The 72,089-nt window shown below is 49.1% G+C and overlaps 1 pseudogene; it reads right to left on the bottom strand.

Moving 5' to 3' along the window:
• Positions 1-21,993: 21,993 nt before the first annotated feature.
• LOC147114765 (uncharacterized) lies at positions 21,994-60,858 on the bottom strand (annotated as a pseudogene).
• Between the last annotated feature and the right edge of the window lie 11,231 nt (positions 60,859-72,089).

The raw sequence follows: 72,089 nt of genomic DNA, 5'->3' as shown, positions 1-72,089 counted from the left end.
CATAAGAGCACATAGCCAGGTCCCGAGAAGATTCTCTGACTTGGGTGAAGCATAGTCGAGTCTTGCGACCTCGACTCAATACAAACATTCTTTAACAATAATACTTAAGCTACCAATCACTTCGTATAAACTTAAACTAACACCCAAACTTAACAATAACCAAAATTACATTACAGAAACTATGTACATCTGACGCCCGTCTCCGGGCGGCCAACCTAATCCTTGTTCAGGCTGCAGCACACCACTCCCTTCGGTGTGGCTGCTCGGTCCTGTTCCTTTGGTCCCTCGCAGCCTGCGGCTGCTGGCTGGGGACCTCTGCCCTCAGACTGATCCCTGACTTTAGAGGCTGCCCTTTTAAACTGGGGAGCCGGTGACCACGGTTTCCTTGGCTGTGGCGTTCGTGGGGACCTTCTGGGGACTTTGGCGGGTGGGGTTTTACTGGCCGGTGGTTCTTTAACACGAGCCACTGCCCCCTCCTGTGCGGTCTGTGAACTTTCCATTGCCGTTGGCTGGGGATTTTCATCCTCAGACTTTACCTCTCCTAAACCTGTGCTAGGGGCAGGTAATTCTTCACAGCCTGGTGCTGCAGGCTGAGGGTCCGCGCCCTCAGGTCCCACCTCGTCCAAGTCTGGGTCAGGGGCAGGGTCTTCCCACTCACATCCCACCTCATCTAAATCCCAGAAGAGTGGGGGAGTGTCCCAAGTGGTGGGCGGGATAGCCCCTCCCCTAAAACAAGCCACTGCACCTGCCTGTGCAGTCTGTGAGTTTTCTCCTGCTGCAGGCTGAGGATTTCTATCCTCAGGCCTCGCCCCAACTGGCTGTTCTCTTTTCTCGGGCTTAAACAATTTGCATTGATTAATATGGAACCATTTGATGCGCCGGGGCATCTTCATGGCGTATACCATGGGTTTTGCCTTGTCTACAATGCTGTAGGGCCCCATGTATAATGGTTCTAGACTTCCTACCCGAGCAAAATTCCTCACCATAACCTGATCCCCTATCTCCCACTCGTGGTGTTTTCGGGGTTCTAACAGCAATCAGTTACTCAGATGCTGTCTTCCCATGTTCCCAGCCGCCTGACCGTGGACCTGCTTAAGGTGCTCGAAGAGGTTCCTGGCGAACCTGTCCCGGTTTACCTCCCTGAGCTGACTTTCTGTGAGCACCAGGGCTAGTGCATGGGTGGGGGTCCGCATAACTCTGCCTGTCATCAGCTCGTGTGGGGAGTACCCTGTGCTTTTTGACTGGCTGGCTCGGATCCCCATCAGGACCAACGGTAGGACCTCTGCCCATTTCCTGGGTGAGTCCACTGTCTCTTTCCTCAGCCTTTCCTTCAAGGTCCTGTTCATCCTCTCCACAATCTCTGAGGACTGTGGTTTGTGTGCAACGCGCCACTTCCCCTCAATGCTGAGCACCATAAGGGTATTCTGCATGACCTGTCCAGTAAAGTGACTCCCTTGGTCGGACTCCACATACTGTGGTAGCCCCCATCGCGAGACCACCTCCCTGACCATGATCCTGGCTGTGCCCAGAGCTGTGGCTGTTCTGCAGGGGAAGGCTTCTACCCATTTTGTGAACACGTCCACCAGGACTAGGCAGTACTTATAGCCTCCCTGGGCGGTGGGCAGGGGCCCGATGTAGTCGACCTGTATCGACTGCCATGGTCCCTCTACCTTCCTGATGTGTCCCATAGGTACCTTCCTTTTGTGGGGGTCACGGTTGTTAGCAGCACACACCAGACAGCTGGCACAGAACTCGCGGACATCTTCCCTGAGTCCTGGCCACCATCCCGCCTGTTCCACCCGCTGCCAGGTGGTCTCAGGCCTGGGATGCCCCGCTCCTGGACCCTCATGGGCCAGTTGAAGGAATTCCCTCTGGTGCTGCTGGGGTAGCACCCATTGTTCTCCCCTAAACAGCATGCCTTCTTTCACAGAGAGGGCTGCTGTGCCGTAAGGACCCTCTACCCTTTTTCCCTCAGTCACTGCACTGAGGACTGCCTTGAGGACGGGGTCTTGGGCTTGGACCGTCTTAAGGTCCGGGGCTAAAGCTACCCCTGCACTCCCTTGTGTCCCATTCCTACCCCTGACTTCTGCTATGGGTCTGGACCCATATGGGTCCCAGAAGTGCCGGTGCAGGCACCCTCCTTAGCTAGCACGTCAGCCTGCTGGTTGCCCTGACTACGGGGTTCTGTGGAGGATTGGACTTTCACCTTATGGATGAAAACCTCCCCTTCCTCCCCCACTGCTGCTAAGATTTTCTCCAACAGGGGTTTCACTGTGAGGGGTTTCCCGTCCGCGGAGTTGTATCCGCGGCGGGACCAGATGGCCAGGTGCTCCGTACACGAATTGCACGTAAACATACTGTCCGAGCAAATCGTGTATGGGGTGGGGAAGATTTCAGGGTGTGTAACGGCATACGCTACCACGGACAGCTGGGCGCTCATGGGGCTGGGGAGCTTAATTGCCAGGGCAATGTTTGCCGCTGGGTCATAAACTCCACACCCTGTGAGTCGCTCACCAGCAGATACCGTGCTGGAGCCATCCACATAGATTTTGCGGCTTGTGGGGTGTATCCTGGCCCACAAACCTATGTCCACTTCCCAAACCCTTTCTATGGAACACCAGTGGGCTGTTCCAGGGTATACTGTAGGGGGTTTCTCTTGCTCGTTCTGGTCTCCTACCAGGCTTCGTGCAATAATTACCCTTGAGTGGTTCGACCCACTCTTCCCTACGGTTCTAGACCTTGGACTTAGGTGCAGGGAACTGTAGTGCAGAGAAAAACTCAATAGACCAGGTTGAATAGCACGAAATGGATGCTTTTATTATTAAACAGTTTGCAGCATTATAAAATACATGTCATAAGCACAGATTAAAGTAACTATAAGCATGCACATATCTATAAACTTAACTCTATGGAAATGGGAAACACACGGCACATCGTAAAAGGGGAAACACATTACGATTACCCTTAACCCCCTCCCCTAGACCTAAACGAAGTTTCGACTTGAGGAACTCGGGATCATGCTCACCACTTTCAGATTCGCGAAAAGGGGGTTCGCAGCCTTTTTGGCACAGCTTTCTGTCGTCACGTGGATTTGGAAACTTCTGGCGCAGCTTGTTTTTCTTACACGATGCAGCTGCCGATACAGCCTTGATGAGCGCTCGTCATGGATGAATCCGTTAAACCTGTGTTACCTTTACTGAAAGGCTGCCGAAGAACTGGATGCACATGGAGACTCTGCTACCGATGTGATGCTGTAGAAATGCACATGGAAGGTTCGTTACCGAACGGGATGTTGAGGCACTGGAGTGCTAGGCCCGGAGTGTCCTTTTATACAGTCATAATGATTGTCCTTCTGAGGGTGTCTTCTTCTTCGGCCTGGGTCGTCGATGATCTCCCGACAAAAGTACCCGGGCCACCCTTGTCATCTTCCCGTCGTGGCTGAGCCTTGCCTGGCTGAACACCGACCACGTTCCGAAACTGAAGTGCTGCCTTAACCGAAGAGTCGTAGAAGTTCCGAAGCGAAGCGTGAAGCGAAGCGTAGCGCATAACGTACTGATGGACCTTTTCAAATCCACAGTTATACCCTTTTGGGACAGTCTTATCTCCCGCCAAATCATAGTCCAGTCTTTGTAATATTTTGGTGGGCAGAAATCTCTGCAGGGGCGCTTTGTCTTTGTAACGGGGGCCGGTGATAGCTTAACTGGCCTTCCTGGGCCGATAATGTCTTTTACTTTGTCACCGTAACTTGGTTCGTATATTGATCGGTCTGGAGATTGCTCTCGATGGCTGTTAAACGGTTTTCCTTTGTACAGTAAATGGGTTTAAGTGTTCATTCAATTGTCCGCCCATTTCTTGATGGGCCCCATCCTGTTACCCAAAACTGTCCTGTACTTAGAATCTAATTAATATGTATGCTCAGTTCCATGAGTTTCGGTTTCCCGATACTGGCTTTCGCGGGCTTACTGTCCTCAATCCACAAGCCTGTCTGGCTTGCAGTAACAGAAATCAAATGGTCCCAGAAACTGATCACTCGGTCCGGTGGCCATTTTGTATGCCCTTTTATCAAAGGTTTTTCTGTACAAGCTTCTTTTGGTCAATAAACTGTCTTATTAACCCTTTTATCTTGCGTGATTAATTACCGAAAATTTCGAATCTTACAGTCCTCCCTGTGATACTGAGAGCTTGCTTAAAGTATCAATAAACCTTGGTGAGCAAATTTTCCCTGATTCCTCACATCCAAACATTCCTGGTAATTAACTATCTATGACCCCCACGACACATGCAGTTCCCATTTCAGAAAAAATTACCTTGTGTACAGTTGGACAATCATAGGTAGTACTACCTTAAACTATAACGCATTCATCTTTCAGATGTGAAGGGGCCGATACCCCTTACACCACCTGCATACACCTTTTATTAATCAAAAAAACAGAAAATCTTATCAACGGCTATAACACAACAGTATTCACACACTTAAATCATGCAGTGTCTAAAATCAAGAGTGGAGGGACGCTTTAACTTTTAATACTTAGCAGCTTAAACTGGGGGTCCTCTTCCCCCACTCGTACATAGCGCTCTCTCCATTCTCCTGTGTTCTTGTGCCTCTGGAGGCGTTTGCCTCTCTTGCAATGCACGAACAGTAGGAATATTACAATTAAAACCTGACACACTACTAGGATATGGGATGCTATTCTGATCCAGGCCGGGATCTCTATATTAGTGAACAGGTCCCACCATGGTGGGGTGACTATGTCCAATATGTCTTTCCCTATCTCTAATGTCTTCTGCTCCAGTGTGTAAAAATGCTTCTGTGAAACTATAACGGCTTTTAAAATCTTGGTGAGGTGTTCGGGAAGAGGGGGAATGACATCACCAAAATGCGCGACGAATCGCTACAAGTCCGTGAAATTCTCTTTTACAGTGAGGTGAACGGTGGAAGGTACAGGAATGGGTTTTTCTGTACAAGCTTCTTTTGGTCAATAAACTGTCTTATTAACCCTTTTATCTTGCGTGATTAATTACCGAAAATTTCAAATCTTACAATACCAAGTTAGCTGCGAGCTTTGGCTCGCAGAGCCCTTTCACCTTTAGGTCCATCTGTGAGAGGAGCAGGGTCCAGCGAGCAATGCGGGCACTGCTCACCATCCCATCCTTGATTCTCCCATCCAGGAGCATCTGGGTGGGTGTGTGATGGGTGAGGAGGGTGATGGGAGAGGTGCCTTTTGTGATGAAATATTCCATTCATCACTGCCTGTGACTGAGATCGGTTTCAGTGTCATTTCCCTTCCCCCAGACCTCATTGTATTGTGTACTGGAATGTGCTGTATTGTATACTGGAATGTGCTGGAATGTGCTGTGAGTAGGGCTCCGCCCATACCTGGCCCCGTTTGTAAGCTAGTTCAGTCTGGCCTCAGTCTCCAGAAGGAAGACATCTCTCTCTCTTACGTGTTACGTTCTAAGTTAATAAAAGCCTTGTTTTTGTTCTGCTAACTTCAAGTCTCGGAATTATGGAGGCACATCAATTTTATTAACTTATTTTTCAACACTATGGATCAACTCCTGAAACCCGAACGTTTGGATTTGGATCAACATGCTCCGGACGCATCAGCACGCTTCGGACACTGGTTTGAGTGTATGGAATTCTTCCTGGACAATTCCGCAGCCGTCAAAGACGCTACGGACGCTGCGAGGATGAGACACCGGAATTCTGCGGAATTGGGTAAGCCACCGGGTTTACCCCCTCATCCAAGACGCCGAGACGTACCTGGCCGCCTGCGACATCTTAAAGGCGCATTACCAGCAGCCTACGAATGAGGTGTATGCTAGGCACCTGCTCGCTACCCGCGCACAGCGACCTGGGGAATCGGTGGAGGAGTTCCTAAGCACCCTGAAAATGCTTGGCAAAGACTGCAAGTGCCGAGATGTAAAAGCCGCAGTGTACACTGACGAGCTTGTTCGCGATGCCTTCATCACAGGCCTCAGCTCCACTTACATCCGGCAAAGACTGCTGGAAAAAACAGGGTTGGACCTGAAACAGGCTGCGGACACCGCGCGATCCCTGGATGTGGCCCAGAGAAACTCGGACGCCTACTCTTCAGCCCGCGCCATCCACGCCACCACGTGTGCACCGAGGGCGCCGCCATCTTGGAAGGCATCTTCCCCGCCCGACAGCCCGACACCGGCTGGGCCCCGCTCTCCCCCCAGAAGCCCTACGACAGCCGCGACGCGTCAGGGACCCAACTGCTACTTCTGCAGGCAGCCAAAGCACACCAGAAACCTGTGCCCGGCGAAAGGCACCACCTGCTTTAAGTGCGGTAAGAAGGGGCACTTCGGGAAGGTGTGCAGAGGGAACCCTGCCGGAAAACCAACCGCCGGAAAACCCGCCACCGCTGCATGTGCGCCGTGGGAGCGGCCATCTTGGACGCCATCTTGCCCGACCTCGTGGGGTCTGCCATCTTGTGAGCAGAGAGCGTGGACGCCATCTTGTATCGATCAGGGCCCTACAGTGGCCTCGGTCACAGTGGACCAGACCAGGCCGCACCCGCTATCCAGATCAATGGTGGACATCGAGGTAAACGGGTGCCGGGTTAAATGCTTAATTGACAGTGGAAGCACGGAGAGCTTTATCCACCCAGAACTGGCACAACAACTCTCCCTAAAGCTGGTCCCTACTCAGGGTACCATCTCTATGGCTGACAAAACCCAGACGTCGACCATTCTGGGTTACTGCACGGTACAATTGTGCGTTAACGGAACTGTATATGATAATTTTAAAGTATTAATCATGAAGAACCTATGTGCGAGCGTGATCTTGGGCCTGGATTTCCAGTGCAACCACCAAAGCATCACGCTCAAGTACGGTGGGTCCCAGCCGCCCCTCACAGTGTGCGGTCTGGCTACCCTGAAGGTAAAGCCGCCTTCGCTATTCGCGAACCTTACCCCTAACTGCCGGCCAATAGCGACCAAAAGCAGGAGGTACAGCTGGGAGGACAGGCGGTTTATCGCGACCGAGGTAGACAGGCTCCTCAAAGAGCGCATTATTGAACGCAGCAACAGCCCGTGGCGCGCCCAAGTGGTAGTGGTAAGGGGTAGCGAGAAGAAACGGATGGTGATCGACTATAGTCAAACGATCAACAGGTACACCCTACTAGACGCCTACCCGCTACCCCGCACATCAGAAATGGTGAACCAAATCGCCCAATACCGGGTGTTCTCCACCATCGACCTCAAGTCAGCGTACCACCAGCTCCCTATCAGACCAGAGGACCGCCCGTACACCGCCTTCGAGGCGAACGGACGCCTCTACCAATTCCTCAGAGTCCCCTTTGGGGTGACGAATGGGGTCTCGGTCTTCCAGAGGGAGATGGACCGCATGGTCGATGACCACCACTTGCAGGCAACCTTCCCCTACCTCGACAACGTCACCATCTGCGGTCACAACCAGCAGGATCACGACTCGAACCTCGAGAGGTTCCTGAAAACCGCACAAAAACTCAACCTCACCTACAACGAGGACAAGTGCGTTTACAACACCACGCACCTCTGCATACTAGGCAGCGTGGTGGAGAATGGGGAAATCGGACCAGACCCCGACCGATTGCGCCCCCTACGGGAGCTGCCCCTGCCCAACACTCCCAAAGCCCTGAAAAGGTGCCTGGGGTTATTTTCTTATTATTCCCAATGGGTCCCCAACTACTCCGACAAAGCCCGCCCCCTCTTGAAAGCATCCTCTTTCCCGCTCTCTGCTGAGGCCCACGCCGCCTTCAAAAGCATTAAGCAGGATATTGAGCGGGCCACGCTACAGGCAGTGGACGAGAACACTCCATTTCAAGTGGAAAGTGATGCGTCTGACTTCGCCTTGGCGGCCACCCTCAACCAGGCGGGGCGGCCCGTAGCTTTCTTCTCGAGGACCCTCCAAGGGCCCGAGATCAGACACTCCTCCGTGGAAAAGGAGGCCCAAGCCATCGTGGAGGCAGTGCGCCACTGGCGCCACTACCTAGCCGGCAAACGCTTCACCCTACTTACCGACCAGCGGTTGGTAGCGTTTATGTTCAATAATAAACAGAGGGGGAAGATTAAAAATGATAAGATTCTTAGGTGGCGGATCGAGCTCTCCACCTTCGAGTACGACATCATTTACCGGCCAGGGGCCCTTAACGAATCCCCTGACGCCCTCTCACGAGGGATGTGTGCCAGCGCCACCGGGGATCGGCTACAGACCCTCCACAACGACCTCTGCCACCCAGGGGTCACGCGGCTGTTCCACTTCATAAAATCCCGTAACTTACCCTACTCGATTGAGGAAGTTCGGTCCCTGACCAGGAACTGCCGCACTTGCGCTGAGTGCAAGCCTCGGTTCTACCGCCCAGATAGAGCCCACTTAATCAAAGCTACACGGCCCTTTGAGCGGCTCAGCTTAGATTTCAAGGGCCCCCTCCCGTCCGTCGACCGCAATGTTTACTTCCTGAACATTGTGGACGAATACTCCCGGTTCCCATTCGCCTTCCCCTGCCCAGACATGACCAGCGCCACGGTCATTAAATGCCTCAACAGCCTGTTCTGCCTGTTCGGTATGCCGAGCTACATCCATACGGATAGGGGGGCGTCCTTCATGAGTGAAGAGCTATGCCAGTACATGCTGTCCGGGGGATCGCCACGAGCCGTACCACCAGCTACAACCCCCGGGGTAACGGCCAAGTGGAGCGAGAGAACGGGACAGTATGGAAAGCAGTCACTCTAGCTCTAAGGACCAAGGGCCTCCCTATCTCCCGCTGGCAGGAAGTCCTCTCGGGTGTGCTCCATTCGATACGGTTGCTATTGTGTACGGCCACTAATACCACACCTCATGAATGAATGTTTGTCTTTCCCCGGAAATCCACCTCAGGCGTATCCATGCCGTCATGGCTCTCCACCCCAGGTCCGGTACTCGTGCGAAGGCATGTGAGGGGCCACAAGACGGACCCTCTCATGGAGCCAGTACACCTACTCCACGCCAACCCCCAATACGCATATGTCCGGCACGCCGACGGAAGGGAGGACACCGTGTCCATAAAAGACGTCGCCCCAGCCGGCATCGACAACAACCACGGCAATAGCGGCAACGACGATCACAGCAACTCTTACCCACCCACTACTCTTTCATCACCCCCGGAAGAACACCGACCAACGGCACCCCCACCAACTACCCCTTCAACAACCCTGGCGGCACCCCCGGCAGAGACCCAGGAGGCTACCGGGGACACCCAGCCGACACCCGCGGCACCGCAACAGCCACGTCGGTCGCAGAGGACTATCAAACCCCCGAACAGACTAAATCTATAGAAGGGGTGAATGTGATGAAATATTCCATTCATCACTGCCTGTGACTGAGATCGGTTTCAGTGTCATTTCCCTTCCCCCAGACCTCATTGTATTGTGTACTGGAATGTGCTGTATTGTATGCTGGAATGTGCTGTGTGTAGGGCTCCGCCCATACCTGGCCCCGTTTGTAAGCTAGTTCAGCCTGGCCTCAGTCTCCAGAAGGAAGACATCTCTCTCTCTTACGTGTTACGTTCTAAGTTAATAAAAGCCTTGTTTTTGTTCTGCTAACTTCGAGTCTCGGAATTATTGAGGCACTTCACCTTTGAAGATCAGTGATCTTTTCACAGCCCAATGTGTGGCCAAGAGGTGCCTCTCACAATTGGAGTAGCTCTTCTCCACATCCGTGAGTATCCTGGAGGAGTAGACCACCGGCCTCAGCCTGCCATGCCGCTCTTGGAGCAGCACAGCACTTAGGCTGTCCCCGCTGGCTGCCACCTCCAGGAAGAACTCTTTCCCCCCATCTATGGCCCCTCGAGCTGGTGCAGTCTGCAGATCTTCCTTGAGCCTGACAAATGCTGCCTGGCAACCCTCATCCCAAACCCACTCCACTCCCTTATGTAGGAGTCGGAGCAGAGGGGCTGCTGTGGCTGCATAGTCCTCAATAAAGTCTCTGCAGTACCCGGTTAGCCCTAGAAAAGATTGCACTCCCGTGACTGTGTTGGGGACTGGTAACTCCTGTACCGCTTCCCTCCTAGCCTTATCTATGGCCCTTTCCCCAGCGCGTACGATCAGGCCCAGGAATTTCACCTCCTGCTGGCCGATCTGCGCTTTCTTTGGGTTTACGTTAAAACCCTCCTGCCTGAGCAGTTCCAGCAGTTCGGCCAGTAGTGGGCCATGCTCCTCTCTCGAATCCGTGAATAGGAGCAGGTCATCCACACACTGTACCAGCTGCCTGGACTGGCTGAAGTCCTTTAGACTGTTTGCCATGCACTGATGGAAAATGCTAGGACTATTGTGGAAGCCCTGAGGCAAACAGTTCCAGGTGTACTGTTGCCCTTTAAAAGTAAAGGCAAACTTGTACTGACCCTCCCTCCTTAAATGGATGGACCAAAACCCGTTGGAAATATCCAGCACCGTGAAAGTGGTCGCGGATGCTGGGATACTTCCTATCAGGTCGGCAACTGCTGCTACCGTGGGTGCACAGGCTGGGATGTTACTGTTGAGCACCCGATAGTCCACCGTGGCCCTCCAGGAGTTGTCTGGCTTTCTAACTGGCCACAGTGGAGAGTTTACGTGGGTGGCTATTGGCCTCAGGACCCCCTGCTATACTAAGGATGACATGGCTGCTTCCATGTCTGGCTCTGCTTCCCTGGGGAAGTTGTACTGTTTTTGTGGTCGGGCCATAGGGTCCCCATCTACGCTGACCTTGAACCCGTTGACCCTCCCACAGTCATGCTTGTGTGTGGCAAATGTGGCTAGGCGGGCTCGCACAAATGCCTGAAACTCTTTTGGGGTATTACTGACCATGAGCTCGAGGTTCTAACCCTCTTTAGGCTTCATGGTGCACAGGGTCCCCTTCCCCTCTTTCCCTGGGATGACTGCTACCCCGCTTTCCTTTCCTCTGTTTGCCCCCCGTAGGCAATGATTCCTTAAATCCACCAGGATCCTGTGGCCTACAATAAAGTCGGCTCCCAGGATCCCTTTTCCACCCTCCACTTCCCACTTCATCAAGATACAGGTCCACTTAGAGCGGAGTGTACCCAAACGAATGGACAGCGGGATGGAAAATGAGCCAGCCTGTTCTTTACCAGTGAATCCCGACAGACTGTGTGGGACCCCGCTAGATAGAGGCGAGGTGGTGGGGTTACCTGAATGGATCACGGTGCATGATGCCCCCGTATCCAACAGATAGTTCCCCTTTACCTTTACTACCTCCATCTCAACGAGGGGTCTCTTCCATAAATCGTACTGCAGGAAACACAGGTAAACAGGCTGCGCTGGCTCTAGTCATGGCTGTGGGTTGGATGGGGCTGATGGGGTCAGAGCACCAGTGGTGGCTACTACCCTCCCAAGGCCAGTCAATAGGGTCCTCATCGCGTCCAAAAATGACTCGACCATGGCGGGAGGGATCCCTAACTCTGTCTTTTTGGCTGGGGCTGAGGAATTCTTTCCCTTGTTATCCTTCCAAGGGTTTTTGCACTCCTTCCTCCAGTGTCCATCCTTCCCACACCCGTAACAATTAAGCTTCATGCTGGAAGGGTTATTCCCTTCCTGATGCCACTCCTTCCTACCCTGTCCGGGTTTTACTTCATGCACCTTCCCCTTAGGTGGGTGTGCATTGGTTCCCCTACCATTCCTATAAGCTACGGTCAGCTGTCTGATCACCGTGAGTTCAGTGGTCAGAGGGTTCTTGGGGTCGAACCAGACTTCCGCCTTGGCCCTGACCTGTGGCAAGCTGTTTGCCAGCAGGCAACGGAGCCAGTGGGCCAGCTGATCCCGGGCCAGGAACGCCCAGTTAGGTGCCCCTGTACAAGCACTCCTATATACTGGCCACAACCTGTCCGCGAAAGCCTGCGGGGTTTCCCCTGCGAGCTGCACTGTCTTCTCCACTCGGGAGAAAGGACATCCCTCATTCATCCCCATGGTCTCAAGAACTTCCTCCTTGAGTTCCCCATACTCGCACTGTCCCTTCTTACACTGGTCAGAAAGGGACTGGAGGAGCTTACCCTCCAGGGAGAACAGCAGCATTTTGGCCTGCTCGGCATCATCGCACTCGTTGATGCTGGCCGCCTGCTAGACCTCCCTGAAGTGGACCAAGGTGTCCCCTTTCTCTGTGAGCTTTGGTATGTGGCTTACCATAGCTCTAAGCTGTTGGATGCCATAGGGAACTACGAACTGGTTTTGGAGGGGTCCCTCTTCCCTGTCACGAGCGGGTGGGCCAAACCTCCGCTGCCGGGCCGGGCACATCGGCCCCGGTTCCAGCCTCTCTTGCGGGGGTTGTTCCACCTCCGCTTCTACCACTGACTCCACCCCCCCTTGCTGCCAGACCGCGCTAAAACCTGGCGCTACGGGTGGTGGTTCCGTGACGTCCTGTTCCTCAACCGGGTCGTCCCTTGGCACTACCACTGGTGTCTGAACCGTTCTCCCCTCGTTCCCTGTGAAATCCGCCTGGGCTGCCTTCGGGCTTATGAGGCACACCATGCCCTTTGCCTTCCTCAGGGCCAGGCTCAGATTCTCTATCTGTTCCTTGCAGGGGCCATGATCTGCATCTTCAAACCCCTGCTCTCTCGCTAACTTATAGGCTGCCTTTATGTCTTTTACTTTCTCCTCCTGCTCTCTTACTTGTCTCGCTAGGCGGGCATTCTTCTCCCGCAACCTCAGCTCATTGTTCTTGGCCTCGGTGACTTGGCACTGTAGATATTCCAGCCTGGCCTTATGCTCCCCTATTAACTGTACCCTTTCCTGATTCCGGGCCTGCAATGCTACCAGTAACTTTTCCCCTGCTAGAGTCCTGTCTTGGACTTCCAGGGCTGACTCCCGTATCTCGGCTGCCTGTGCTTCAACGAGCCTGTCCAAAAACGGGATCTGTTTCTTGAAGCACATCAGCCAGACTGCCTTTTTTATGGATTTCGTATGATCCTTCCCTTCTGTCCATTTAGCTGCGGCATCTACCGGATGCCCAACTTTAACAGATTAGTGATCCACTTCTTAGTGATATTCACTTTACTGAATACATAGTCAGAAATCCTCTTTTCCATTATGGTTTGCTCTCCCGAATCAGTGTCTACTGTATCGCACCCCTGTTGCCGGAGTCCTGCCACGGTCGCCATTTCTGTAGGGGGTGGCGTGTGCGCAGTCAGCTTTTCCCCTGACTGGCTTTTGAGCAGTTCGAATCGCTCCCACACCCCTGGGTTCTAGACACCGGATTTAGGTACAGGTGGCGATACAGAATTGGAGTAGACAACTGGTTTGGTGCAAGAAAACTGTATTTTTATTAAAAAGGCACAATAAAATTACAACACTGAAAATTACTGGAATAGTTACAGGCTTACAAGAGTACACTTAATTAGGAATGGGGAACACACGGCATATTGAGGGAAAAATCACAGTAATAATTCCCCTACCCTTGTCCCACCCCCAATATCTAACTAAATTGTGCTGTGAGGGGCCAGGGATTATGCTCACCAATAAGGGTTTCTGGACAGGTCAAATCCTGTCGATCAAGCCGGTTGCGGTTTTGGGGTTTGGTCTTTGTGTCCTTTGGGGCTCGCCGTCATCACGTGGTCCCAGGGCACGGCGGTGGAGTCGTCTGAGTAAAGTACCCGCTTTTCCTCCGTTAGAGATAGAGAGTAAAGTCTTTGTTGGGTACTTTACCTTGTAGAGTGGACAACTTCGGGTTTTGTTCTTCTGGTGGTGGTCTGGTCATCGAAGTTTTGTTGCGGTTGGGGTTCGGTTGGCGGTCTTCGGTGTTAGCTCGGTCGCGGTGGCCTGGATCACTACCTGCGCAGTGGTAATGATCCAAAGGTATGGTTTGCCCGGCCCTTTGTTACCGCGGTGCTCATGGTCGTTCTGCTTCTTTGAGTTTCGAGTATCTCTGTACCTGAGCGTGTGCCACTCAACGTCTCTTTGCGTTTCGAGTATCTCTGTACCTGAGCGTGTGCCTGCTCATCCCCCAATGCTTCTCCACACTGCCCTTCTCTGCTTTTCGTCGGCCCGCCTGCTTTTTCCTGGTTACCGGTGGGCCTACAGTTATACTTTTTCAGAGGTTGTTATCTGCGCGCCAAATCAAGGTTAGTTCTTTGTCTGATTTTTGGCGGGCTCGTTAAAGTGATTATAGTCATTCACCTTAACTGCTTTTTGGGTGGTTGCCCCGTTGTTAAATGCTCTTTAATGTCCTGGTGTTTGTTATTCATAAAGTGAATCGGTATCTTCCTGGCTCGGTAGCCAGTTTAAACTGTAAGCGATTATTTATGCAAAGTTTTGATGGGTTCAAGATTAAGTCTTTCCTGAGTTGATTAAGAATGCGTATTCTGCATTGTCTACTTGTCTGGCTCTCAGAAATAACAAGTCTTTCACAGGCCCAGGCATGTCAGGGTTTTCAAAAGCCCCTTTTGAATTTGACCTGCCGTTTTTGCAGGGCCCTGCTCTTGCAGGCTTCTGCCACGAGGTCCAGAAGCCATTTTGTTTAGGGTTCCCTTATAACTTCGTCCTTCGGGGTCCCTTTATTAATAACTTTGGGGAATGTGGGAATTTTGAGAACCCTACAGATATGCACTTGAAGTGCCTTAACCTACAAGGCTACGGACCAAGTGCTGGAAAGTGGGGTTAGGGTGGATAGCTCTTAGCCGGCCACCATGGATGATTCTATGGTGGTGCCCTGCACCATGGAGAAGCCTGAAATCCTGGCAAAGCCATATGCACACTCCTCCTGCTTCTCTCTGTTCCCTTCTCCTGAAATACAGAGCCTCTGTGACCTCCTGGATGCAGCAATGGACGGCGAACTGGGAGATGTTAGCTATGTCTCCTGTATAAAATTAATGAGGGGCATAGATAAAGTGGATAGAAAGGACCTATTTCCCTTAGCAGAGGGGTCAAAAACCAGGGGACACAGATTTAACATAATTGGTGGAAGGTTTAGAGGGGATTTGAGGGGAAATTTCTTCACCCAGAGGGTTGTGGGGGTCTGGAACTCACTGCCTGAAAGGGTGGTAGAGGCAGAAACCCTAACCACATTTAAAAAGTACTTAGATTGCACTTGGGATGCTTTAACCTGCAGGGCTTTGGACGAAGTGCTGGGAATAAGGATTAGGTTGGATAACTCTTTGTTGGCCGGCGCAGACACAATGGGCTGAAATGGCCTGCTTCCATGCTATAACTTTCTATGATTCTATGCACCAGACTGGAAGAATCGGTGGTGAAAAAACTGAGGGCCACTGTGACCTTGAGGGCCACTGGCAGCCCCGTCTTAATCCAAGAGGTGGCAACTTTCAGTGACCACGTCCTTGGTGAAGCAGAGCCCCCTAATACACTGCTCCTGGCTTAAGTACAGGTAGGAGAAGTGCCCTCGGAAGACCTTAAATGGGTAAGGCCTCCTGCTGAGAGCACTTCATATCCCTCCTCCTCCTCCCCCTGCGAGCAGCTTGTCCTCTTCTTCACTGCCTCTGCTCCATCTCCCTGTCATACTTGAACGCGAGGGGGTCTGCAAGTAGAGCCCCATGATTGGGCCTAGTGGTGTGAGCAGAATCTTTTAAATCAGAAGCAAGGCCTTCTGCACTTGCAGCAACACTCCCTGTCACCACACCAACTTTAAATAACTGTAGAAATCTCCAAAAAATTGCAGAAACTTACACAGAGCCAGTACAAATAAAAATCTAGTCAGCTGCAAGTTGTTGCTGATCCCTTTAAATAGCGCTGATGAGGGGTCCTTCCTGCTGCTGAACGCATGTTCAGCTGGTCGTGATTAGTAGAGGGCATTGAATGGAGCAGCAACATCGATAATAGCAGATTGTGCATCAAATCAGTGATGTAAGAAAACTGCTAGGCACTTGGTCGAAGCGTTAAACAAAGCTTTAATCAACTGTTTTACAACACGGAGGTCTAGTTGTGTCCTTCACTAGTTCCTGTTAAGAATGTCCTGCGCAAGCTGGGCCTGTGCCCGAGTATTTATACTCTCCCTGGACAGCGCCACCTGCAGGCCGCTCAGTATTATTTCATAAGTCTTTCTTTCATGAATGACTGATTCATGTCAATCAGCGTTGCACACTCATTGACATCACGATCTGCCTCATTACCATTTCTCCAGCAAGTGCAGGAAATGGCCACGCTGCTGACCTTCCCAAAATGGCAGCCATGGGACCCGCTGGAAGTAGGCGGAAGTGAGGTGCCACCATTTTTTTACCGAAACTGTCCTTAACAGCCGGCGCTAAGAGGTGCATTTTCATGGCCATAGAGCTCTTGGAAATTTGCAGGGCTGGAGGAGGTTACAGAGATAGGGAGGGCATGATGGATTTGATCACTAGGATAAGAATTTTAAATTGAAGGCATTGGGGATTGGGAGCCAATGTAGGTCAGCGAGGTCAGGGGTAAATGGTGAATAGATACAGTTTAGGATACAGGCAGCAAAGTTTTGGATAAGCTCAGGTTTATGGAGGAAAGTGGATGGGATGCTGGCCAGGGGAACATTGGAAAAATTGAGTCTGGAGGCAACAAGTGCATGGATAATGATTCCAGCAACACATGGGCTGACACAGGAGCAGAGATGGGCGATGTTACAGAAGTGGAAGTAGGTGTGTTGGTGAGGATATGGGGTCAGAAGCTCAAATCGAGGTCAAATATGATGTTGAGGTAGTGAACAGTTTGGTTTGGCCTGAGAGAGTGCCGTGGAGGGGGCTGGAATCATTTGCAAGGGAACAAAGTATGTTTGGGGTGGGGGGGTAAAGGCAAGGCTGTGAAATTCGGTCTGTTTGCGCCGGCCGTTAAGGCTGGCTTGGATGAAAAAATGGCGGCCACCTCGCTTCAAACCACTGCCAGCGAGGAATGCGACGGCCACCATTTTGGGCAGGTCAGCAGTGCTCCCATTACCTGTGCTCACTCCAGATATGGAAATGAGCCAAATCGTGACATCAATCAGCATGCAGAATTGACGCACGTTCTGCTATTTTGGACATCGCCACTTCTTTTAACGCCCTCTCCAAAGCACGCACAGCAGAACATGAGTGAAGCTGTATGATGGACCCACACAAAGGGACACACGCAACTTTCAGGCAAATTTAGATTTTTGCTTTTGTACTGGTTTCTTTTCATTTTATTGGAGTAGTGGCTTGGAGTAATACATTTTAAAAGCTGTTAAAGTGTGAAGGGAGTGCAGGGAGTGCTGTTGGATGTTTGCAAGTCTTTGGCACTTAAAGGAAGGCCTCTGAGAACACCACTTGCTCCCAGTCCTGGGGCGCTAGTTGCAGTCCCTCTTGGGCTGCAGCATGACATGGAGATGGAGCAGAGGCAGCAAAAGGGACAAGCTGCTCGCAGAGGGAGGAGGAAGAGAAAAATAAGGAGGAGGAAGAGGAAGAAGCAGAAGAGGAAGAAGTGATGGAAGGATGCAACCCAGACAGCCCTATTCTGGCCGGGATATCCAGGATCGAATCATCCGCCTGCGGTACCAGTGAACACAACCCCAATTCCCCTTTCAAAATTTGTCCCACACCTTACCTTCCCTCTGTTACTGACCATCATGTGGCCACAATGCTGAAATAAAAGCCACCACAAAGCAAACTTTCCAATCCAACTTTATCCATATATGCATCCAATATTACATCAAAAAATCAACTAATCACCCTTGTGCATTCCCTTAGTGACTGTCTTGCATGTGCCTTTGCCCATCCTAGTGCTCTTACCCAGTGCTACCCCAATGGCTGCAGCATAGTTGGTGGAAGGCTGCTGACTTTTACAGGGGACACTACAGCTGGCCTTGCAGAACGACCTCAAGGAGCTGGTGCTGGGAGTGTGAAATCAAGTGACGGTGTTGCTTCTTCTTCTTCTTCACTCTCTTTTCACTCTTCTTGGTCAACCACTGGCTAGGCTGACTGGATTTCTTAGGTGTCTGAAATGGAGAAGGCACAAGGGTAGGGTTGTGGTGAGGAGAGGGCAGGAAAGGAAGAGGTGCATTCTTACACAATGTGCAGCTTGTAAATCCGAAGATATTTTGGGATGAGGGGAGGTTGGTACTAGGACCACTGCTATTCTTGATGTATATTAATGACTTGGACTTGGGTGTACAGGGCATAATTTTAAAATTTGCAGATGACACAAAACTTGGAAGTATAGTGAACAGTGAGGAGGACAGTAATAGACTTCAAGAGGACATAGACAGGCTGGTGGAATGGGCGGACATGTGGCAGATGAAATTTAATGCAGAAAAGTGCAAAGTAATACATTTTGGTAGGAAGAATGAGGAGGGGCAATATAAACTTAAGGGTACAATTCTAAAGGGGGTGCAGGAACAGAGAGGCAAGTGGCAGGGCAGGTTGAGATATTGGTTAAAAAAGCATGCGGGATACTGGGCTTCATAAATAGAGGCATAGAGCACAAAAGTAAGAACGTTATGATGAGCCTTTAAAAAACACTGGTCCGACCTCAACTGAAATATTGTGTCCAATTCTGGGCACCGCATTTTAGGAAGGATGTGACGGCCTTAGAGAGGGTGCAGAAAAGATTCCAGGTATGAGGGATTTCAGTTACATGGATAGACTGAAGAAGCTGGGGTTGTTCTCCTTAGAGCAGAGAAGATTGAGAGGAGATTTGATAAAGTTGTTCAAAATCATGAGGGGTCTAGACAAAGTAGGTAGAGAGAAACTGTTCCCATTGGTGGAAGGGTCGAGAACCATAAGACACAGATTTAAGGCGATTGGCAAAAGAACCAAAGGCCAAATGAGGAAAAACTGTTTTACACAGTGAGTGGTTTGGATCTGGGAATGTACTGCTTGAAAGGGTGGTAGAGGCAGATTCAATCATGGCTTTCAAAAGGGAATTGGATAAATACCTGAAGGGAAAAAATTTGCAAGGCTATGAGGAAAGGGCGGGGGAGCGGGACTAGCTGAGGTGCTTTTGCAGTGAGCCGGCATGGGCCCGATGGGTCGAATGGCCTCCTTCTGTGCTGTAACCATTCTATGATTCTATGATTCTAAGTGGGATGTGAGAAAGAGGATAATGTATGAGGATACCAGCATCTTGTATTCTTTCAGCCCCATTGCTGGCAAAGGGCTCAGCCATGTCCCTGCCAAGAATGGCCAGCACCGTCTTCTCCAAGGGGATGAGGTGAAGCTAAGAATGTGCGGTGTGCCTCGTGTTTGGTAGAGATTGTTGGTAGGTGAGTGTTTGGGTGGGTCGTGCATTGAGCAGTGTGTAAGGCTAGTGGTGCAGTTGGTAGGAGACAACTTTGAAGATATGTCACTGACCTTGACCACTCGTCCGAGGTCATGAAACTTCTTTGGGCACTGGAGCCAGGTCCTGGGGGGTAACACTGCTGACAGTGACCGCTTCGGTGATCTGGTCCCACATCCTTCTTTCTGGAGAGCCTCCTGGCCCCCTATAGGTAGAGGACTTCTCTTCCAGTGTTTATTCCCTGCACAAAGCTTGAGTGTTGCCTCCGAGACCCTGGGTGCCCTTTCTCTGGCCTATTGAGCCATTTGTGTTAGTGCTGAAGCACTTTTAACATTTTTGATTAGCAGAAGGCAGATCACCTTTAAGAGGTGCAGACTGCCTTCAAGAGGTAAGGCTAGCTTTAAGTAAAGCTTAAGTGAAGCTAGCCTTGCTGGAACGTGCAATCTTCTGTCCCCTGCTGAGCACACAGCCTGTCAGCAGCGTTCAGCACTAGGCTGTGCACTGCAATCATTATAATTAGCAGGCAGCACGAAGTTGACGTGGTACAGGCATCCGTTTTTCAGCGGTATCAAATTTCACCCCCAATGGCTTTGGTCTTCCAAATGTTTAACTGGAGGAAATTGCAGCTCATCCAGGACTGGATATCGGACAAGTTGGCTGAGAACACAAAGGCAGTGGAAGGGTTGAGAGAAGTGTTGGAGTGATAAAGCTGGGTGTCATTTTCCGGGCGACAGTGGCAGGTCGGGTGGGAAATTGTGTTTTTTTTGACAGCAGGTCGGGAACCCGCTGTCAACCCGCCACAACACGCCTTTCTGTCATCTCTACTTCACCTGCCATCTATTCCATCAACATGGGTGCCCTTTATACTGTCTTACCTTGGTCCTCAGAATCTGACCACAATCAACCCCAACACCAGCAGCACCAGGCACACCAGCAGCACCAACAACAACACCAACCTTCTCCAAAATCACCTGATGTTCCACAGGACAGAGAGCATCAGCACCTGAGCACATTTCTGCCCGGGAGGCCAGGGATGGCCTAACCATGGCCAGATTTATTTCACTTGACGCTGTACACCCTGGCTGCCACATGATGTGCCAGGTTAGCACCACCCCTTACCAACACCATAAAGTATCCCTATAATGCCTAAGCCATCCCTTTCACACCCACCACAATTGCATGGGGGTCCGTTATGTGTCACCATTCACTGCAATTCACTAAGCTACTTCCAAAGGTGCACACAAATCTCTCCAAGAACGCAAAATGTTGAAAATGAAGGTTTCAATGTTTGACAGCACATTAACAGAAACTTTACATGAACATTGGATAAAACACCCAAGTGGCTACCCTTGTGTGTTGTTAGTTGGTATGATTGGACTAGGAGGAGGGTGAGTGTGAGGGGTAGCTAGTGAGATGGGGATGATATAATGTAGATAGAGGGAGAGGGATGGGTGAAGGTGAAATGTAGGTTGATGTGAGTAAGGATGTGCAGGAGTAGGGTAGGGAAGGCAGAGTGATGGGGATGTGATGAGAGGCACAGCAGGATTAAGGTGAGTGTGGCTTTGTACTAATGTTTGGTGATCTAATGAGATCATTGAAAGGTTTGCGCCACTGCAGCCTGGTCCAACCGATGACATCCCTGCTTGTGACCTCCTGTGCAATGTGCAACCAGGCTGTCTTGATCTCCTGGGGAGGTCTCTTCCGCCCATCGGAAGGGAAGAGAACCTCCTTGCGTGCTGTGACATACACATATGGAGGGAGTCATGGGAGAGCCTGGGTGCAGCCCTGCACCGCTGTGCAGTGCTTGTCAGTGTTTGCAGCACTTCAGTGCTGTAGAACACTGACAGCACAAATGTCAAAAGAAAGTTGGCCGTGGTCCCTTTAAGGAAACCGGCTGATGACGCATCATGAATGATGTCACCAGACCCACTTCCACTAATTGGACCAGGAAGCATGCTGGGTGGGCTTAACAAGCTCTATCAATGGAAATTTATTTTCCAGAGTGGGATGCAGCTAGCAGCAGGGTCGCGACCCGCCACCAACCCCGGCCGCACCAGACCCACCAAGGTAAATAAAATCTCAGCCTATGTTTTCAGATGATGTCGTTAAGGGTCAAGGTGTAGATGAAGAATATAAGGGGGCCCAGGATAGCTCCTTGGGTCAATCAGAGGTAATAGTACGGAAGTGAGAAGAGAAACCATTACTAAAGATTCTCTGGTTGCAATTGGATATATGAATGGAACCAAATGAGACAATCCCACTGAGCCAGTTAATGGATGAGAGGCATTGGAGGGCGATGGTGTGGTTGACCATGTAAAATGCTCCAGAGAAGTGGGGGAGAATGAGGAGGGATAGTGCATCACGGTCATAGAGAATATTATTTGTTACTTTGGGGGAGTTTCTGTGCAGTGGCGGTGCAGAAACCTGATTGGAGAGAGTCGAACATGGAGTTGCGGGAAACATGGGCACGGATTTGGGATGCGACAACGTGTTCAAGAATTTTGGAGAGGTAAGGAAGGTTGAAGATGAAGTAGTAGATTGCAAGGACAGAGGGGCATGGGTATTTTTGTTGAGGAGTGGGTGATGACGGTAATTTTAAAAGGGAGGGTGAGGAGAGAGAACCGTTTACAATGTCAGGTAACAGAGGGGCCAGCAAGGGAAGATGAGTGGTCAGCAGTTGAGGGGGAATAGGGTTGAGAGAACAATCAGTGGATATCATGGGCAAGATGGCTCAGAAAGGACATGAGGGGAGAGAGAAGAGAAACTAGAGAATTACACAGGTTCAGGGCTCGAGCAGGGAGAAACTTTGGGGGAAGTTTAGCTTGGTGGACAAGTGGAAGGATGGGATGCTGCAGGGGCAGCTAAACTGATGGTCTCAATTTTAGTGACAAAGAAAGCAATGAACTCTTCATACTTGTTGGAGTTGAGGGTGATGGGGACAGGGGAGAAAGGTTTAAGAAGATGGTTGGTCGTGGAGAAATGACACCGCGGGCTTTCTTTGCATTCCAAGATGATCCTGGGGTTCTGAGCAGTTTTGGTAGAGGAGAGCAGGGCCCGATAGTGCTTGATGTGCTCTAGCCAAACCTGGCGATGAAAGGCTAAACCAGTTGTGTGCCAGAAATCTTCAAGTCTGCATCCCTTAGACTTTAGGGAATGAATATGGGGGCCATAGTAGGGGAATGATCAGGGTGAGAGAGAGTAAGAATTTTACTGGAGATAAGGTCACCAAAGGTGGAGGTGAGGGAGTGATTGAACAGATCAACAGCTACAGGAGTATTGTGGCAAACAGAACCCAAGGCAAGACAGTTGGGAGTTTGAAAGTACATTTGTAAGTAGCTTGGCGAAGAATTTATTACAGGGGTGGACACAGAAGGAAGTTGGGGTGGAAGGGGAAAGGGGATTGTGAGTGTTGATCAGAGATGGCCTTGTCATTGAGAGGATGTGATTATGTGATTGAAAGGCCACGTGAAATGGCAAGGTGGGTGGCGGGGGGACAGGGGGTGGGTTGGTAGCTGTGAATATGAGTACGGGAGCTTTATGAAGGGAGGACAGGAGGGCAGTAAACTCAGAGAAGAGAGTACAGGGTGAGTTGAGATGGAAATCGAAATCGCCGATGTTGAGGAGTCATCAGTGGCTGACAGAGGAAAGGAGTAAGGTTGTCTCAGTTATAAACTTGGGTGGGTGGTAGTCAATGAGGATTTTAAAGGCAAGGAGAGAGGGGTGGAACAAGGTGAGGTGCTCAAAGAAGGTGTCGAGGAGTAGGGGGATGGACCAAGGTGAGATTTGGTGACCGCTGTGGTTTAGAAGGGATGGAGAGGGGCAGGTGATGGAAACATAGAAACATAGAAGATAGGAGCAGGAGTAGGCCATTCGGCCCTTCGAGCCTGCTCCGCCATTCAATGAGATCATGGCTGATCATTCAAATTCAGTACCCTGTCCCTACCTTCTCCCCATATCCCTTGATCCCTTTAGCCTTAAGAAATATATCCAACTCTTTCTTGAATATATTTAATGAACTGGCCTCCACCGCCCTCTGTGGCAGAGAATTCCACAGGTTCACCACTCTTTGGGTGAAGAAATTCCACCTCATTTCAGTCCTAAATGTCCTACTCCTTATCCTTAGACTATGACCCCTGGTTCTGGACTCCCCGACCATCGGGAACATCCTTCCAGCATCTAGTCTGTCCAGGCCTGACAGAATTTTATAGGTTTCGATGAGATCCCCTCTCAATCTTCTAAACTCCAGTGAGTACAAGCCCAATCGACGCAATCTCTCCTCATACATCATTCCTGCCATCCCAGGTGTCAGCCTGGTGAATCTTCGCTGCACTCCTTCCATGGCAAGAATGTCCTTCCTCAGATAAGGCGACCAAAACTGCACACAATACTCAAGGTGCGGTCTCACCAAGGCCCTGTACAACTGTAGCAAGACATCATTATTCCTGTACTCGAATCCTCTTGCTACGAAGGCCAACATACCATTTGCCTTCTTAACCGCCTGCTGCACCTGCATGCTTACCTTCAGCGACTGGTGCACAAGGACACCCAGGTCTCCTTGCACTTCCCCTTCACCCAATCTATTGCCATTCAAATAATAATCTGCCTTCCTGTTTTTGCCTCCAAAGTGGATAACCTCACATTTATCCACATTATAGTGCATTTGCCATGTTTCTGCCCAATCACCTAACCTGTCCAAATCGTACTGGAGTTTCAGGACATCCTCCTCACAGCATACCCTCCCACCCAGCTTTGTGTCATCTGCAAATTTGGAGATATTACATCCAATTCCCTCATCGAGGTCATTAATATATATTGTGAACAGCTGGGGTCCTAGGACCGATCCTTGCGGTACCCCACTAGTCACTGCCTGCCACTCGGAAAACGACCCGTTTATTCCAACTCTTTGCTTTCTGTCCGCCAACCAGTTCTCTATCCAAGTCAATAACTTGCCCCCAATCCCATGTGCCTTAATTTTGCACGCTAATCTCTTATGCGGGACCTTATCGAAAGCCTTCTGAAAGTCCAAATATACCACATCCACTGGTTCTCCCTTATCTATTTTACCAGTTACATCCTCAAAAAATTCCAGTAGATTAGTCAAGCATGATTTACCTTTTGTAAATCCATGTTGACTTTGTCCGATCCTGTCACTGCTTTCCAAGTGCTCTGCTATTACATCTTTTATAATGGACTCTAGCATTTTCCTCACTACCGATGTCAGGCTTACCGGTCTATAATTCCCCGCTTTTTCTCTGCCACCTTTTTTGAACAGTGGGGTAACATTAGCTACCCTCCAATCCATGCGTACTGTTCCAGAGTCTATTGAGTTCTGGAAGATGACCAGCAATGCATCTACTATTTCTAGGGCCACTTCCTTAAGTACCCTGGGATGTAGATTATCAGGCCCTGGGGGTTTATCGGCCTTCAGTCCCATCAATTTTCCTAACACCATTTCCCTACAAATACTGATTTCTTTCAGTTCCACCCTTTCATCAGACCCTATGTTCCCCGGTATTTCTGGGAGGTTATTTGTGTCCTCCTTTGTGAAGACAGAACCAAAATATGTATTTCGTTGGTCTGCCATTTCTTTGTTCCCCATTATAAATTCCCCCGATTCTGACTGCAAGGGACCTACGCTTGACTTCACCAATCTTTTTCTCTTCACATATCTATAAAAGCTTTTACAGTCAGTTTTTATGTTCCCTGAAAGCTTACTCTCATATTCTATTTTCCCTTTCTTAATTAATCCCTTTGTCCTCCTTTGTTGAATCCTGAACTGCTCCCAATCCTCAGGATTATTGCTTTTTCTGGCCAATTTGTATGTCCTCTCCTTGGATCTTATGCTATCCCTAATTTCCCTTGTTAGCCACGGTTGAGTCACCTTTTTTGTTTTATTTTTATGCCAAACTGGGATGAACAACTTCTGTAGTTCATCCATTCGGTCTTTGAATGTTTGCCATTGCCTATCCACCGTCAACCCTTTGGGTGCCATTCCCCAATCAATCCTACCCAACTCGCTCCTCAGACCATCGTAGTTTCCTTTATTTAAATTGAGGGTATGGTCAGGTGAGGAGGATTCAATAAGGAGCAAGTATTTTGTCACCCATGAGCCAAGTTTCCATTAAGGCCATGGTGTCAATGCAATCATCCACAAAAAAGAATCAACAGCTGCAAATGGATGTTCAGTGCTCCTGGAGCACAGCAACTCAGTACAAACAACTTGGTCTGAAACTGGCACAGACATTTATGGTGGTGAAAAATAAAAATTCAGAGGTGGAAGGCATATTTTCAGTAACCGATTGAGAATTTGGAAATGACTCTCAGGAATTTATTTGAAATTATGGGCCAAATACCACTAAAAATTCAGCAGAGGTGAAAAAGGCTGCTATGGCACATATGTACAAATTATAATCCATAAAGGTATGCACAGAATGCTGATAGCTTGTGATTAGGGGAATCTGGCAGACTATAAAATTTCATACCTTACTAATTAAACTAAATTAGAAAATGAGTGATTGCACTGCAGTGCAAGATAGACCATTTTAAAACACCCAGTAGATTGCAATCTAAAATATAAGCAAACTCATTCTAATGGCGCAGAATAGGTTCTGAGAAATCAAATAAGAATACCACATTAATATTTGATCATGTAAAATGCTTAGGGATTTTGGTAACTGAGCAGTCTAGTGGCACAGGGTGCTGGTGCACCATCAAAGCTGCCACATGCTCCGTGCCGCATTTCCCTGCAAGGTGAGTTCCTGATTTATGACAAGCCATCTGGGACCGCCATGGAGTCATGTGGGGAAAAGTGAAGGCGTGCTGGTCATTTCCTAATGAGCAGTTCAGAAGTGGCATTGGCAGGTAGCTGGGTAGAGGTTACTTAACTGCCCTCTCAGTTATAAGGAACGATGGGAACTTAAAATGAGGCAGAGAACTGTTTGCAGTCAAAGCATTACTCGAAGAAGAAGAGGGAATTCTCCTGGCCAACATTTTTCCCTTGACCAATGCTACCAAAAATTGATTAACTGGTGATTCATCTCATTGCATTTTGTGGGATTTTTGCTGTGTGCAAAATGGCAGCTGTTTTTGTCTATAAAACAGGTCACCACCTTAAATTAATTCATTTTAGGTGAAATCATTTCAGATGTCTTTGAAAGACAATAATACAGCTATATAAATGCAAGTTTTTCTTTCTTTATTACTTGTTGTATAAAGGGGTGCTAATTTGTCTACATAAATATTAGTAACAAGAGCTAAGTCTAGATGCACAGTTTCATAGTTTAAAAATAAAACCAGTTGCTAATATTCCAAAAAAGCACTATGGCACCATAATATGTCTCCTAAACTGACATGAATTACAATTTATTGACAGTTCTCCTTGTCACTTAGCATGCCGAAATGCTTGTCAGACCTGCTGAAATTTTGTGCATATAAGTACATAAAGTATTTTCCCTCCACAAATGCAGTTTCTTTTTCTCTGTCAATATTGTTTTTAGGTACCCAACAAAGAAACTGCCATTTTGAAAATTAGTCGCTCAACACAACATCTGCAGCTATCAAAAAATGGCCTAGATTTTCCTGGAGATTTGCTTCATTATTTTGGTACATTTACATCACCGGGATCTTTGAACGGCATAAAAGAAAGAGGAAATAATAGACTAAGGGGGAGAAATTCAGTTGTTAGCACCACCCGTTAGCACCTTAAGAGGGCGATAAGTGGGGCGCGAAGCGGCTAGCGCCCGGGTGCGGCGAGACCTGCGCCTCTCGCGACATTGAGTGGACATTTAGTGGCGGCGCAAAACCGCAACGCCCGCTCAGCTGCGCGTGCAGATCCTGACGTCATTTCATGGTGCAACGCCCTTGGGGCGCCCCCGAACTGGAACTTCAGTGGCGCCCCCCTCCTTTCCGCCTGGCGCTCCCAGCGACTGGTTGACTGGAACGGCTCCCAGTCGCTGTGGGGCTGGGGGGCGCTATTTAAAGGGGCTCTTCCTGGCTTCTTAGTGGTAGCCATTTTTGGACCACTCCTTCTGTGAGAGAGAGAGAGATTTGCAGAGAGACAAAGGGAGAGAGCTTTCTGCATTGAGTCAGCACTCGCACAGGTACTTCTGGCTTCGGCCCAGAACTTTGCAGTTGGATTGATTTTTCAGTGCCATAACCTTGAGTGGCCACATACTATGGGGGCTGCAATGGGTGGAAATGTTGGGTTTCTCCATTGCATTGAGAGGGCTCAGAGATGCCGAGAGAGAGTGCCAATCATGGCCAGACAGAGGAGGGCCAACAGGCATCGGCACAGGAGACCTTACCCTCCCAGGGTATTCCGCCAACAGTTCTCCTACCTCAACATGTCTGAGGAGCAGTGTTTTTGGAGGCTTCGATTCAGCAGGGAGGTGGTCACTGAGCCCTGCCACCTGCTTCAGCCAGATCTGCAGCCTCAACTGAGGAGCAGGATGTCTCTGACGGTGGCAGTGAAGGTGACAGTGGCTCTCAACTTTTATGCCACCGGCTCCTTCCAATTCGCTACTGGGGACATTGCCAATGTCTCCCAGTTCGCGGTGCATTGCTGTATCCGCCAAGTCACGAATGCCCTCTTTAAAAGGAGACATCAGTACATTTCCTTCCCCATGACCCTGGACAAGCAGCAAGAGCGCGCAATGGGATTTGTAAGAATAGTGGGCTTCCCCATGGTCCAGGGCGCCATTGACTGCATGCATGTGGCTTTGCGGGCGCCGCAAGAAATTGCCGAGGATTACCGCAACCTGAAGGGGTTCCATTCGTTGAACGTGCAGTTGGTGTGTGACCGCAGACAGCTGATACTAGCTGTCAATGCCCGCTTTCCAGGCAGCAGCCACGACGCCTTCATCCTGCGCCAGACTTCTGTGGCAGACCTTTTCGAAGCACCGGCTTACCCAGGAGGCTGGCTTCTCGGGGACAAGGGCTATCCTCTGTGCACCTGGCTGATGACCCCACTCCATGCGCCCAGCACCCCTGCTGAAGAACGATACAATAAGAGCCATCCAGTGACTAGGAACATCATTAAGCACACAATCGGCGTGCTAAAGCAATGGTTCCGCTGTCTGGTCCATTCCGGGGGAGCCCTTCAGTACTCGCCTGAGCGAGTCTCCCATTTCGTTGTAGTGTGCTGCATGCTGCATAACCTGGCAATCCTCAGGACTCAGCCACTGCCAGCAGACATTGGAGCAGAGGAGGAGGAGGAGGAGGAGCACCAAGACAGGAGAGAGGCACAAAGTGCAAGGTCCGTCCGTCAGCGGCTTATTGCAAGTCGGTTCTAGGCCCCCTCTGAGGGAATGGCTTGCGCCATTGAAAGAACATGAATGGAACCGTTCCGCAAACCCTGAGCCGGTCAAGGCAACAAATAGTTCAAAGAGCAAACATGCACAATCTGAATAAAGACACTTCTTTATTCAACAAACTGTGTGCCCTTCCCACATGACAAAGTAATAGAGAGAAACCCCAAAAAAAGCAGTTAGACACATAACTGGCTCTCACAACCTGGAGACAATGAACAAAAGAGTTAACAAAAAATGACCACGATCCTCGGCCTTCACTAAAAAAATTAACAGCATTTTGCCACACCTCCTACTTTTTGCCCTTCGAGGGTGATCTGCTTCGCTTGCGAGATTGGCCCCTTCCCACCCTGCAGCTCCTCTGCAATGGGACCCCAGTGGCTGCAGCAAGGCTGGGGGAAGGCTGCTGAGTGTCAGAAACTGAGTCAGCAGATGCCCTTGGGGGATGGCCTGGACCAGCTCTGGGCCTGGAGGGCCCGGCTGCTGACTGCTCCAACTCTGATGGGCGGCAACAGTCTGTCCTATGGGTGGTGGCAGCTGCAGTGGAGAAGTGACAGTGTTGGCAGCAGGACCTGACAGAGGACAGGCACTCCCTGGTTGGACGACACACTGGCGCTCCCACAGGGCAGCACTGCAGCATGCGGAGCAATCTGCTGAAGCACAGACTGCTGACCTTCTGTGGCACGGTGCGGTGAGGGCCCCGGCGATTCGTGCCCGATGCAGCGCGGGTGGCAGCAGTCAGTGCTCGTGTGGCCTCAATCTGTGTCTGCACCAGACCAGCCACTGACTGCATTGCAGCACTAAGCACTTGCGTGGAAGCCACCTGTGCTGCACCGAAGTCCTGCAGACTCCTTGCCTGTGCTGCACTGAAGTCCTGGACACTTCTTGCCAGTGACTCAATGGATTTGGGCATCCTTGCCACTGCAGCCATGAGCTCAGTGTGCCTTTGCTCCGCCTGGGCACCCATTTCAGCGAGGAGCCGCACCTCTTCTGCGCTCACTGTAGCAGGACTGGAGGCCAGACTCTCCCTCCGGGGAGAAGGCCGCCGAGCTTCCCTACCCACCCCCGCGTTGCTGCAGCCCGCTGGGCCCCGGAGCTTCACCCTCCTCAGACCCTTCCCCCCTGCTCCCCTCCAGGGAAGACGTGCCCCCATTATGGCCATGGGCTGCCTCGGCTGAGGGTTGCACTGATGGTCTGGCTTCCTCTTCCTCCTTGCCTTCAGAATCACTCACAGTGGCAGCTTGAGGGCCTGCCTCCTCACCTGGTGAATCACCATCTGAAAGCAGGGAGGTACAAGAGTTGCTTTAGCGTGAGGACAGGGTGGCAGCGAGGGAGGCATGAGTGCTGCAATGCACTGTATTGGTTCAATAGTGGCAAAGGATGCTGGTGTGAGGCACAAGTGGAAGGAGAGAGGTCAAAAAGGTGATGACCTTACCATTGCTGTCCAGAACGGGGTCGGCATCTCCAGTGGCGACGGGGCCAAACATCCAGCCTGCCATAATGCACTGGACTCGCTGCTCCAGATTGCTGAGGTCTCTAAGGTGAGGCTGGCCTCCCCCGGTCTGTTGCTGCTGCCTCCTGTTATGGGCCAGCTTGCCCTGCAAGAGAAAGGACGGGCTCTGAGTACAGTGTGAAGCCCTGATCTTGGCTGCACTGCCTCCCATGGTGGAATAGCCTTTACAGTGTGAAGCCCTGATCTTGGCTGCACTGCCTCCCATGGTCGAATAGCCCTTACAGTGTGTAAGGTGGTGAATGTGCATATGAGTTTCATGAAAAACCCATAGGTGTTGGATGAGGGCTGGGCATTGGGGCTTTCAGGACCCTTTGGCCATAAAATGAGGTGCACATGCAGGGATGAAGAGGATACTGAAAAGGGTACTCACCCTGACGACCCGAGTGAGGTCGTTGAACTTCTTCCTGCATTGCACAGGAGTCCTAGGCACCATGCTGCTGGAGGTCACTCTGTGAGCCACCTCCCTCCAAGCTTTGCGGTAGTCGGTGGGCAGCGGCCTCCTGCCACTGTCCGGAAACAGGATAGATCGCCTGCGCTCCACTGCGCCAACCAGAACCTGCAGGGCCCCCTCACTGAACCGCTGCGCTCGCTCCCTGGCCCTCTCCATGGTCCTAGGCATTAGAATGTGGCAGCAGGTCTGTCCAGGCCGAGAATCAGGGCTCCGATGTGCAGGGTGTGGCTGCAATCCACGATCGACCCTCCCCTTTAAGAGCTGACCGGCGCCAGCGTGTCTGTGTGCAATCGCTAACTGTCCGCACCTGCGCTGCGCCTGCCCTCGGTGATAGCGCCTCGCTTCTCCGGCTTAGCACCTTAGGACAGTCGTGCAGCGCCTGCTTTAGCGCTCCAAGCATCTCTTGGGGCGAAGCAGGTCAATTTAGCTGAAGGTGGCGATAATTTGCGGCAGGCGTTAATTTCGCGCCCGCTCGAGTATAACGCCCCAAACGTGACGATACTGAATTTCTAGGCCTAAGTGACTTATGCCATGACTTATGCCACTACCTAATTTCGTCTGATGTTTGCGCAGTGTCGCTTTTACCCCGTGTCAAAAAACAGTTGGAGGCTAATTTTCATAGCTTTGCTCCCCCAGTTAAAATAATCGCGATTTTGCTGTATTCTCGCCATTTTGCGTGCGCTGCCACTTAGACTTTAAAATAATGCTGTTCGTGGCCTGGTAGCGACGTGTTTTAAAGCTAATAGATTTTTTTAAAAATCGCTCAAATTATTAAACAGCGGCAGGACTGAATTTAGAGATTAGGTTGCGCGCACCTGTGGAATCTCCGTACTCAAATTCATGACATGCTCTGAACAGAAGCAGGCTGACCGATTGCATCGAGTTTGGTGGGAGGAGCACGTTGGATGGGCGCCATACTTCGGATTCACATTAAAAGACAATTTGCAAAACTTAAAATTGCTGATACGCTTATCAATTACTTCATAAAAGGTGATGAGTCGAAGAAGAGATGATGAGTCGAAAGAAGAGATGAATAAGGCTTTTATTAGCTAAGAAGAGACCATGCTTCTTCGTGAGTGACTGAACAAGTCTGAACGAAACCCACACAGTGGTGGGTGGAGTCAGCTGAGGCATGCCTCCATACACAGCGCCACCCAGAGGTGGCAATATACAATACAGTGGTTTACCACATTCACCCCTTGTTTAATGTGAAGTCCGGCGGGGTGAAGGGTACTACAAGTTAAGTCTATCAGGAGGCCTTGTCTGACGTCCTGATCGTCGTGGTGGCGGCGGTGGTGTTACAGCATCCGACGTCGGGTCTGGTGTCTGGGTGGTTGGCGAAGATTCCTGGGGCTTTGGCATGCCGTCTGCAAGGGTTGGGTTGGGAGGGGTGGTGGGGGATAACAGTGGTAAGGGGGATAACGGTGGTAATTCAGGGGTACCCGAGGGTGCGAGATCTCGTATGGAGACCGTGTCCTCCCGCCCGTCTGGGTATGTCACCCAGGCATACTGGGGGTTGGCGTGTAGGAGGTGCACCCGCTCGACCAGGGGGTCCGTTTTATGCGTCCTCACGTGCCTCCGCAGTAGGACGGGCCCAGGAGAAGTCAACCATGCCGGTAGCGAGGTTCCCGATGTAGACTTCCGGGGGAAAACGAACATTTTCTCATGAGGGGTCGCATTAGTGGCAGTACAAAGTAGTGACCGAATGGAGTGGAGCGCTGCAGGGAGGACCTCCTGCCAGCGGGAGGTCGGAAGGCCCTTAGATTTTAGTGCTAAGAGGACTGCCTTCCAAACCGTCGCGTTCTCCCTTTCCACCTGGCCGTTCCCCCGGGGGTTGTAACTGGTGGTCCTGCTCGTGGCGATACCTCTTGTTAGCAGGTACTGCCGAAGTTCGTCGCTCATGAACGATGAGCCCCTGTCGCTATGTATATAGCTGGGGAACCCGAACAGAGCGAAGATGTCATTCAGACACTTGATGACCGTGGTACTGGTCATGTCTGGGCAAGGGATGGCAAAGGGGAAACGGGAGTACTCATCAACTATGTTGAGGAAGTACACATTGCGGTCAGCGGAGGGGAGGGGCCCTTTAAAATCGACGCTCAGGCGTTCGAAGGGGCGGGTGGCCTTGATCAGGCTTGCTCTGTCCGGCCTATAGAAGTGCGGTTTGCACTCGGCGCAGATTTGGCAGCTCTTGGTCATGGTCCTGACCTCCTCGATGGAGTAGGGCAGGTTACGGGATTTGATAAAATGGAAAAACCTGGTGACCCCCGGGTGGCAGAGGTCATTGTGGAGGGACTGCAGCCTATCACTCTGCGCGTTGGCGCAAGTACCACGTGATAGGGCATCTGGGGGCTCATTGAGTTTCCCTGGCCGATACAAGATATCATAATTGTAGGTGGAGAGTTCGATTCTCCACCTCAAGATCTTGTCGTTCTTGATTTTACCCCTCTGCTTATTATTAAACATAAAAGCTACTGAACGCTGGTCAGTGAGCAGGGTAAATCGTTTCCCGGCCAGGTAATGCCTCCAGTGACGCACCGCTTCTACAATAGCCTGGGCCTCCTTTTCGACAGAGGAGTGTCTCGTCTCGGGGCCCTGGAGGGTCCTTGAGAAAAAGGCCACGGGTCTGCCCGCCTGGTTAAGGGTCGCGGCTAGGGCGAAGTCAGAGGCATCGCTCTCCACTTGGAAGGGGATGGACTCATCCACCGCGTGCATTGCGGCCTTCGCGATATCGTTCTTGATAAGAGTGAAGGCTGCACACGCCTCTGGTGTCAGGGGGAAGGAGGTGGCTTTGATGAGGGGCCTGGCTTTGTCTGCATAGAGGGGCACCCACTGGGCGTAGTAGGAGAAAAACCCCAGGCATCTCTTCAGTGCTTTTTGGCAGTGGGGAAGGGGTAGCTCCATTAGGGGGCGCATTCTGTCGGGGTCGGGCCCGATGACTCCGTTCTCCACCACGCAGCCGAGGATGGCCAGGCGCTTGGTGTGAAACATACATTTTTCCTTATTGTACGTTAGGTTCAGCCGTTGGGCCGTACGGAGGAAATTTGCTAGATTAACGTCGTGGTCCTGCTGGTCGTGGCCGCAGATGGTGACGTTATCCAAATAGGGGAAGGTTGCCCGCAGCGCGTTCTGGTCAACCATTCGGTCCATCTCCCTTTGGAAGACCGAAACCCCGTTGGTGACGCCGAAGGGGACCCTAAGGAAGTGGTAGAGGCGGCCGTTTGCCTCGAAGGCAGTATACTGGCGGTCCTCATGGCGGATGGGCAGCTGGTGGTACGCTGACTTAAGGTCGATGGTGGAGAATACTTTGTATTGCGCAATCTGATTGACCATATCAGATATGCGAGGGAGGGGGTACGCGTCCAGCTGGGTGTACCGGTTTATGGTTTGGCTGTAGTCGATTACCATGCGGCGTTTTGCAGTGGTTTTAACGACTACAACCTGGGCTCGCCAGGGGCTAGTGCTACCTTCGATAATGCCCTCCTTCAAGAGCCGCTCCACCTCAGAGCTGATAAAAGCTCTGTCCCCGGCACTGTACCGCCTGCTTTTGGTAGCGATGGGTTTACAGTCGCGGGTGAGGTTAGCGAACAGGGGAGGGGGGGGGACTTTTAATGTGGAAAGGCTGCAGGTGGTTTGCAGCGGGCGATTTAAAAGTTGTTGGTTGCAGACTGTGAGTGGGGGGAGGGGTCCACCGTATGCTAGTGTGACACTCTTAAGGTGGCACTGAAAATCCAACCCTAGCAGGACGGCAGCGCAAAGACGGGGCAGGACTAGCAGTTTAAATTTTTGATATTCAGTGCCCCCTACTGACAGGGTCACCACACAGTAGCCGCTGATGTCCATTGACTGGGACTTGGACGCCATAGAAATGCGATGGTGCGTTGGCAGAGTCGTGAGGGAGTGGCTACGTACCGTGTCGGGGTGGACGAAACTCTCTGTGCTCCCGCTGTCGATCAGGCAACTGGTGGCGCGGCCGTTTACCGCGATATCCATCATGGAGCTGGATAGATGGTGAGGGTGGCCTTGATCCAGCGTCACGGAGGCCAGTATGTGGCTTAGTGAGTCACTATAGTCATCCGCCGAGACGGTGGTCGGTTCCGGTGACGAAATGGCGGTTGAGTGCGTTGGATACGATGGCGGCGGATGCCATGCGGCCGGGGGTACACAAAATGGCGGATAAGATGGCTGCTCCCACGGCCCGCACGCTGCGCTGCTGGCTGGCTTCCCCTTGCAGGCGTTAGCGTAATGGCCTTTCTTCCCGCAGCCCGAGCAGGTAGCTGTCTTAGCTGGGCAGTGCGCTCTGGGATGTTTTAACTGGCCACAGAAATAGCATTTTTGGGCCTGGTTACTGGGCATCGAAGCAGTTCTTACCGGAGGCTGCTGTCTCGGTTGGGTCGCTGCAGCGGTTGGTGCCGGGGGCGGCGGTCCCGTGTCCCACGGTTTCGATTGCCATGTCTTGGCGCCGTTCCGGGGGTATGCCTCGAGGTTTCGGTGGGCCTCCTCTAACGAGAGCGCAAGGGCAATGGCCGTCTTCAGGTCGGGTTCCTTGCTTTCTAGCAGTCTCTGCCGGGTGTGGTCTGACTGGAGGCCCCTGACGAAGGCATCACAGGCGAGTCCCTGCGCGTGCTCCACAGCCGTTACCGCTTTACAATCGCAGTCTCTGCAGAGTGCCAGTAGCGCCCGTGCAAATGCCCCTACCGATTCTCCCGGTTGCTGCCTGCGGGATCCCAAGAGGTGTCGGGCGTAAATTGTGTTCACCGGGCGCGTATATTGCCCTTTTAGTAGCTCGAGGGCCGCCACGTACGTATTAGAGTCCCGGATTAGCATATATACTTGATGGCTCACCTGGGCGGTCAAAATTTTCAGTTTGTGATCCTCCTCTGTAACCTGTGAGATTGCGAGGAAGGATTCAAAGCAGCTCAGCCAGTGTTCAAACTTGGCTGATGCACCCACATCTTGAGGGTCAAGGTCCAGGCGTGGTGGTCTGAGGGCTCTCAGCAATGTCTGCTGTATCCGTTGCTGTTGTTGCTCCTCAGGTGTCGCCATTTAACTTTTAGCTAATAAAATTGATAAGCTTATCAATTACTTCATAAAAGGTGATGAGTCGAAGAAGAGATGATGAGTCGAAAGAAGAGATGAATAAGGCTTTTATTAGCTAAGAAGAGACCATGCTTCTTCGTGAGTGACTGAACAAGTCTGAACGAAACCCACACAGTGGTGGGTGGAGTCAGCTGAGGCATGCCTCCATACACAGCGCCACCCAGAGGTGGCAATATACAATACAGTGGTTTACCACAATTGCTATTCGTGGAATTGCAAAGAAATAATGGCCGCACCGCTTCCAATTCGCCGCCATTCTCGCTGTGGTGTATTTTAATTACAAAGGCAGGAAACTTATCGACACCAAGATCAGCGCATTAGACAGTTACATTTAAAGTCTAAGTAGCCGAACTCGTTGTTGGAGGAAAATCTGGGCCAATGTGATTTGATAAAGGCTCCACACAAATCTTTTAACTCAGCTTCTCTCTCCACAGATTCTGCCTGACCTCCTGATTGTTTCCGATCATTTTTTGGTTCATGTGGATCTCCACCGCATCACTTATAGCCCTCAAATGCTTCATTCACACAACAGTGAAATCTTATGTACAGCTGTGCCACTTCCTAGTCATAAATTAAAGAACACATTCCAGTAATCTTGCAGTGATTACTTCACAAATTTGATTTCTCAGTGAGGGTGTCATACATCAGGCAGCACTTGAATTGAGCATCCAGCCCATTGATGTTGGCCATGATATCAACAGAAGAAATAAAACACCTTCCATAAACAGTAGCGCACAGCAGCAACTGGCCAAACTTGATTTCAATTGAATATTAACACTGCTATATTGGCATATAACTTACAGGAACAATGAGTGGATGAAAGTAATTGTAAGGAAAACAATCTGACCTCAAGGTATAGGTGACAAGCCACTTAGGTGTGAACTCCTTGTAATCACTTCAACATATCCATTACTCTTTATACCTAATGCCCAAACTTCATATTGCAAATAAATTACATAAAATAAAGAGCAAACTTGCATTTATATAGCACCTTTCACAACCTCAGGACATCCCAAAGCATTTCACAGCCAATTAAGTATTTTTGAAATAAAAACAGAAAATGCTGGAAATACTCAGCAGATCAGGCAGCATCTGTGGAGAGAGAAACAGAGTTAAGGCTTCAGGTCGATGACCTTTTGTCAGAACTGGAAAAAGTTAGAGATGTAACAGATGTTAAGCAAGTGCTGGGGCAGGGAAAGGGGAAAGGGGAGGAAAAAACAAAAGGGAAGGTCTGTGATAGGGTGGAAGGCAGGAGTGATTAAATGATAAAAGGTACGATAGTATAAAGCAAAATGAGATGTTACTGGGGCAAGTAAAGAAACAAATGATGAGTCTAGCAGAGGTGTAAATGGGAATGGCAGAATCATCAACAGCTGCCATGTGAAAAGATAGGGGGAGAGGTTAAGCTCTGAAAGATGAGGTGCTGTTCCTCAAGCTTACGTTGAGCTTTGTTGGAACAGTGTAGGAGGCCGAGGACCGAAAGGTCAGAGTGGGAGTGGAGCGGAGAATTAACATGACAGGTGACCGGAAGCTTGGGGTCACGCTTGCGGACTGAACGGAGGTGTTTCGCAAAGCAGTCACCCAATCTGCATTTGGTCTCCCCATTGGGGACACTGTTCCAATGAAGCTCAACAGAAGCTGGAGGAACAACACCTCATCTTTCGATTAAGCACTTTACAGCCTTCTGGACTCAACATCGAGTTCAACAATTTCAGACCATAACCTCTGCCCCGATTTTTTCACATGGCAGCTGTTGGTGATTTTGCCATTCCCATTTACACCTCTTCTAGACCCATCTTTTGTTTCTTTACTTGTCCCATTAGCATCTCCTTTTGCTTTCTGTAGTGTATGTACCTTTAAGGGGAGAACTACTTTTTACAGCTCCTGTATACTGTAGTACCGGCAGTGACCACACCTGTATATAAACCCTGAGTAGGGATCTGTACGTTTAGTTTTTAGAGTAACCCTCATCCAGTAAACACCTGTTGATTGTTCCCTGCAGCCTCGTGTCTAGTTATTGAAGGACACACAACATAAAAATACACGGATCTAACATTGGCGACGAGAAGATTCAAACCTACCTGCAACTCTGCATCACCTCCCAGGGATTCGCTCCTGGAGAAAAGAAAAAAAAAAGAAGGCCAAGTCTAGAAGCACGGGCATCGACCATCCAGCGGAGACTTGAGCATCGCAGGGGAGGCTGTTGAGAGCTGGGCTTGGTTCTCCAGTCACGGTGGTCCAGCGAAACGGGCTGGCAACAGGTACGGCACAGACCCTTCCCGGACAGCGGCAGCTAGAGCCGACCGACGGCACAGAAAGGCCGAGTAGCGTCGATGGGAGAAGAGAGATGGTAGAGAGCACAGGGCGCAGCCGGTGTTCAGGACCAAGTGGCGTCGATGGGAGAAGAGAGAGGGTAGAGCGCACAGAGCGCAGCCGGTGTTCAGGACCGAACGGCATCGACGGGAGAAGAGAGAGAGGCACGAAGGGAAAACGCGCAGAGCGCAGCCGGTGTTCAAGGGCCGAGCAGCCGCAGCGGCGAAGAAGGGAGAGTGCGGGAAACGCCATTTTGAGCCACAGCGGAGAAGAAGGGAGAGCGCGGGAAAACGCCATTTTGAGCCGCAGCAGAGAAGAAGGGAGAGCGCGGGAAAACGCCATTTTGAGCCAGTCTAACCACACCCAGGGATGCCGAAGAGTGGCAGTATCACAGCGTTCAACAATGAAGTCGAAGATTGGACGACATATGTCGAACGCATAGAAGTGTACTGCAAGGCAAATGAAGTGCCAGATGAGAGGAAAGCGCTGGTATTGTTGAATTCAATGGGTGCAAAAACGTATGGCTTACTGCGAAACCTATTAACCCCAAAGAAGCCAGTGGAAAAGGATTTTGGAAACATAGTGTCAATCCTACAGGACCAATTAAACCTCACACCGCTGCTGATAGCAGAAAGATTTAATTTTCACAAAAGGAACCAGCATAAAGATGAAAGTAATGTTGAGTATTTAACGGAACTGCGCAAGCTATCGAAACACTGCCAGTTTGGAACGGGACTAGCAGATACTTTAAGGGACAAGTTTGTGTGTGGGCTTCAAAGTGAAGGAACCCAGAAATGGCTTCTATCAGAAAAGGATCTTACGCTGGACAAGGCTTTCAGCATGGCAATATCACATGAAGCAGCCGCACGGGGCGCTGCAGAGATACAACGGAGACCGCAAGAATATGGCACAAATGAAATGTCATACGGAACAGTGAAGTGCTAACGCGGCGGCAGAACAACACACGACCATAATGATTGCTTGTTCAAGGACAAAGTGTGCAGACAGTGTGGAAAAGTAGGACACATAGCAAGAGTCTGCAGGTCGGGAAAGAAAACCAGCAGCAAGAAATCTCCACAGGAGAAGTATAAGAAGGTACATAAGGTGACGGAGAGTAGTTCAGACGAACAGTAAAGTGATACAGACTCCGGAAGCAAGGAGCTGGGTTGTCTGAAACTACATAAGGTGATCAAAACGGAGGATCACCAAACTATCTGGGTCACGCTCAAGATAGCTGGAGTCCAAGTGAAAATGGAATTGGACACAGGATCAGCCCTAACAGTCATAAACCGAAGGGAATATAAGCGGCTATTCTCACATATACCCTTGAGAGATACAGAGATTGTCTTGAAGATGTACACGGGGCAAAAAGTCTACCCCAAAGGAAAAATAAGGGTTAATGTTATATATAACGGCAAGGAAACACCAAAAATGGACCTATATGTATTGCCAGATGGAGGACCACCAGAACTAGGATGTGAATGGATCCAGAAGATACAGCTAGATTGGCATTCCATACAACCGCTGACTGTAGATGCCAAAAAGGATGATGACACCACACCTGGACGACTGTCAAAAATGCTAACTGACGCACAATAAGTGTTCTAGGAGGGACTTGGAACACTAAAAGGCATAACAGCGATGATCAAAATAGAGGAAAATGCAAGCCCAAAGTTTTTTAAGGCCAGCCTTATGCGATCCGCCCAGCCGTCGAAGCAGAGCTGGAAGGTTTGGAACGTTCAGGAGCACTGTACAAAGTGGACTGGAGTGAGTGGGCTACACCCATCGTTCCTGTAATGAAGAGATCATTGAGTAATACGCCTGGGGAACCAAAGAAGGTTTGCATCTGCGGGGACTTTAAGGTGACAGTGAACCCAATCCTTCACACGGTACAATATCCGCTTCCGCGGATTGAAGATATTTTCGCCTCGCTATCTGGAGGGAAACGCTTTACTAAGATTGATCTGGCCCAGGCATACCTGCAAATGGAGGTAGAAGAAGCCTCGAAACAGTACCTCACGATCAACACTCAAAAAGGTCTCTACCAATACAACCGGCTGGTGTTCGGGGTAGCATCAGCTCCGGCTGTTTGGCAAAGGGCAATGGATCAAGTCCTGCAAGGGATTCCAGGGACCCAGTGTTATTTGGACGACATCCTGGTCACGGGCGAAAATGACAGTGACCACCTTGCCAACCTGGAGCAGGTGCTCACTAGATTGAAGGAATATGGGCTCCGAGCAAATCGCCACAAATGCGAGTTTTTCCAGAAGCAGATCTCGTATTGTGGGCCACGTTATTGATGAAGAGGGGTTACATAAGTCCCCTGAAAAGATTGAGGCAGTAGTCAAGGCTCCAGCACTGGAAAATGTGTCACAACTGATGTCGTTCCTCAGGCTGGTGAACTACTACCATAAGTTCTTGCCGAATTTGTCTACAGTACTACACCCACTGAACACACCTACTGCAAATGGGGGTACCATGGAAGTGGAATGACGAATGTAAACGAGCTTTCCAGAAATGCAAAGAATTGATTACATCAAAAGAGGTGTTGGCTCATTTCAACCCAGCACTACCAATTCAGTTGGCGTGTGATGCATCACCCTATGGCATTGGAGCAGTGCTGTCGCACAAGTTCCCGGATGGCTCGGAGAGGCCGGTAGCCTTTGCATCTCGGTCACTAACCTCAGCCAAGCGTAACTTACGCCCAGTTTGACAGGGAGGCCCTCAGCCTAGTGTGGGGAGTGAAAAAGTTCAACCACTATCTGCACGGGCAGAAGTTCACCTTGCTGACTGACCACCAACCACTTGTCTCCATCTTTAATCCAAAGAAGGGCGTTCCGGTGATGACTGCGCAATGGCTACAAAGATGGTCCCTTTTTCTAGGGGCGAACCAATATGAAATCGAGTATAAGGGCACGAAACAGCATGGAAACGCTGATGGGCTATCACGCCTGCCACTGCCTACTGCGGAGGAAGCACCAGCAGTGGACCCTGTCGAAATATTTTATTCGACTATAATTGAACGCTTGCCAGTAACTAACGCTGATATAGAGAAGGAGACCCAAAATGACCCGACACTGTCTCGGGTATATGACTTGACGGTGAAGGCATGGCCAACACATGGCGACTCGCTGTTGCCAGCATTCTCATCCAGAAGAGAACAGCTGTCAGTATGCCAGGGGACCTTGATGTGTGGATCCCGAGTGGTAATTCCACCCAAGTTAAGGGAGAGAGTGCTAAATGAGCTTCACGAAGGCGATCTGGGAGGGGTGAAAATGAAAAGCCTTGCTAGGGCTTATGTGTGGTGGCCCGGGACCAATCAGCAAATTGAGGACCTGACAAAGAGCTGCTCAGGATGCCAGAAGGTCCAAAATGCATCACCACATGCCCCTCTACACCCATGGGAGTGGCCCTCATCTCCATGGCAATGGGCACATATTGATTTTGGTGGTCCATTCATGGACTCAATGTTTTTAATAGCCGTGGATGCGCACTCGAAATGGCCTGAGGTGATCAAAATGTCGTCCACCACCACGGAGAAAACTATTGCAGTCCTACGGACCATATTTGCCAGGAACGGCTTGCCAGAGCAGATTTGCTCTGATAACGGACCACAGTTTGTGTCCGAAGAGTTTCGAAGATTCATGAAAAGGAATGGGGTAAGGCATTACACATCCACCCCGTATCATCCAGCCACAAATGGATTGGCTGAGAGGTTCGTACAAACCTTTAAGAAAGCAGTAAGGGCCATGTGCGATGACGACATTCCACTGCAGCATAAGGTGGACAATTTCCTGTTAGCCTACAGAAATGCGACACATGCAGTCACCAACCAGACCCCGGCCATGATGTTCTTTAACCGAAGGTTGGGATCTCGTCTGGATTTGCTCAGACCAAATGTACGAAGAGATGTTGAGAATAAGCAATTCCAGCACATCAATGAGAAGCCGACAAGGAGCTTCAATGTAGGGCAACCCATCTTGGCCCGTGACTACCGAACAGAGAAATGGCAACCAGGAACGATATGCACACGGCAGGGGCCACTAATGTACACAGTGGATGTTGGGGAGAACATTGTGAGATGCCATGTTGACCAGATCCTAGAGTCACAGGAACGAGTCAACCCCATGTCTCGCGTACCTGGTGATGAACCCGACATACAGGTAGCATCTACCCCAGAAACAGTAGCATCGGAAGCTGATGAACCAACCGACGACAGGGGGCCAGAATCGTCTCTGCACCAAGAGCAAGACACTCAGGAAAGGCGCTATCCAGAAAGGATCAGGGAGCCTCCCCTAAGACTGAATTTATAAATGGACTATTTTCAGTTAATGTGCATGTTAAAAGTGTTAATTGTTAAATGAGTGTTATGGTACTGTTAATCTAAAAGGGGAGGAATTGTACTGTATGTACCTTTAAGGGGAGAACTACTTTTTACAGCTCCTGTATACTGTAGTACCGGCAGTGACCACACCTGTATATAAACCCTGAGTAGGGATCTGTACGTTTAGTTTTTAGAGTAACCCTCTTCCAGTAAACACCTGTTGATTGTTCCCTGCAGTCTCATGTCTAGTTATTGAAGGACACACAACATAAAAATACACGGATCTAACACTTTCTATCATACCTTTTGTTATTTAATCTCTCCTGCCTTCCATCCTATCACAGATCTTCCCTTTTCATCTTTCTCCCCTTCCCCTTTCCCTGCCCCTGCACTTGCTTAAAAACCTGTTACATCTCTAACTTTTTCCAGTTCTGATGAAAGGTCATCGACCTGAAACATTGGGCTAGATTTTCGGGGAGCCGCCAGGCGGGGTTTCAGGTGTGTGGGGGGGTGGGGGGAATCCCGAATTTGGGGGCCCCGACACCATCCCGCCCAAAACTCCACCCCATGTAAGTTTCAGGGGCGGCGGGTACCCGCCCTGCGCTGGGACCCGCCGAAACCAGGCGGGAAGGGATTAGTGCCAATTAACTGCCTGTTAACAGGTAGTTAACAGGCAGTTTTTAGCCTAATCCCTATTTTGAGGGGTTTCGTGTGGGTTTCCCGACGGCTCCAAACCACGCCAGGTAGAGCAGGCGGGCGGTCGGGTTGAAGGAGTTGGAGGGGCCGCGATGTTGGCGCTCAGGTGAGTGATGGGTGCATGAGTGCAAAGGTACGTGTGTTTGGTGTGTCTAAAGTGTGTAAAGAACTTTTACTTACCTGTACTTACCTTCACAGCCTTTCTTCCTGTAGCCATCGGGAGCGCACCACTCAGCCGGAGCTGAAAGCTAAATGGCTGCGATCCGTCAAAAGTGACAACCTTCAGCTTTGAGTGCTGGTAAGAGTTCTAACTGAGTCTGTGCAGAATGACTCAGCTTAGAACTCAGAGTGTCAGTGTTTCACAGCTTCAAACAGCTGTGAGACACTGATATTTCATCTGTCAAGAATTCTTGACAGATGAAATTTCAGTCTGTGACGTCACCTTTTGCCGGGTGGCCCTTAATTGGCCTGCTGAGCCCGCTGGGCGGGCTCAACAAGGTCAATCAAGGGAAAATCACGCGGATTGGCCAGCCGTCGAAGTAGGCGGGTCAAAAACCCGAAAGGGGAAGTCCCGCCTTCTTCCCGACAGGTTCGGCAAAATCTACCCCATTAACTCTGTTTCTCTCTCCACAGATGCTGCCTGACCTGCTGAGTATTTCCAGCATTTTCTGTTTTTATTTCAGATTTCCAGCATTTGCAATATTTTGTTTTTGTATAAGTATTTTTGAAGTATAGTTACTGTTGTAAAGCAGGGAAATGTGGCAGAGAATTTGCTATAGTGAGGTCCCACAAACAGCAATGAGATAAAGAGCCAGAAAATCTGTTTTAGATGCTGTCTGTTGAGGGATAAATGTTAGCAAAGGTTAGCATTAGAAAAGTGCGATGGGATCTTTTACATCCACCTGAAGGGGAAGACGGGGCCTTGATTAAATGCCTCCTTCAAAAGACTGCACCTCTGACAGTGCAGCACTCCCTCAGTACTGCACTGAAGTGTCAGCCTGGATTATGTGCTCAAGCTTCTGGAATGGGGCTTGAATCATAGAATCATAGAATGGTACAGCATAGAAGGAGGCCATTTGCCTCTTTTGAAGAGCAATCCAGTTAGTCCCACTCCCCCGATCTTTCCCCATATCCCCGCAATTCTTTCTCCTTCAAGTATTTATCCAATTCCCTTTTGAAGGCTATCATTGAATCTGTATCCACTACCCCATCAGGTAGTGCATTCCAAATCCTAACCACTCATTGTGAAAAAGGCTTTTCCTCATGTTGCCTCTTTTTTTTGCCAATCACCTTAAATCTGTGCCCTCTGATTATCGACCCTTCAGCCATTAGAAACAGTTTCGCTTTATTTACTCTATCTAAACCCTACATGATTTTAAACACCTCAATCAAATCTCCGCTTAGCCTTCTCTGCTCTAAGGAGAACAACCCCAGAATCTCCAGTTTATCCACGTAATTGTAATCCCTCATCCCTGGAACCATTCTAGTAAATCTCTTCTGCACCCTCTCAAAAGTTTGAACTCACAACCTTCTGATGCAATGGTAAAAGCACTGAGTCAAGGCTGGCCCTTATTTCCAAAATATTAGCAAGACTTTTCCAATAACCCTTTTAAATAACTAAAGACCTTAAATAGTTTTTGCATTCCTCTAAATAAAGCAATTGAAAGAAATAATTTAATTGTTTGGATTAAAATGAATACCACACATTTATCTCAGCATGTCAATCAGATTTAATTGTAGTAGAAATGGAACTGAAGAACATACTTCAGTGAAGGAAAAAATTGAATAGATTTACTGGCTACATTAAATACAATGACAATTTTTGACTCCAGGTTATTAAAAATGCTTTATGTATAGTAACTAATCTGGATGCATTACTAAAGCCCTTAGGACTATGATTACTTTTTTAAATCATGCTCAAAGAACAATTAGATGTAAACACTGTTAATGACCATCTCTGTGTGGCATCTATTCACGACTTCCCCTCCTTTCCAAATGTGCAGGACAGTCATAAATTACACAGGCCAGACGCAGTTATTGAATAGACTGCATTTGACTAAATCAGGTGAGCGTTTAGGCAGGGGCCCTGATTCAGCAATTCGTCTGAATTTGTCTTCATCTGGATTTTGTATCGTAATGATCCCCCACTAAATTTAAGAAAAAGGTAAATGTTCTTTGTTCTCAGTCTTATTTCAGGAAGTGTATTATTTTGAATGTCTAATTGGAAGCATTGCCCCTTGAGAAGCCTACTGCAGTGAAAGGAATATTCTCAGAATACAGTAAAAAAAATCAGAACAATTTGACTAATAATATGTGGCTGCCTAAAACAATATGTTAATAAGGGTCCTGCACCTGAATCGGGACCCTTTTGTAAAATTGGTGTATTGCGCACCTAAAAGGTCACTTCCTAAACCTATCCAGTAAATCGTGGCGGAAGCAGCCTTCACTAGCACTATGTAAAGTGATCCTCACGTTTATTGCGGTAAGGGCAAAGGGGGGAGGAATTCCTGAAATGTGTGCAAGAGAACTTTCTTGATCAGTATGTTTCCAGCCCAATGAGGAAGGAAGCAGTGCTGGATCGAGTTCTGGGGCATGAAGTAGACCAACCAGAGCATGTTTCAGTGGGATATCATTTGGGAAAGAGTGATCACAATATTATTAGGTTGAGAGTAGTTATGGAAAAGGACAAGAAAAAATTCAAATGTGAAAATATTCAACTGGAGTTGAAAAGGGATTTGGCCCTGGTGGATTGGAATCAAAGATTGGCAGGTATATGATAAATGAGTCATGGGAAGCCTTCAAAGAGAAGATAGGTTGGGTACAGACTAGACACAGTCCCATGATGGGAGAAGGAAAGGCATCCAAAGCTAGAGCTGTCTGGATGACTAAAGATATAGGGGGTGTAATTGGATTAGGCCCAAAACCGGGCGCAGAGATCGAGAAGCGCGATCTGCCCGCGCCCGTTCAAAGCGGTGTAGGCAACATGCAAAATTCGTGCTGCCTGCTCATTACATGATTGGAGCGCTGAGCTCAGCACTAAATGTGCTGCTGTTTGGCTCAGAGATCAAGAGGGGGGCCAATATCGGGTGCAGTCCACTGGCTATAAAATTTTGCCTCGGCTCTCTGCACTTCTTAAAGGGGAGGTGCTTTGTCGCAGAAGCACTTCATTGTCACTGTGGATGCAGTCATGTCGCAACAGGGAAGTAAAAGGGTACAGTGCTTCTCAAATGCGGCACTGGTGGCCTTGGTCCTGGGGGTGCACAGAAGACATCAGATACATGCAGGGGGGCAGGAGGCCTTCCACACAGAACACCAGAAGGAAGTGGGAGGAGATAGTCCAAGCCGTCAGTGCCATGAGTGTTGGCCCCCAGGACCTGGATCCAGTGCTGCAAGAAGTTTAATAACTTCACACATGATCAAGGTGGGTGAATGCATCTTCAAATGCCATATCCCACCATCTGCACCACTAGCCTCACACACTGCTCAATGCAGCACACCCCCATCACTCAGCTACCAAAAGTTTCTAGCAATCATGACTCATACCTCACAATCATAGCTTCACCTCACCCTCACACACTTACCACTGCTGCAAGCCTCACACCCACATTTCACACCTTGCACACAATGTCAGCTATTCAACCATGACAGGTACATCACACAAATACATTGCACCACACTCACCAACACACTTCTCTTTCTCCTGCAGGTCAAGGTGGCTCACAACCATCGTGGGCAGCAACAAACAAGCAGGGGTGAAGCACATCTGCAGAACCTTACTGCACTGGAGGAGACGGTGCTGGAGATAATTGGAAGGGCCGTTGCTAATGCCGTGGCGAGTGGCGAGGTTGAAAGCATTGCTGATGACTTTATGTTCATACCTAATCCTTCTTCTCACATCCCACTTTCCCCTCATCGTACAATTTCTTCTCACTTACAAGCTGCTGATGGTGTAAGCATGCACATCTTGCTTCCCTGCCTCCCCTCACCACAACCCAACCCTTGTGCCTTTCTCCTTTCAGATACCCAAGAACTGCCAGCAGCTCAGCCAGTCCCTGAGCAACCAAAGGAGGAAAGTGATGGAGAAGAAGAGGCACCGTCACTCGACCTGACACTCCTAGGCACCAGCTCAGAAAATGGCACTGTGTGAACTTTAGAGGGTGGTATAGAGGCGGGATCTGCATGTGGTGAGTCATCGGGCATGAGTGGGCTGCAGCCAGGCCAGGGGGAAAGGGTAGCTCAGGTGCCAGGGCCCTGCAGGGGGAGTTCGCACACAAGTTCTGTTGCACAGGACTCAGATGAGGATTCGATGGGGCAGCCTTCAAAAGAAGGGTAATGGGCGTGCACACAGAAATGCTTAGTGCAATGGCCGGCCTGCCAGAGAGCCTCCAGTCACTGTCAAGGAACATGGAGGAGTCCGGCTCCAACATTGCATGGGGCTTTGCGTGGAGCTTGGAGCCCATGATTTCCAGGATGGAAGTGATGGGCAATGCCATTAGAGCACTTGTGGACCCAACCATGATGCTGGGTGTGATGGGCAATGTTGCAGCTTCCATTGCAGCACAAGTGACCCAATGTCTGAGAGCTGCAATGAAAGTTCAGACTGCTCTCATGCAGGCTCAGTTTGGTGCCATGCAAACTCAGACTGATGCCACCATGGCTGGGTTTATGAACACGGAAAGGGGCTTTCCAGGTCTCACAGCAGTCCGGCAATCTGTCCTCCAACAGATGGCTAGGAATGCTGAGGCACCGCACCGGGGGAATGGCAGTGGCTCGTGGAGCAAGGACCTGCTGTCCTCTCTCAGGATGACAGCACTCTGCCCCAGGTGGGCAGAGGAAACACTTCAAGGACACCCTCAAAGCCTCCTTGAAAAAGTGCAACATCCCCACTGACACCTGGGAGTCCCTGACCCAAGACAGCACAAAGTGGAGAAGAAGCATCCGGGAAGGCGCCGAACACCTTGAGTCTCTTCGCCGGGTGCAAGCGGAAGCCAAGCGCAAGCAGCGCAAGGAGTGCACGCCAACCCAAGCACCCCACCCAGCCGCCCCTTCAACCACCGTCTGCCTCACCTGTGACAGAGACTGTAGGTCCCACATTGGACTCATCAGTCACCTGTGAACTCATTTTTAATGTGGAAGCAAGTCATCCTCGGTTCTGAGGGACTGCCTCAGAAGAAGAAGAAGATTTGTACTCCCACCACTGCCACTCTGCCAGTGCCCTTGCTGCTGCCTGGCAACCAGCCAGCCCAGATTTATAATGGGGAACAAAGAAATGGCTGACCAATTAAATACATACTTTGGTTCTGTCTTCACAAAGGAGGACACAAATAACCTCCCAGAGATGTCGGGGAACATACGGTCTAATGAGAGGGAGGAACTGAATGAAATCAGTATTCGTAGGGAAATGGTGTTAGGGAAATTGACGGGATTGAAGGCCGATAAATCCCCAGGGCCTGATAATCTACATCCTAGGGTACTTAAGGAAGTGACCCTAGAAATAATCGATGCATTGCTGGTTATCTTCCAAAATTCTATAGACTCTGGAACAGTTCCCATGGATTGGAGGGTAGCTAAAGTTACCCCACTATTCAAAAAAGGTGGTAGAGAGAAAACAGGGAATTATAGACCAGTAAGCCTGACATTGGTAGTGGGGAAAATGCTAGAGTCCATTATAAAAGATGTAATAGCAGAGCACTTGGAAAACAGTGACAGGATCGGACAAAGTTAACATGGATTTACAAAAGGTAAATCGTGCTTGACTAATCTACTGGAATGTTATGAGGAAGTAACTGGTAGAATAGATAAGAGAGAACTAGTGGATGTGGTGTATTTGGACTTTCAGAAGGCTTTCGATAAGGTCCTGCATAAGAGATTAGCGTGTAAAGTTAAGGCACATGGGATTGGGGGCAAGGTACTGACTTGGATAGAGAGCTGGTTGGCAGACAGGAAGCAAAGAGTTGGAATAAACGGGTCTTTTTCCGAGTGGCAGGCAGTGACTAGTGGGGTACTGCAGGGATCGGTCCTTGGACCCCAGCTATTCACAATATATATAAATGATCTAGACAAGGGAACTAGATGTAATATCTCCAAGTTTGCAGACGACACAAAGCTGGGTGGGCGTGTGTGCTGTGAGGAGGATGCTGAGAAACTCCAGGATGATTTGGACAGGTTGGGTGATTGGGCAGAAGCATGGCAGATGCAATATAATGTGGATGAATGTGAGGTTATCCATTTTGGTGTCAAAAACAGGAAGGCAGATTATTATCTGAATGGCAATAGATTGGGAGAAGGGGAAGTGCAACGAGACCTGGGTGTCCTTGTGCACCAGTCGCTGAAGGTAAGCATGCAGGTGCAGCAGGCGGTTAAGAAGGCAAATGGTATGTTGGCCTTCGTAGCGAGAGGGTTTGAGTACAGGAACAAGGATGTCTTGTTGCAGTTGTACAGGGCCTTGGTGAGACCACATCTTGAATATTGGGTGCAGTTTTGGTTGCCTTATCTGAGGAAGGACGTTCTTGCCATGGAGGGAGTTCAGCGAAGATTCAGCAGGCTGATACCTGGGATGGCAGGAATGACATATGAGGAGAGATTGGGTCGATTGGGCTTATACTCGCTGGAGTTTAGAAGAATGAGAGGGGATCTCATTGAAACTTATAAAATTCTGACAGGACTGGACAGACTAGATGCAGGAAGGATGTTCCCGATGGTTGGGGAGTCCAGAACCAGGGGTCACAATCTAAGGATAAGGGGTAAGCCATTTAGGACAGAAATGAGGAGGAATTTCTTCACCCAGAGAGTGGTGAACATGTGGAATTCTCTACCGCAGAAGGCAATAGAGGCCAATTCATTAAATATATTCAAGAAGGAGTTGGATATATTTCTTAAGGCTAAAGGGATCAAGGGATATGGGGAGAAAGCAGGGACAGGGTACTGAATTTGGATGATCAGCCGTGATCGCATTGAATGACGGAGCAGGCTCGAGGGGCCGAATGGCCTACTCCCGCTCCTATCTTCTATGTTTCTATGTTAAGTTAGCGCCGCCACTAACCTCCCGCTGAATTTCACAGGAGGCGTTGGCAGCGCCGCGCCCGGACGCGAGTTGCTTTGCGCCCCATTGGCGTCCTCTTAGGGCACTAACGGGAGGCGCAAAGCAACCGAATTTCCCCCCCTATATGTTTCAATGAGATCACCTCTCATTCTTTGAAACTGCAGAGAGTATCTGCCCAATCTACTCAATCTCTCCTCATAGGACAACCCTCTCATCCCTAGAATCAATCTAGTGAACCTTCGTTGCACCGCCTCTAAGGCAAGTATATCCTTCCTTAAATAAGGAGACCAGAACTGTGCACAGTACTCCAGGTGTGGTATCACCAAGGCCCTGTAGCAAGACTTCCTTACTCTTGTACTCCAACCCTCTAGCAATAAATGCCAACATGCCATTTGCCTTCCTAATTGCTTGCTGTATCTGCATGCTAACTCAAGTGCTGCAGAGGTTAAATATGAAGATATCAACAGCCCATCATACATAAAATGACTGATTAAGGACAATACACATGGATCTTCTAAGTGCACCGGGCTGCCTGCCAGAGAGCTTGCACACAATGTCGGAGATTATGGAGGATCCCAGCTCCAACTTGTCTGCTGTTTTCGTACTTGGCCAGAAAGCTTGCGCGCAATGTCGGAGAGCATGGTGGAGTCCAGCTCCAACTTGTGTACATCAAGATCACGCAGTCAACCATAGAGTGTATAGTCAGCTCTATGGGCACTGCAGGGGGGGATCAACAGCGAGGAAGCCTTGGAGGATACCCAGATCTGTAAGGCAGCAATCATTGAGGAGAGATTCTCCTGAGCCATCCCACCCCTCCCCAGAGCACCAAGAGTTACTCCTTCCATCTTACCAAGTCCTGACACCCACCATATCAATGCCCTCAAACAGTACCACTTCATGTATAGTCCTGTTACATCACTAAGATTATGAAGAACAACAGGTATACCAAAACAAAAAATTTTACTTCACTACTCCAACAGACTTCAGGAGTAAAAGTTCTCAATTGGGGAAAGACCAATTTTACTCAGCTGAGATGTGGTTTAAAAACAGCTACTTGAAAGTGACCAATCAAAGTTGTCTGCAGTCAAAGTGCACCTCCACTTTAAGAGGTGCAGGCTGTATTTAAATGGCGTCAGCAACACATGATATTGACGCACTCATTAGGTGAGCTGCCAATGAACAATGTGAGTACCACTGGCAGCCCACCTATTTTATTTAAATTATTAATTAGGCGAACCAACTTGGGGCCTTAGTTGCACCCACGTGATTCTGTGCCTGAAAACAGGCTTAAACCAATGTCTACCCTGAAATTTCTCAGGCTGCTGCAGAATATGGAAAATATTCTATGAGAAACTAATCTCATGATGCATGAATAGAACTGATTTGCTGTCCTACTGCCTGAGTGATTTTCTGCTCATATAATGTAGGATTGCCTTTTTAACATTATTTTTCCCTATAATTTAGCAGTATATAGCTAATCTTTTGTATATAGCTAACCTGTGCAAAATTGATCTACCCAGGGCTCTGTGAAATATGTTAAATAAATAAATGTTCTATTGCTTCTGTGATCACACCTATAGTGCCATCTCAGATGTGATATCTAGCAATCTAACCTTTGTTGCTTTTTGCTGTAAACTAATCTGAATGTATGACAGTTTTACATACAGTAGAGGGAACCTGCCTGCATGCTGCGTGAAGCAAAGGAAATTGAATATTTGAAGGGTAGCCATAAGTAAGCTAAGATTCACTCACTTTCATGGACTGAAAACAGCTGTAGATTAGAAGATTATTAACCATGGAAGCAAAGCACATGCTTTCACTTTGCTCAACTTGCCAAATATCTCATTTTGAAAAGACAAGAATAAATTGCAAGAAAACAATGTCACGGACAGCATTTTTCACTTTCCTGTCTGAATATTTTTATCTTGCTTAATACACTGAAATAGACAAATCAGTAACTCTGACAATCCATCACTGCTTGACTCATAAAAGAATAAGCTTTGATAAATGTGAAGTGCTGGAGAAAGATGTGCTTCAGGCTTCTTGATTCTTTGAAGGTTCCTCAGCTGAAGAATGAAATTACCATAATTTTATGTCTTTATTCAGCAGCGTATACAGCGTTATTCGTTTCAGTCTGGTGGAGGCAAGCAGTGGATGTACAGAATATATGACTTATATAAATGAGATTTTACAGCATTAAGCTGTTCTGTTACTTAAAAGTAATTCAAATATTGAAAACAAAGAACTTTCACAACTGAGCTTTTTGCCCCAAAAGTCCTTGAAGATGAATGTTTCCTCATATAGACTCTTTGTAACCCTTGATTATTTAAGAGTTTTGAAATGAAGCAAACTGCACATCATAGAGTAATCAGTATGCATATGCACGAATGCGCAGCACCTATGAAGTAGTAACACCTTTGATTCATTACTGTGATTTTGCCATGCAGTGAGTTCCCAGTCTCAAATAATCCATAAAAGGAGGTGCTGAACAGAGGAAACAAATCTCTTCAAAGACAGAAAAATTGGAAAGTGAGTCAACCCACCCTGCCTTCATGAACCTTCTAATTGTTAGTTGCAGAGAGATAGTAGCAAAGGCATGGGAACAGCCATCTGGCCTTCTTCTTGGTCAAGGATTGTTGGTGCATGGCGCTTGGGACCTTGGGACCTTGAAAAATGGGAAAAAACCTTCAAAAAAAATAAAAAGGGAGCAACATTTTTAGAAGAAGAAAGCATTTGGTACAATAATTACTTATCTGTTTCATCTATTTGCTTGTTGAATTGGGTTAGGCCACTATTGATACCTATCTAGAACAGTGCAACAATGGGACCTGCCAATGATAGTAATAGTTCCTTAAGAATAAATTTTCTAGAGTTCTATGTATTCCAAATTTCATAACTTATGCTGTGTTTAGTAATTCTAACATTCAGGTTCCTGGCAGCTCATGAAAGCATTCCAATTACAGTGTTGACTGGGACACTGGACTAATATTTTTAAGGTGCAACCTCAATACCCATTTACTGGCCAGGACTTCAAAGTGGTCTACGTCTCAAACTAATTCCTCCACGGCTTTAGAGAAATTAGAGTTTGAGAGCAGCACTCTAATATGAATGTCTAATTAACCTGTGAAAGTGATGATTTGAAGCAATAAATGAAGTAATGAAGTATTAAAGGGAACAAGTTGACCTCATTGCTCCTTCTGAAACCCATGGTTAAAAGAATTCTGAATAACTTTAACATCTTTCTATTTATTTTTAAATATTTTTGTTTCTTCTTGAATACTTTAGCTATGTTTTTCACTGGTCACTATTGTCAGGAATTACCTCGGTGAGTCTCCTAATCGGCCAATGTAACTTCAGTGGCAGATCGGCGGAAATTCCGCTTATACAGTGTTTCCAGGGTTTCCGCTGATCTTCTGCCAAAGTTACGATGGCCAGTCAAGAGATGACCACCCCCCACAATAGAAATTCACAGCATATATCTTAGCACCATCATAAACAGAGCAAGGAGATATCCTACGTTCACTGTTTCTAGCAACATCATAAAAGTGTTCTAAAAGAATGCATTTACAGCTTCCTTAGAAAGAAAGACTTCTAATTATATAACGCCTTTCATGACCTCAGGTCATCCGAAAGCACTTTACAGCCAATGAAGTACTTTTGAAGTGTAGTCACTGTTGTAACGTAGGAAACACAACAGCCAATTTGTGCACAGCAAGATCCCACGAATAGCAATGTGATAATGACCAGATAATTTGTTTTAGAGGTTGATTGAGGGATAAATATTGGCCAGGACACCAGGGATATCTCCCCTGCCCTTCTTTGATATAGTGCCAAGGGATCTTTTATGTCCACCTGTGAGAGCAGACATAGGGTTAACATCTCATCTGAAAGACAACACTCAAGAGTCAACAAATACAATAGCAAAATACTGCAGATGCTGGAAATCCAAAATAACAACAGAAAATGCTGGAAAAACTCAGCAGGCCAGGCAACATCCATGGAGAGAGAAATAGAGTCAACATTTCAGGTCGAAACCCTTCGTCAGGACTGAAAAAATACAGGAAATGAAACAGATTAAAAGGCCAGTTTGGGGGCTGGGAAATGGGGATGAGAGAACAAAAGAGAAGTGAAGAGACATTAAGAGGTATTCAAAATGAGACGAGATGGTGATAGGACTAGTGGAGAGACAAAAGACGGCTCTAGATTAGATGTGAAATGCGCTGGCAGAATGAGAGACAGCTGCCATGTGGGAGAGAAAAAAAGGGGGAAGGGCACAAAACAAAGGTGTGGATAAAAAAAATATCTAAAAATGTAATAGGGGCCGAGATTATGATCTGAAATGATTGAACTCGATATTGAGTCCGTGATATACCTATCAATTCAGTTCATGAAAAGCGACGAGTTAAGTTAGTAACTATAGGTTTTTATTGGCTAAATAACAGAGCCCACCCTCGTGGGTGATCGGATCCAACAAGGAGGAATACCAGCCAGTCGACCACCTTTATAGCTGGGCAAGCAGGCGGAGCCATGGGCGGAGTCAGCTGTGGTCAGCCCAGGTATAACAGCGTGACAAGAGGTGACCTTGTGTAGTGATACAACAGTGTAAACAGTGATAACCATAGTGTAACGATATAAACAGTGATAACCATAGTGTAACGATAGTGAACGATAAAAGTGGTTTACCACATTCACCCCTTGTTTAAATTTGAGTCCGGCGGGGTGAAGTGTACTACCAGTTCAGGTATGTCAGTCTGTCCGGAGGCCTCGTAAGCCTTTCTGACCGGCGCAGCAGCGGCGGCGGTGTTGCAGTATCCGATGTTAATGCTGGTGTCTGCGTGGTCGGCGAAGGCTCGTGGGGTTCCGGCATGCCGTCTACCTGGGCTGGATTTGGGGGGGGTGGTGGGGGGTAATGGTGGTGTCTCAGGGGTGCCCGAGGGTGCGAGGTCTCGTAAGGAGACTGTGTCCTCCCGCCCGTCTGGGTATGCCACATAGGCGTACTGGGGGTTGGCGTGCAGGAGGTCCACCCTCTCGACCAGAGGGTCTGTTTTATGGGCCCTCGCATGCTTTCGCAGCAAGACGGGCCCCGGAGAAGTCAGCCATGTTGGTAGCGAGGTTCCCGTAGTCGACTTCCTGGGGAAAACAAACATTCGTTCATGGGGGGTGGCGTTAATGGCAGTGCAAAGCAGTGACCGGATGGAATGCAGCGCTGCCAGGAGGACTTCCTGCCAGCGAGAGGTTGGGAGGCCCTTAGACTTTAAGGCTAAGAGAACGGCCTTCCAGACAGTCGCGTTCTCTCTTTCCACCTGGCCGTTCCCTCGGGGGTTGTAGCTGGTGGTCTTGCTTGCAGCAATACCTCTCGCTAGTAGGAACTGGCGAAGCTCCTCGCTCATGAAGGATGAGCCCCGGTTGCTATGTATATAGTTCGGGAACCCGTACAAGGCGAAGAGGTTGTTCAGGCATTTGATGACCGTGGTACTGGTCATGTCTGGGCAGGGGCAGGCAAAGGGGAAACGGGAGTACTCATCAATAATGTTGAGGAAGTACACATTACGGTCAGAGGACGGGAGGGGCCCCTTAAAATCGATGCTCAAGCGCTCGAAGGGGTGGGTGGCCTTGATCAGGCTTGCTCTGTCCGGCCTAAAGAAATGCGGTTTGCATTCGGCACAGGTTTGGCAGTTCCTGGTCATGGTCCTGACCTCCTCGATGGAGTAGGGCAGGTTGCGGGCCTTAATGAAGTGGTAAAGTCTGGTGACCCCAGGGTGGCAGAGGTCGTTGTGGAGGGTCTGCAGTCTATCAATTTGCGTGTTGGCGCATGTACTTCGTGATAGAGCATCTGGGGGTTCGTTCAGTTTACCAGGCCGGTACAAGATATCATAATCGTAGGTGGAGAGCTCGATTCTCCACCTCAAGACCTTGTCGTTCTTGATTTTGCCCCTCAGCTTGTTATTAAACATAAAAGCGACCGAACGCTGGTCGGTGAGGAGGGTAAATCGTTTGCCTGCCAGGTAATGCCTCCAGCGTCGTACTGCCTCCACGATCGCCTGGGCCTCCTTCTCGACCGAAGAGTGTCGGATCTCAGGGCCCTGGAGGGTCCTTGAGAAGAAGGCCACAGGTCTCCCCTCCTGGTTAAGGGTTGCAGCTAGGGCGAAGTCGGATGCATCGCTCTCCACTTGGAAAGGGATAGACTCATCCACCGCGTGCATTGTGGCCTTAGCAATGTCTCCCTTTATGAGGGAGAAGGCTGCGCATGCTTCTGCCGTCAGGGGGAAGGAGGTGGACTTCATGAGGGGTCTGGCTTTGTCCGCATAATTGGGCACCCATTGGGCATAGTAGGCGAAGAGCCCCAGGGTTCTCTTCAGCGCCTTTGGACAGTGGGGGAGGGGAAGCTCCATGAGGGGGCGCATTCTTTCGGGGTCGGGGCCGATGACTCCGTTCTCTACTACGCAGCCGAGGATGGCAAGACGCGAGGTGTTAAACACACATTTCTCCTTATTGTAGGTGAGGTTCAGCCGTTGGGCCGTACAGAGGAATCTCTCCAGATTAACATCATGGTCCTGCCGGTCGCGGCCGCAGATGGTGACGTTATCTAGATAAGGGAACGTGGCACGCAGCCCGTTCTGGTCAACCATCCGTTCCATCTCCCTTTGGAAGACCGAAACCCCGTTGGTGACGCCGAAGGGAACCCTAAGGAAGTGGTAGAGGCGGCCATTCGCCTCGAAGGCGGTATACTGGCGGTCCTCAGGATGGATAGGGAGTTGGTGATAGGCCGACTTAAGGTCGATGGTAGAGAATACCCGGTATTGTGCGATCTGATTGACCATATCAGATATGCGGGGAAGGGGGTATGCGTCCAGCTGGGTGTACCGGTTTATGGTTTGGCTGTAGTCGATGACCAGGTGGTTTTTATTGCCGGTCTTAACGACTACGACCTGGGCACGCCAGGGGCTGGTGCTCCCCTCGATGATGCCCTCCTTCAGGAGACGCTGCACCTCAGAGCTAATAAAAGCTCTGTCCCCGGCGCTGTACCGCCTGCTCTTGGTAGCGACGGGTTTACAGTCGCGGGTGAGGTTAGCGAACAGGGAGGGGGGCGGGACCTTGAGGGTGGATAGGCCGCAGGTGGTACGCGGTGGGCGGTTTAAAAGCTGCTGGTTGTTGACTGTGAGTGGGGGGAGGGGTTCACCGTATGCCAAAGTGACACTTTGGAGGTGGCATTGGAAATCCAGCCCTAGTAGGACGGCAGCGCAGAGCTGGGGCAGGACGAGAAGTTTAAAATTTTTATACTCCGTGCCCCTAACCGACAGGGTCACAACACAGTAGCCGCTGATGTCTGTAGAATGGGACCTCGACGCCATCGAGATCCGGTTGCGCGTTGGCCGGACAGTGAGGGAGTAGTGGCTCACCGTGTCTGGATGGATGAAACTCTCCGTGCCTCCGCTGTCGAACAGGCAGGTCGTGGCGTGGCTGTTTACTTTGATGTCCATCATGGACTTGGACAGGTGATGCGGGCGAGCTTGGTCAAGTGTGACGGAGGCTAGTGTATGGCTGAGCGAGCTGCTGTAGTCTGCGGGTGAGGCGGTGGTCGGGTCTGGAGACAAGGTGGCGGTCGAGTGTGGTGAACAAAATGGCGGTGCCCACGACGTTGAATAAGATGGCGGAGAAGATGGCCGCCCCCACAACTCACATGAGGCACTGCCGGCGTCGGTGGCCTTGATCAAAGATGGCCGCCCCCACGACTCACACGAGGGGATACTGGCATCTGTGGCCTTGATGAAAGATGGCCGCCCCCACAACTCGCATGAGGCACTGCTGGCGTCTGTGGCTTTCCCCCTGCAGGCCTTCGCGAAGTGGCCTTTCTTGTGGCAGTCGGAGCAGGTCGCGTTTCTTGCAGGGCAGTGCGCCCTCGGGTGTTTCGCCTGGCCACAGAAGAAGCAGCCGGCGGCCCGATCGCGGGGCTCCGATGTCGCAGCCGGTACCGGGTGTGGCGGTCCCGATCGGTTCCGGGACACCGACGCTGTGGTAGGTCCCAGAGGCGGCGGTGCGAGGGGTATTGCGGCCGGGGTCGGGCCCGAATCCCAGGGTCGCGCAGCACAGTACCTGGAGTATGCCTCGAGGTCCCAATGGGCCACTTCCAAGGAGCGAGCGAGGGTAGCAGCTGTTTTCAGGTCGAGGTCCTTTGATTCCAGCAGTCTTTGCCGTGAGTAGTCTGACCGAAGGCCTTTCACGAAGGCGTCTCGGATGTTTCCATCTGTATGTTCCGCAGCTGTTACGGCTTTAAAGTCACAGTCCCTGCCGAGTATTTGCAGCGCCCGTAAGAAATCATCAACCGACTCTCCTGGCTGTTGCGAGCGGGATCTTAGGAGATGCCTGGCATACATTGAGTTTACAGGGCTCCGATACTGTTCTTTTAGCAGGTTGAGGGCGTCCTCGTATGTGGCAATGTCCCGGATGAGTGCAAATACTTTAGGGCTCACCTGAGCGGTCAGAACTCTTAGTTTGGATGCCGGAGGCATGCCGGATTCTCCCAGGTAGGCTTCGAAGCAGCTCAGCCAGTGTTCGAAGTCGAGGGCTGAATTCGCAGCCTGTGGGTTTAGATCCAGGTACGGCGGCCAGAGGGCTCGTAGCCAGGCCGGCTGCTGGGGCTGTTGTAGATGGCCGTTTGGCTGAGGCTGTACGTCTGACTGGTCGTTTGGCTGCTCCGTTGTAGACATTTCAAAATTTAGCCAATAAAATTGATATACCTATCAATTCAGTTCATGAAAAGCGACGAGTTAAGTTAGTAACTATAGGTTTTTATTGGCTAAATAACAGAGCCCACCCTCGTGGGTGATCGGATCCAACAAGGAGGAATACCAGCCAGTCGACCACCTTTATACCTGGGCAAGCAGGCGGAGCCATGGGCGGAGTCAGCTGTGGTCAGCCCAGGTATAACAGCGTGACAAGAGGTGACCTTGTGTAGTGATGCAACAGTGTAAACAGTGATAACCATAGTGTAACGATATAAACAGTGATAACCATAGTGTAACGATAGTGAACGATAAAAGTGGTTTACCACAGTCCGGAAGGCTGTAAAGTGCCTAATCGGAAGATGAGGTGCTGTTCCTCGAGCTTACGCTGGGTTTCCGTGGAACAATGCAAGATCCCAAGTACGGTGAGGTCTGAGTGGGAATGGGGCGGTGAATTAAAATGACAGGCAACCAGAAGCTCGGGGTCACCCTTACGGACTGAACGGAGGTGTTCCGCAATGCGGTCACCCAATCTGCGTTTGGTCTCCCCAATGTAGAGGGGACCACATCGTGAGCAGCGAATACAGTATACTAGATTGTAAGAAGTACAAGTAAATCGCTGTTTCACCTGGAAGGGGTGTTTGGGGCCCTGGACACTGGGAAGGGGGGGAGGTATAAGGACAGGTGTTGCACCTCCTGCGCTTGCACGGGAAGGTGCCGGGTGAAGGGGAAGGGGTGCCGGGGGTGATAGAGGAGTGGACTAGGGTGTCTCGGAGGGAGCGGTCCCTACGGAATGCTGAAAGGGGAGGGGAGGGGAAGATGCGTTTGGTGGTGGGATCATGTTGGAGGTGGCAGAAATGGCGGAGGATGATCCGTTGAATGTGGAGGCTGGTGGGGTGAAAGGTGAAGACAAGGGGAACCCTATCGTGGTTCCGGGAGGGAGGGGCAGGGGTGAGGGCAGACGTGCAGGAGATAGAACGGACACGGTCGAGGGCCGTGTCAACCACAGTAGAGGGGAACCCTTGGTTGAAGAAAAAGGAAGACATGTCGGAAGCACTGGTGTGGAAGGTGGCATCGTCGGAGCATATGCGGCGGAGACGGAGAAACTGAGAGAATGGAATAGAGTCCTTACAGGAGGCGGGGTGGGAGGAAGTGTAGTCCAGGTAGCTGTGGGAGTCAGTGGGCTTGTAGTGAATGTTGGTCAATAACCTAGCCCCAGAGATGGAGACGGAGAAGTCGAGGAGGGGAAGGGAAGAGTCAGAGATGGACCATGTGAAGGCGAGGGAAGGGTGGAAATTGGAGGCAAATTGAATGAAATTGTCTAGTTCAGGGCGAGAGCAGGAAATGGCACCGATACAGTCATCAATGTATCGGAAAAAGAGGTGAGGGAGGGGACCCGAGTAGGACTGGAACAAAGAGTGTTCCACATATTCCACGAAAAGGCAGGCATAGCTAGGACCCATGCGGGTACCCATAGCAACACCTTTGATTTGGAGGAAATGAGTGGAGTCAAAGGAGAAGTTGTTCAATGTGAGAACAAGGTCAGCCAGGCGGAGGAGGGTGGTGGTGGATGGGGACTGGTTGGGCCTCTGTTCAAGGAAGAAGCGGAGCGCCCTCAGGCCATCCTGGTGGGGGATGGAGGTGTACAGGGATTGTACGTCTTGGAAACGGTGGTTTGATGTTCGGTAGTGGGGTCATGGTCCAGGTGGAGGTAGGAGAAGGTGTCGGAGAGTTGGCATTCAGCTTCCGCTAGGTAGAGGTCGGCTCGCCAAACAACAACAGCACCACCCTTGTCAGCAGGTTTAATGACAATGTCGGGGTTGGATCTGAGAGAATGGATTGCTGCAAGTTCAGAGGGAGTTAGGTTGGAGTGAGTGAGGGGAGCAGAGAAATGGAGACGGCCGATGTCACGGCGGCAGTTAGCAATGAAAAGATCTAGAGAGGGTAAAAGGCCAGGGGGAGGGGTCCAGGTAGAACGAGAATTCTCAAAGCGGGTGAAAGGGTCAGCCGTACGGGGGGAAGATTCCTGGTCAGAGAAGTGGGCACGGAGACGAAGGCGGCGGAAAAAGAGCTCAACATCGTGCCGAGCTCGAAATTCATTGAGGTGGGGGCATAAGGGGATGAAGCTCAGGCCTTTGCTGAGGACTGATCGTTCGGGGTCAGAGAGGGGAAGGTCAGAGGGGATAGTGAAAATGCGGCAGGTGGTGAGATTGGGAGAAGGGGGGTCAGAGGAAAGTGAAAGGGAAGAAGGTTCCGGATGGGCGTTGGTGTTCAAGAGTTGATGAAGCTTGCGATCCTTGACATCGGAAAGGAAGAAAGAAAGTTTTTTGTTGAAGCGTCGGATGAGTCGAACGATGAAATGAAATTGTGGACCCGAACAGCTTTGAGATAGGGTACATCGGTGCTGCTGAAGAGAAAGCTCGAGAGTGTTCATGTGGCGCCGCATGGCGTTGAGCATGGATCTCAAGATGCGGCGAGGGCAGTAGTTCGATATTTGTAATCCTGGGTGGATCCGAAACACGAAGGGTGGAAGTTTAGTTGGAATCCACGTGGAATAATTCGAAACCAGAGACAGTTGCTGAGGAAAATGATGTGTCTGTGAAACCGAGTCTTGGCAGATACCTGATCAAACACGAGACGGGAAACTGAAAGCAATGAAGAAGAACAAGGTTGAAGAGCCAAACGGAGATCCCGTCGAAGAGAAGAGCAGAACTTCTTCAAGGTAGGCATTCCTAGAAGAGGTGTGACAGTGAACCAAACACTAGTACGATAGCAAAATACTGCGGATGCTGGAAATCCAAAATAACAACAGAAAATGCTGGAAAAACTCAGCAGGCCAGGCAACACTCCTTCAGTCAGCCTAGATTTTTTTGTGTTCAAGTCTCTGGAGTGGGACTATGAATCCACAACCTTCTGACTCAGAGGCGACGTGCTGCCCGCTGAGCCATGACTGACACCTGTAGACATCAAAGGACATTTCCATTATGTTTATAGTGTTGCTCACACATAGCTAACAGAGTGAATCTTCCCCTATTGTTTTTGAAATAGTGAGTATTGGTGATAACTTGTTTGGAGGAGTTAATTAACTTGGAAACACAAATAACCTAATTACACACACATTCATTAACCTAGGATATTTCAGCAACTGTCACTTTAACAGTGTGTGCTAATTTCACTGCCTTAAACTGCCAGGCTCAATACCTCCTGCGAGCCAACTAGCCTGATGTCATCGACAGCACTGTTTCAACAAAAAAATAACTAAAGGATTAACAGAAGGCAAGAGTGACACGGGGGCTTGGAATAGAAACATAGAAGATAGGAGCAAGAGTAGGCCATTCGGCCCCTCGAGCCTGCTCCACCATTCAATGCGATCATGGCTGATCATCCAAATTCAGTACCCGGTCCCAGCTTTCTCCCCATATCCCTTGATCCCTTTAGCCTTGAGAAATATATCTAACTCCTTCTTGAATATATTTAATGAATTGGCCTCTACTGCCTTCTGTGGTAGAGAATTCCACAGGTTCACCACTCTCTGGGTGAAGAAATTCCTCCTCATTTCTGTCCTAAATGGCTTACCCCTTATCCTTAGACTGTGACCCCTGGTTCTGGACTCCCCAGCCATCGGGAACATCCTTCCTGCATCTAGTCTGTCCAGTCCTGTCAGAATTTTATAAGTTTCAATGAGATCCCCTCTCATTCTTCTAAACTCCAGCGAGTATAAGCCCAATCGACCCAATCTCTCCTCATATGTCATTCCTGCCATCCCAGGTATCAGCCTGCTGAATCTTCGCTGAACTCCTTCCATGGCAAGAACATCCTTCCTCAGATAAGGCGACCAAAACTGCACCCAATATTCAAGATGTGGTCTCACCAAGGCCCTGTACAACTGCAGCAAGATATCCTTGTTCCTGTTCTCAAACCCTCTCGCTACGAAGGCCAAAATACCTTTTGCCTTCCTAACCGCCTGCTGCACCTGCATGCTTACCTTCAGCGACTGGTGCACAAGGACACCCAGGTCTCGTTGCACTTCCCCTTCTCCCAATCTATTGCCATTCAGGTAATAATCTGCCTTCCTGTTTTTGCTACCAAAGTGGATAATCTCACATTTGTCCACGTTATATTGCATCTGTCATGCTTCTGCCCAATCACCCAACCTGTCCAATTCATCCTAGAGTTTCTCGGCATCCTCCTCACAGCACACACACCCACCCAGCTTTGTGTCATCTGCAAATTTGGAGATATTACATCTAGTTCCCTTGTCTAGATCATTAATATATATTGTGAATAGCTGGGGTCCAAGGACCGATCCCTGCGGTACCCCACTAGTCACTGCCTGCCACTCGGAAAAAGACCCGTTTATTCCAACTCTTTGCTTTCTGTCTGCCAACCAGTTCTCTATCCAAGTCAGTACCTTGCCCCCAATCCTATGTGCCTTAACTTTACATGCCAATCTCTTATGCGGGACCTTATCGAAAGCCTTCTGAAAGTCCAAATACACCACATCCACTGGTTCTCCCTTATCTATTTTACCAGTTACATCCTCAAAAAATTCCAGCAGATTAGTCAAGCACGATTTACCCTTTGTAAATCCATGTTGACTTTGTCCGATCCTGTCACTGTTTTCCAAGTGCTCTGCTATTACATCTTTTATAATGGGCTCTAGCATTTTCCCCACTATCGATGTCAGGCTTACCGGTCTGTAATTCCCCGTTTTCTCTCTACCACCTTTTTTGAATAGTGGGGTAACATTAGCTACCCTCCAATCCATGGGTACTGTTCCAGATTCCATCGCATGTTGGAAGATGATCAGCAATGCATCTAATATTTCTAGGGCCACTTCCTTAAGTACCCTAGGATGTAGATTATCAGGCCCTGGGGATTTATCGGCCTTCAATCCCATCAATTTCCTTAACACCACTTCCCTACAAATACTGATTTCATTCAGTTCCTCCCTTTCATCAGATCCTACGTTTCCCGACATCTCTGGGAGGTTATTTGTGTCCTCCTTTGTGAAGACAGAACCAAAATATATATTTAATTGGTCTGCCATTTCTTTGTTCCCCTTTATAAATTCCCCTGATTCTGACTGCAAGGGACCTATGCTTGACTTCACCAATCTTTTTCTCTTCACATATCTATAAAAGCTTTTACAGTCAATTTTCATGTTCCCTGCAAGCTTACTCTCATATTCTATTTCCCCTTCTTAATTAACCCCTTTGTCCTCCTTTGTTGAATCCTAAACTGCTCCCAATCCTCAGGTTTACTGCTTTTTCTGGCCATTTTATATGTCCTTTCCTTGGATCTTATGCTATCCCTTATTTCCCTTGTTAGCCACGGTTGAGTCACCTTTTTTGTTTTATTTTTATGCCAAACTGGGATGAACAAATTCTGTAGTTCATCCATGCGGTCTTTGAATGTTTGCCATTGCCTATCCACCGTCAACCCTTTGAGTGACATTCCCCAATCAATCCTACCCAACGCGCGCCTCAGACCATCGTAGTTTCCTTTATTTAAATTCAGGACCCTAGTCTCTGAGTCAACAACTTCATTCTTCATCTTACTGAAGAATTCTATCATATTATGATCGCTCCGACCCAAGGTGCCTCGTACAACAAGATTGTTAATTAATCCTTTCTCGTTACATAATACCCAGTCTAAGATGGCCTGATCCCTGGTTGGTTCCTCGACATATTGGTCCAGGAAACCATCCCGTAAACACTCCAGGAATTCCTCCTCCACAATATTGTTACTAATTTGGTAGCCCAATTTATATGTAGATTAAAGTCACCCATGATGAATGCTGTGTCCTTATTGCACGCTTCTCTAATTTCCCTTTTAATGCCATCCCCAACCTCCGCATTACTGTTTGGTGGTCTATATACCACTCCCACTAATGTTTTCTGCCCCTTGGTATTTCTCAGTTCTACCCATACAGATTCCACATCATCAGAGCTAATATCCTTCCTTACAATTGTGTTAATCCCTTCTTTAACCAGCAATGCTACCCCACCTCCCTTCCCTTTTTGCCTATCTTTCCTGAATATTGAATACCCCTGGATGTTAATTTCCCAGCCTTGGCCACCCTGGAGCCATGTTTTTGTAATCCCAATCAAATCATAATCGTTTATTACATTTTACATTTACATTTTCATCTCTGGGATATAAGTCCAGCCCTAATGAATGACTTGAAAGTCTCCTATCTTTGCCAGCTGTGTGACCGGTGGGCTGCGGGTGGAAAATGAGAGCGCCTGGGTTACACGCTGGCTCCAACTCCCCGGGATCTCTGGCAGCCCAGCTTGCCTCCAGGCTCGTAAGATGGTAGGTCGGGTGGAGTCAGTTCTCAAGAGGGGGTGAATTTCTGGCTGCAGGTGATTTAAGTATCATGGGCTTGCACTGACATCCTTTTATTGAGCATAAAGAAAACCCAAAAAACAGTTTCTTATCTATAAATTTTCTTCTCTCCTAAAGCCGTTAACTTCTTCATGGGGAACAGTTCAACAGATGTCAGTTCCTTCTCTGAACTCATGCAAGTAGCCATTGTTCTGTAAAGAGGCTTAACAATAAGGGTCAACAAGCTATTTGATCACAAGGGCATTACAGCTAGCCTGATTCTAACCTTGCCACACCCTGCGACGTTGAGCAAATGTTGCTGGATAGCGATCAAACGCAGGAACTCTTGGCTAGTTTTCACGTCCTCAAACCAAGGGTGCTGGGGCTAATTGTACCACTGATACTACATCCTTAGCTGAAATTACATAATGCAGACCAGGGAGGAAACCTGAGACTCAGTTATTCATTGGAGAAATTTAGAGGCACCAAGGAGCTGAAAACCATGGGCTAGAAATTAATCTACTTACCACCACTCCGTAGTGCCATGAAATGGCGGAAAAATGGTGGCCAACGCTCTTTCACCAGCTGGTGGCGGGTCCCGCGGCCACCGCCATTTTCCTCCTTCCCTTTGCGCTGCCAGTAACGGGCAACGCCGACTTAGCATCACCATCCGAACTTCGACCCTAGCGCTGGGTCCTAAGCATGCCAGGTAAACCTGGCGTACAAGCAGGCTGACAGTGACAATGTCAGCACCTCTTAAAGGGACACACACATCATTCAGGCATGTTTGGATTTAAGCTTTTGGGCTGTTTTTTTTAATTTTACTGAAGTAGTGGCTTGCTGCAATAGATGTTAAAAGTTTTTTTTAAGTGTGTAGGGAGTGCTGCTGGATGCTTGCAAGGCCTCAGATGGTAAAGGAAGGCCTCTGAGAAGACAGAAAATGCTGCAAGTATTTATGAGGTCAGGCAACATCCATGGAGGTTGAGATGCTGCCTGACCAGCTGAGTATTTCCAGCATTTTATGCAGTCATTTCAGATTTACAGCATCCACTCAGAGAGGGAAGAGGGAGACATAGAAGAGGAAGAAGCCGAAGAGGAGGAAGCAGAAGGAAGGATGCAACCCAGACAGCCCCTTCCTGGCCAGGATATCTGGAATGGAATCATCCACCTGCAGCACCAGTGACCACAACCCCAATTCCCGTTTCTACCTTTATCCCACACCTTACCTTCCCTCTGTTACTGACCATCACAATGCATTCTTGGCCACAATGTTGAAATAAAAGCCACCACAAAGCATACCTTCCAAACCAACTTTATATATCTACCCATTCAATATGCCATCAAGAAATCAACTCATCACCCTTATGCATTCTCTTAGTGACTGTCTTCTGTGTGCCTTTGCCTATCCTACTGATGTCACGCAGTGCTACCCCAGTGACTGCAGCATGGCTGGTGGAAGGCTGCTGACTTTCAGTGGGGACACTGCAAATGGCCTTGCTGGTCAACTTTGCGGAGCTGCTGGCTGGGAGTTTCAAATCGAGTGATGGTGTTTCTTCTTCTTCTTCACTCTCCTCTCCCTCTTCTTGGTCAACCATTGGCTGGGCAGGCTGCATTTCTTGGGTGGGTGAAATGAGGAAGGCACAAGGGTGGAGTTGTGGCGGCGGGCGGGTAGGAAAGCAAAAGGTGTTTGCCTGAAGGAAGATAACATATGATGATACCAACACCTTTTATCCTTTCAGCCCCGTCGCTGGCCAAGGGCTCAGTCATGCCAAGAATGGCCTGCACCGTCTCCTCCAAGGGGGTGAGGTGAGGCTAGGAATGGGAGATGTGCCTCGTGATTGGTGCAGATTGTTGGTAGGTGAGTGATTGGGTGTGCGGGTCATGCATTTAGCAGTGTGTGAGGCTAGTGGTGCAGTTGGTAGAAGACAGCTTTTTTAGATGCATTCACTGACCTTGACCAGTGGTCTGAGGTCATGAAGCTTCTTTGGGCACTAGAGCCAGGTAGTGGGGGTGAAACTGCTGGCAGTGATGGCCTCGGTAATGTAGTCCCACATCCTTCGTCCTGGAGGGTCTCCTGGCTCCTGTGGGTAGAGGACCTGTCTTGCAGTGTTGACCCCCTGCACAAAGCTGGAGTTCTACGTGCGAGACCCTGGGTGGCCCTTCCCTGGCTTGCTGAGCCATTTGTATCAGTGCTGAAGCAGTTTTCCCATTTTTTGAGGGTCAGAAGGGAATTCAGCTTTAAGAGCTGAATAATCACATTTGGGACTTCTTTATAATGTAAATTTTTTTTGAACGGCAGTAAGGGTTGAAAACTTCATTTTTTCGCTGCATTTTAATTTTTATTATTTCTGAGTGCATTGCTCCCTTAATTCATAGCCCTTTTAATTGCCCACAATTCGAAATGAGCTCCACAGCCTCACTCCCAGAGAAGTGCGCAGCTCGAACGCCACTTCAGGACGGGAAATTCGCTCCGGTGGCCTCCACTAACACCACCAGGAGGGTGTTGCACGGAAGGTTAGCACTGCACCACCAATCTCCAGCACCCCAGACAAATTTATTCTTCTTAGCGTTGCGGCTATTTTCAGCGACCGTTAACTTCAGTTGCTGGTGTCACCGGCAACTTTCGTGGCGAACACGAATTTCTAGGCCCATAAATTTAAAGGAGAAGGTAAGTCTACACAGCAGTACTGTGTGACACTGCATTTTGCTGACTTCAACGCCTTCTGATTGGCATCCAGGATCAGCACAGGTACTAATCTGGAGGATTTTCAGTGAAGTTGCTCACTTAAAAGCCTCATCTCTGACATTAGCTGACAGGAGTGGGTTGACATGAATAGAAATATAATTATTCACCATGAGATAAGAGATGTTGCAGCAATTTTTTGACAATCTCCAGGATGCTTATCTTCTCCTTTTAAAAAATAGTTAAATCACAATTCCTTGTAACCTTTCAAAAGCAGTTCTGTTGGTTAGATTTATTTTTACATGAAATAGATGTTGGTCTTCCTTTTAAGGCTAATATGCTATAATAATTGTGCCTTATTGATGCCATATTACTCACGTTTTTAACATGATACCCTCTTGCAGGTAACGTGGTTTTAGTTGCATTGTGTAATCTTTTTAAACACAGGAACTCACTCTGTGATCCTTATCATTTGTACACAATATCTTTTCCAGATGCATCCCAATTGTGGGTCATGTTCTGTACTTTATCAAAGTTGTTTTCTGAAATAGAACCAGCATCTGGAGTGGAAGCAATGAATAACAGGCTGCTATTTGACTGCTTCATAAAGTAATGCATTGGGCTATTCCAGTGGACTGTGTGCTGAGTGTCTGTTGAAAGCTTCCCCCATAGATTCATTCTTTAGTATTTACTTCATCGGAGACATGTGGCTCCCTGTGTCACACAAAGCTGATAGGATGATGATGACCAGTCCTTTTTTTCACCTAAGGGGCTCAAGGCTAATATACCAATCTACAACTGAGAACTCTGGAAGTTCTCTTCATTCTTACCCACTACGTGGATCTCTGGTTTTTATCCACAAGGTCATTGCTGTCAAAACGCCAAGCAGAATAAGTGGTTTCACTAACGCTTTTGAGAAGCTCTGTTCACATACTTTATTCAATCAAGTCTGGCTGAAGAGATCTATATCTCTATCTATGTAAAGGTTGACTTCTTAGTTAACTGAAACATTATTTATACTTTCAGTGAATTCACAGTAACACAGAGCTGAGATTTTAATCTTGTTGATACCAGAAATGTGTTTTTCTATTCCTTCTATTATTCGATTTCTATTCCTTCAATTGTGTGTGTACAAGAGTTGTATATGAAAGTCATCTGAAGCCCTCAATTATATTACTGCCTTCTCTTCCCTTCTTGATATATTGACCCGGAATTTTCTGGATCACACTTTCACAGCAATTACTCCGATCTTGATGATGGAAACCTACGGCAACATTTCTTGCTGAGCTCATTTGCCTACGCTGGAACAAAAAAACTGGTGTGAAACAAATACAAGTGCAGACCCACCATTAGGAGTAATAGCGAGTGGGCTGCTGTCTTCTGCCATGGCACCTCACTTTCAGAGCTTTTTGGCTCTGCTGCTCATCCTCTGCGTCCATTACTATTACACAACAGGGGTATGCCCATTGGGAAGGCCATTCCAGCTGCTTAATCCTTCTTAACATATGGGGTGGGGGAGGGTTCAAAAATAATGTTGGGTACACTGAGGCTGACAGCAATTATGTGCAAATTTCCTTGGGGAAAAATATTGCTCTTACTCTGTAGTTATGCTGAAAAGTTCCAGGAAATTCTGGGCTATTGTTATTTATAACAAATATTTTTGCAATTTTTAGAAGTGAGGAATCATGCTGAAAGGAAGTGTGGGTTGAGAAGTTAGTGCTACAAAATAGTAGCCCTGATTCTAACCTACGCTCCCTTCGAGTGTGGCTCCCTGCGGGGTACACAGGAATAATGAGTTCACCTTGAACTGTAGCATTGAGATAGTTGATCTAGATAGCTCTAGGTCTGGGTAGCTTTCTTCAGTTTCTTTAATTATGTGCATTGCATTATTGCACAATAGCTAAGCTGGTGAGGCATTACCAGAAATAGCAGATGATGCTAGTACTACTGTGTCTGGCTAACATTGTACCATTGTTAAAGAAAATACAAAGATATGAGTGGTATCTGTAATGCTTCCTACTATTAACTTAAATGTACAGGATGCCTTCAGCTTCTAGCCTGTTTCCCTCAGAGCAGAAGCAGACATGTTACCAAGCTCAGGTAGTGCGTTGGGCTTGGCTGAGTTAGATTAAATCAATTTATTAGAAAATAGGAACAGGTTAAGAAAGCAGTACAGCAGGCTTAATTTTGCATACAGTGACAGAATGGGGGAAAAATTCAGTTGTTTGCGCCTCCCTTAAGAGGGCGCTAATGGGGCGCAAAGTAACTAGCGCCCGGGCGCGGCAATGTTTGCGGCGCTCGTGAAATTAACTACACATTTTGCAGCGGCGCTAAACAATACCGCCACGATCTCCTGCGCCGGCAGATCATGTCATCAGTCGAGTGAACAACGCCCCGGTAGGGCCCCGGACAGAATATTGAGTGGCGCCCCCTGCCTTACTGCCTGCCGCTAGCAACGACAGGTTGAGGGGAGCATTTTGCTGTCAGAAAGGGACTGGGGAAGCGTTATTTAAAGGCGACCGCTTCCTGCCTTTTTTTGTTGGTGACATTTTTGCACCACGCATTCTGAGAGAGAGAGAGAGACTTCTGGAGAGATTCAACGCTGTGTGAAGGAGTTTTGGGTACTGAGCAGCACTATGCAGGTTCATTTTGATTTGCCCTTCCTTGCTTCGCCAGCGCCCTGAGGTAACGCCTCGCTCCTCGGCCTTTGCGCCTTAAGACAGGTGTGAAGCGCCTGATTTAGCGCTCCAATCACCTCCAGGGGCGATAAAAGCCAAGTTTGCGTCGGAGGCGATAATTAGTGCCAGGCGCTAAACTTTGCGCACGGCCAATAATGGCGCCCTAAAAGGGGCGCTAATGAATTTTTCCCGATTCTTAAATCAAATAAAACAACAGTAATTAGCCAAATACCGCGCTACACATATGATAACATTTTTAGTTCCTGGAATACTCTTAGAACTTAAGAACATAAGAATTTGGAGCAGGAATAGGCCATACGGCCCCTCGAGCCTACTCTGTCATTCAATAAGATCATGGCTGATCTTTGACCTCAATTCCACTTTCCCGCCCGATTTCCATATCCCTTGATTCCCCTAGAGTCCAAAAATCTACCTATCTCAGCCTTGAATATACTCAACGATTCAGCATCCACAGCCCTCTGGGGTAGAAAATTCCAAAGATTCACAACCCTCTGAGTGAAGAAATTCCTCCTCATCTCAATCTTAAATGGCCAACCCCTTATCCTGAGACTATGCTCCCTAGTTCTAGACTCTCCATCCAGGGGAAACAATCTCTCATCATCTACCCTGTCAATCCCCTTCAGAATCTTATATGTTTCAAGGTCTTGCAGCACTGCTGGAAGAAAGATCCCCTGCTTTGATGATAAGGCTACAGAAATCTTGCCACAGGTGAGTTCTCATTTTTCCTTGAGATGCCCTTTAAGATCATGGGACAAAGATCATGGGACAAAGAACATGTCAGGACGCAACACTGATGCCAGTAGCACATATAGCTGCATCAAGAGGGGTAAGGTTGAAGCCCACAACATCAGCTCATATTTATGCACTGTACCGACTAAAACTATAATGATCTCTTCCCTTACCCGCATATTCCTCAACTTTCTCTGCACATTCCCGGTTACCCATTACACTACACTATGCACTATCCAGCACATTCCTGCCCAGCACCACCTTCTTCAGCGTAAGGATATACAAGACAGCCCACTGTCAACTCCTTCCATGACCAGCACTTGCATGCTAGATTTTAATGTCTTCACAATTCCAACGGAAACTATCTTCACACGTAGGGGTATAATATGCAAATCATTCAGACTCTGCACAGTTTCATGTGGCAGTCCAGCCTAAGAGGAGCTTTCAGAAGGTAAGTTTTTATTTATTTTTGTGGAGCCTGGAGGAGCCAGAGTGACTCTCTGGAATCCACAAAATCACCCTGAGTTGCTGCTGCACCAGTGCGCCTCTCCTGAGATCGGACTCCACCCCGGACCTTCCTTTTTCAGGGTATGGAGGCTGGCCGAGGCACCAGATATAGTGGTGCCCTGGAGCCAGTGGGCTGCCCCAAGGTGCTTGTTTTCTGCCCACAATTGGCAGCTATATGTGAATGAAGCCCAGCCCTCAAAGTGAACCAAGCTTCCTGCTGGTAGAAAGAGGGATGAGGTCCTGCAACAAGAATTTAGGGATCTAGATAGCAAATTAAAAAGCAGGACCTCAAAGGTTGTAATCTCTGGATTACTCCTGGTGCCATGTGCGAGTGAGTATAGAAATAGGAGGATAGAGCAGATGAATGCGTGGCTAAAGAGTTGGTGAAGGAGGGAGGGCTTTAGTTTCCTAGATCACTGGGTCTGTTTCTGGGGAAGGTGGGACCTGTCCAAGTCAGACAGGTTGCACCTGAACCGGAATGGGACCAACATCCTTGCG

Source organism: Somniosus microcephalus, chromosome 7, assembly GCF_052327205.1.
Source record: "Somniosus microcephalus isolate GS21.2 chromosome 7, FLI_Smic_1.0, whole genome shotgun sequence".
Classification (NCBI taxonomy): domain Eukaryota; kingdom Metazoa; phylum Chordata; class Chondrichthyes; order Squaliformes; family Somniosidae; genus Somniosus; species Somniosus microcephalus.
Note: the sequence above shows the minus strand (reverse complement) of the source record. Positions and strands in the feature narration are given on the sequence as shown.